Source organism: Salmo salar, unplaced genomic scaffold (genome assembly GCF_905237065.1).
Source record: "Salmo salar unplaced genomic scaffold, Ssal_v3.1, whole genome shotgun sequence".
NCBI lineage: Eukaryota > Metazoa > Chordata > Actinopteri > Salmoniformes > Salmonidae > Salmo > Salmo salar.
This window is the reverse complement of record NW_025550934.1, coordinates 205,720-266,667: the sequence shown is the minus strand read 5'-3', so window position 1 is coordinate 266,667 and position 60,948 is coordinate 205,720. Positions and strand designations below refer to the sequence as shown.

The following is a 60,948-nucleotide window of genomic DNA, read 5'->3' as shown; positions in this document are numbered from 1 at the left end:
ATAGGGGTGGGGAGGAGGGATATAGGGGTGGGGAGGAGGGATATAGGGGTGGGGAGGAGGGATATAGGGGTGGGGGATAGTGGGTCTGGGGAGGAGGGATATAGGGGTGGGGAGGAGGGATATAGGGGTGGGGAGGAGTTATATAGGGGTGGGGAGGAGGGATATAGGGGTGGGGGGATAGTGGGTCTGGGGAGGAGGGATATAGGGGTGGGGAGGAGGGATATAGAGGTGGGGAGGAGGGATATAGGGGTGGGGAGGAGTTATATAGGGGTGGGGAGGAGGGATATAGGGGTGGGGGATAGTGGGTCTGGGGAGGAGGGATATAGGGGTGGGGAGGAGGGATATAGGGGTGGGGAGGAGGGATATAGGGGTGGGGAGGAGGGATATAGGGGTGGGGGATAGTGGGTCTGGGGAGGAGGGATATAGGGGTGGGGAGGAGGGATATAGAGGTGGGGAGGAGGGATATAGGGGTGGGGAGGAGGGATATAGGGGTGGGGAGGAGTTATATAGGGGTGGGGAGGAGGGATATAGGGGTGGGGGATAGTGGGTCTGGGGAGGAGGGATATAGGGGTGGGGAGGAGAGATATAGGGGTGGGGGATAGTGGGTCTTGGGAGGAGTGATATAGGGGTGGAGGATAGTGGGTCTGGGGAGGAGGGATATAGGGGTGGGGAGGAGAGATATAGGGGTGGGGGGATAGTGGGTCTGGGGAGGAGGGATATAGGGGTGGAGGATAGTGGGTCTGGGGAGGAGTGATATAGGGGTGGGGAGGAGGGATATAGGGGTGGGGAGGAGGGATATAGGGGTGGGGGATAGTGGGTCTGGGGAGGAGTGATATAGGGGTGGGGGATAGTGGGTCTGGGGAGGAGGGATATAGGGGTGGGTCTGGGGAGGAGGGATATAGGGGTGGGGAGGAGAGATATAGGGGTGGGGAGGAGGGATATAGGGGTGGGGAGGAGGGATATAGGGGTGGGTCTGGGGAGGAGGGATATAGGGGTGGGGAGGAGGGATATAGGGGTGGGGAGGAGGGATATAGGGGTGGGGGGATAGTGGGTCTGGGGAGGAGTGATATAGGGGTGGGGAGGAGTGATATAGGGGTGGGGAGGAGGGATATAGGGGTGGGGAGGAGGGATATAGGGGTGGGGAGGAGGGATATAGGGGTGGGGAGGAGGGATATAGGGGTGGGGAGGAGGGATATAGGGGTGGGTCTGGGGAGGAGGGATATAGGGGTGGGGGATAAGAGGTCACTACGTCGTCGTTTGTATCTGTATGTTTTTGTATCGTTGATAAAATATCCAATAAAATCTCCTATAAAACAATATGAATCAGTCTTGTTGAGTGCTTCTACGAGAACAGTTGTTGACTGGACTTTAAAAGCAGCAGGGCTTTGAAGCCTCAGCTTTAATGGGCTCTGTACCATTTGGGACTCTGCGTTTTGTTCGGCGTTACTTCCTCTCAGTCACAAGAGATGTCATTTCCTCTCAGTCACAGAGATGTCATTTCCTCTCAGTCACAAGAGATGTCATTTCCTCTCAGTCACAAGAGATGTCATTTCCTCTCAGTCACAAGAGATGTCATTTCCTCTCAGTCACAAGAGATGTCATTTCCTCTCGGTCACAGAGATGTCATTTCCTCTCGGTCACAGAGATGTCATTTCCTCTCGGTCACAGAGATGTCATTTCCTCTCGGTCACAGAGATGTCATTTCCTCTCAGTCACAGAGATGTCATTTCCTCTCAGTCACAAGAGATGTAATTTCCTCTCAGTCACAGAGATGTAATTTCCTCTCAGTCACAGAGATGTCATTTCCTCTCGGTCACAGAGATGTAATTTCCTCTCGGTCACAGAGATGTAATTTCCTCTCGGTCACAGAGATGTCATTTCCTCTCAGTCACAAGAGATGTCATTTCCTCTCAGTCACAAGAGATGTCATTTCCTCTCAGTCACAGAGATGTCATTTCCTCTCAGTCACAGAGATGTCATTTCCTCTCAGTCACAAGAGATGTCATTTCCTCTCAGTCACAGAGATGTAATTTCCTCTCAGTCACAGAGATGTCATTTCCTCTCAGTCACAGAGATGTCAGGAGCCCAGGCGAGATGGGAGGTTGGGGGTGAGGATTACGTTCAGAAGGCACTAACTGGGAGGAAGCTAATGGAACCATGCTGGAGAGAGAGAGAGAGGCAGATCAGAGCCCCTAATGTCCCACTGGAGTCCCAGTCTCCACCAGCAGGGGGAGCTATTGGGGGGGGTTGAGCCGATTAACTACTGAACAACGCAGGTATCCCATCCACCGTCTGGAGCGGGAGCCTTGGCGTCCAGCATTGGCTCTGAGGTGTGGGTGCCGTCCAGTGTGGTTTGAGATGAGGCCCCTACTCCCTCGCGAAGGGTCAGATCTCTGCCAGCGTGACCCGGAAGCAGTCCGCTGACCTCTCGATGGACAGGGTGAAGGTGTCCTCGTTGGAATAGTGGTCTATGATACTGTCATTCATGTTCACCAGGATCCTGAGGGAGAGAAGGAAAAGGTTCTCATTTCATAAGCAAAAAAAATTACATTTAAAAAACATCTGTACAAGCATAGAGGAACGACTCGCCCTCTGTTGTTCTGGAACGACTCGCCCTCTGTTGTTCTGGAACGACTCGCCCTCTGTTGTTCTGGAACGACTCACCCTCTGTTGTTCTGGAACGACTCGCCCTCTGTTGTTCTGGAACGACTCACCCTCTGTTGTTCTGGAATGACTCACCCTCTGTTGTTCTGGTAGATCTTGGTATTCTCGCGGGGTACTCCATACTTCTCTGAGATCTGTGAAAACAGTTACAGAGGATGTCACGATACGTGGCCGGTTTTATTACAGTTATCCTGGTTTCCAGTGTATCAACACTGAACAGAAATATAAACACAACATGTAAAGTGTTGGTCTCATGTTTCATGAGCTGAAATAAAAGATCCCAGAAATGTCCCATAGAGTTATGGTATGGGCCCCATGGTGGAGGTGGGGTTATGGTATGGACCAGGCGTAAGCTACGGACAACGAAATCAACTGCATTTTATCCGATGGCAATTTGAATACGCAGAGATACCGTGATGAGATCCTGAGGCCCCGTTGTCGTGCCGTTCGTCCTCCTCCATCACCTCATGTTTCAGCATGATAAAGCACTGCCCCATGTCACAAGGATCTGTACACAATTCCTGGAAGCTGAAAATGTCCCAGTTCTTCCATGGCCTGCATACTCACCAGACATGTCACCCATTGAGCATGTTTGGGATGCTCTGGATGTTCCAGTTCCCGCCAATATCCAGCAACTTCGCACAGCCATTGAAGAGGAGTGGGACGACATTCCATAGACCACATCTCCCGGGTGGCGCAGTGGTCTAAGGCTGTGCCACTACAGATCCTGGTTCGAGTCCAGGCTCTGTCGCAGCCGGCCGTGACCGGGAGACCCATGGGGCGGCGCACAATTTGCCCGGCGTCGTCCGGGTTAGGGGCGGGTTTGTCCGGCAGGGATGTTCTTGTCCCACCGCGCTCTAGCGACTCCTGTGGCGGGCCGGGCGCAGTGCACGCTGACACCATCACCAGGTGTACGGTGTTTCCTCCGACACATTGGTGCGGCCGGCTTCCGGGTTAAGCGGGCAGCGTTGTGTCAAGAAGCAGTGCGGCTTGGTTGGGTCGTGTTTTCGGAGGACGCACTGCTCTCGACCTTCGCCTCTCCCGAGTCCGTACTGGAGTTGCAGCGATGGGACAAGACTGTAACTACCAATTGGATACCAGGACATATGGGAGAAAAATGAACAATAAAAACATTCCTCAGGCCCCAATCAACAGCCTGATCAACTCTATGCGAAGGAGATGTGTCGCGCCGCATGAGGCGAATGGTGGTCACACCAGATACTGACCGGTTTTCTGATCCACGCCCCCTACCTCATTATTAAGGTATCTCTGACCAACAGATTCATATCCTGTAATCCCAGTCATGTGAAATCCATAGATTACGGCCTAATTAATTAATTTCAATTGACTGATTTCCTGATATGAACTGTAACTCGGAAATATGTTTACTATTGTTGCGTGCTGCGATTATATTTTTTAGTTGTACTTACTGCTTCCAGCAAGGCCATCAGAGTGGGAGACTTCAACATCAGAGCATCAAACACCTCATCTGATTCCTTCCTCACATACAGCAGGACTGTAGACACGGGGAATAGAGAGGACGTATTATGGTCAATAAGGCTTGACACAGTTAGTTTGTTGATTTACAGAAAACCAATTCAGATGTCATTTGAGTAGGCTTGAAACAAACATGGACATTTTCTTTATTACAGGAGACGTGACTGATGTTCCCTGTAGAGAGGAGACGTGACTGATGTTCCCTGTAGAGAGGAGACGTGACTGATGTTCCCTGTAGAGAGGAGACGTGACTGATGTTCCCTGTAGAGAGGAGACGTGACTGATGTTCCCTGTAGAGAGGAGACGTGACTGATGTTCCCTGTAGAGAGGAGACGTGACTGATGTTCCCTGTAGAGAGGAGACGTGACTGATGTTCCCTGTAGAGAGGAGACGTGACTGATGTTCCCTGTAGACAGGGAGACGTGACTGATGTTCCCTGTAGACAGGGAGACGTGACTGTCGTTATGACAACCACCCACCTCTCTTCCGGGTTTCTGGTTTGAAGTGTTTGGCAGGAGGAGGCGAACAGACGTGCTCCTCATCAGGCCGTGCCACCCTCTTCATCGCGACGCCCCTGAAACACAGGAAGACATCAACAGTGGGAACGAACAGCCAACAGGATAGGATAGGATAATAGGATCCCATTTAAGGGTTTTAAACAGCAGCCAAATCCAGCAGCTCTAACTCCTCATCAGTCCTTTAAACGCTGTAAATGCAGACCAACTAGTGAGAAATAGTCACAGCATTGAGGAGGATTTCATTACACGCTGTTTTAAATAGAGACCTACATCAGAACGTGGCCATTATGTCACCATGGAAACGTGGCCATTACGTCTCCATGGAAACACACGGCAGCTTATCGAAGCAGCCACTGGAATGTGTGGATTTGATATTTCTCCTACCCTCTCTATCCAACCCTCTCTCTCTACCCTCTCTCCTGCCCTCTCTCCTGCCCTCTCTCCGACCCTCTCTTCTACCCTCTCTATCCAACCCTCTCTCCTACCCTCTCTCCAACCCCTCTCTCCTACCCCTCTCTCATACTCTCCTTTCTCCTACCCTCTCCAACCCTCTCTCCTACCCTCTCTCCTACCTTCTCTGCTACCCTCTCTGCTACACTTCTCTCCAACCCTCCTCACTACTACCCTTCTCTCCTACCCTCTCTCCTACCCTCCTCTCTCCTACCCTCTACTACCCTCCTCTCTCCTACCCTTCTCTCCTACCTTCTCTCCTACCCTCTCTCCTACCCTCTCTACTACCCTCTCTACTACCCTCTCTCCTACCCTCTCTCCAACCCTGTCTCCAACCCTCTCTCCTACCCTCTCTCCAACCCTCTCTCCTACCCTCTCTCCAACCCTCTCTCCTACCCTCTCTTCTGCCCTCTCTCCTACCCTCTCCTACCCTCCTCTCTACTACCCTCTCTCATACCCTCTCTCCTGCCCTCCTCTCTCCTACCCTCTCCTACCCTCCTCTCTCCTACCCTCTCTCCAACCCCTCTCTCCTGCCCTCTCTCCTACCCTCTCTCTCCTACCCTCTCTCCAACCCTCTCTCCTACCCTCCTCTCTCCTACCCTCTCTCCAACCCTCTCTCCTGCCCTCTCTCCTACCCTCTCTCCTACCCTCTCTCCAACCCTCTCTCCTACCCTCCTCTCTCCTACCCTCTCTCCAACCCTCTCTCCTGCCCTCTCTCCTACCCTCTCTCCTACCCTCTCTCCAACCCTTCTCCCCTACCCTCCTCTCTTCTACCCTCTCTCCTACCCTCCTCTCTCCTACCCTCCTCTCTTCTACCCTCTCTCCTACCCTCTCTTCTGCCCTCTCTCCTACCCTCTCCTACCCTCCTCTCTCCTACCCTCTCTCATACCCTCTCTCCTGCCCCTCTCTCCTACCCTCCTCTCTCCTACCCTCTCCTACCCTCCTCTCTCCTACCCTCTCTCCAACCCTCTCTCCTGCCCTCTCTCCTACCCTCTCTCCTACCCTCCTCTCTCCTACCCTCTCTCCTACCCTCCTCTCTCCTACCCTCTCTCCTACCCTCTCTCCTACCCTCCTCTCTCCTACCCTCCTCTCTCCTACCCTCCTCTCTCCTACCCTCTCTCCTACCCTCTCTCCTACCCTCCTCTCTCCTACCCTCCCTCTCTCCTACCCTCCTCTCTCCTACCCTCTCCCTACCCTCCTCTCTCCTACCCTCTCTCCTACCCTCTCTCCTACCCTCCTCTCTCCTACCCTCCTCTCTCCTACCCTCTCCTACCCTCCTCTCTCCTACCCTCCTCTCTCCTACCCTCCTCTCTCCTACCCTCTCCTACCCTCCTCTCTCCTACCCTCCTCTCTCCTACCCTCCTCTCTCCTACCCTCTCTCCTACCCTCTCTCCTACCCTCCTCTCCCCTACCCTCCTCTCTCCTACCCTCCTCTCTCCTACCCTCCTCTCTTCTACCCTCTCTCCAACCCTCTCTCCTACATGAAATCTTATTAAAATGTGTTCGTGTACAACCCCAGGAAGACTACGACACCTGTTTTTAATATTTTCTGTCAAGCGAGCACTTAGATATGGTCATTTTAACCTTTTCATAAATTCATAGAGTGTTTGGGAATGACGTAGAGTAAGGTTTTGTGAATGTAGAGTGAGAAAGTGGTCGTGCGTTTGGACAATTAAGACACTGCAGTAAATAAACCTTAATAAAAATATCTGTCTCGTCCAGGACCGGAGTCTACTGCAGACCGGTGGTTCATAGCCAATCAGAGCTACAGTAGGTCTATATGCAAATTAGCCATATGCCACACAAGCCTGTCATCATTCACTATGAACTGGACTGTGTGTTTACAGGCAGTAGGACCTGCCATCATTCACTATGAACTGGACTGTGTGTTTACAGGCAGTAGGACCTGTCATCATTCACTATGAACTGGACTGTGTGTTTACAGGCAGTAGGACCTGTCATCATTCACTATGAACTGGACTGTGTGTTTACAGGCAGTAGGACCTGTCATCATTCACTATGAACTGGACTGTGTGTTTACAGGCAGTAGGACCTGTCATCATTCACTATGAACTGGACTGTGTGTTTACAGTAGGACCTGTCATCATTCACTATGAACTGGACTGTGTGTTTACAGGCAGTAGGACCTGTCATCATTCACTATGAACTGGACTGTGTGTTTACAGGCAGTAGGACCTGCCATCATTCACTATGAACTGGACTGTGTGTTTACAGGCAGTAGGACCTGCCATCATTCACTATGAACTGGACTGTGTGTTTACAGTAGGACCTGTCATCATTCACTATGAACTGGACTGTGTTTACAGGCAGTAGGACCTGCCATCATTCACTATGAACTGGACTGTGTTTACAGGCAGTAGGACCTGTCATCATTCACTATGAACTGGACTGTGTGTTTACAGACAGTAGGGCCTGCCATCATTCACTATGAGCTGGACTGTGTTTACAGGCAGTAGGACCTGCCATCATTCACTATGAACTGGACTGTGTGTTTACAGACAGTAGGGCCTGCCATCATTCACTATGAACTGGACTGTGTTTACAGGCAGTAGGACCTGCCATCATTCACTATGAACTGGACTGTGTGTTTACAGGCAGTAGGACCTGCCATCATTCACTATGAACTGGACTGTGTGTTTACAGTAGGACCTGCCATCATTCACTATGAACTGGACTGTGTGTTTACAGGCAGTAGGTCCTGCCATCATTCACTATGAACTGGACTGTGTGTTTACAGGCAGTAGGACCTGCCATCATTCACTATGAACTGGACTGTGTTTACAGTAGAGTAGCCAGTCTTACTGTATGGTGTATTACAGTAGAGTAGCCAGTCTAACTGTATGGTGTATTACAGTAGAGTAGCCAGCCTTACTGTATGGTGTATTACAGTAGAGTAGCCAGTCTTACTGTATGGTGTATTATAGTAGAGTAGCCAGTCTAACTGTATGGTGTATTATAGTAGAGTAGCCAGTCTTACTGTATGGTGTATTACAGTAGAGTAGCCAGTCTTACTGTATGGTGTATTACAGTAGAGTAGCCAGTCTTACTGTATGGTGTATTACAGTAGAGTAGCCAGTCTTACTGTATGGTGTATTATAGTAGAGTAGCCAGTCTGTATGGTGTATTACAGTAGAGTAGCCAGTCTTACTGTATGGTGTATTACAGTAGAGTAGCCAGACACTTACCCTTCCCTCTCCATCTAAACAGCTACACTTACCCTTCCCTCTCCATCTAAACAGCTACACTTACCCTTCCCTCTCCATCTATACAGCTACACTTACCCTTCCCTCTCCATCTATACAGCTACACTTACCCTTCCCTCTCCATCTATACAGCTACACTTACCCTTCCCTCTATTAGAACTATACAGCTACACTTACCCTTCCCTCTCCATCTAAACAGCTACACTTACCCTTCCCTGTCCATCTATACAGCTACACTTACCCTTCCCTCTCCATCTATACAGCTACACTTACCCTTCCCTCTCCATCTATACAGCTACACTTACCCTTCCCTCTCCATCTATACAGCTACACTTACCCTTCCCTCCCCATCTATACAGCTACACTTACCCTTCCCTCTCCATCTATACAGCTACACTTACCCTTCCCTCTCCATCTATACAGCTACACTTACCCTTCCCTCTCCATCTATACAGCTACACTTACCCTTCCCTCTCCATCTATACAGCTACACTTACCCTTCCCTCTCCATCTAAACAGCTACACTTACCCTTCCCTCTCCATCTATACAGCTACACTTACCCTTCCCTCTCCATCTATACAGCTACACTTACCCTTCCCTCTCCATCTAAACAGCTACACTTACCCTTCCCTCTCCATCTATACAGCTACACTTACCCTTCCCTCCCCATCTATACAGCTACACTTACCCTTCCCTCTATTAGAACTATACAGCTACACTTACCCTTCCCTCTCCATCTATACAGCTACACTTACCCTTCCCTCTCCATCTAAACAGCTACACTTACCCTTCCCTCTCCATCTATACAGCTACACTTACCCTTCCCTCTCCATCTATACAGCTACACTTACCCTTCCCTCTCCATCTATACAGCTACACTTACCCTTCCCTCTCCATCTATACAGCTACACTTACCCTTCCCTCTCCATCTATACAGCTACACTTACCCTTCCCTCCCCATCTATACAGCTACACTTACCCTTCCCTCTCCATCTATACAGCTACACTTACCCTTCTCTCTCCATCTATACAGCTACACTTACCCTTCCCTCTCCATCTATACAGCTACACTTACCCTTCCCTCTCCATCTAAACAGCTACACTTACCCTTCCCATCTATACAGCTACACTTACCCTTCCCTCCCCATCTATACAGCTACACTTACCCTTCCCTCCACCATCTATACAGCTACACTTACCCTTCCCTTCCCATCTATACAGCTACACTTACCCTTCCCTCTCCATCTATACAGCTACACTTACCCTTCCCTCTCCATCTATACAGCTACACTTACCCTTCCCTCTCCATCTATACAGCTACACTTACCCTTCCCTCCCCATCTATACAGCTACACTTACCCTTCCCCTCTCCATCTATACAGCTACACTTACCCTTCCCTCTCCATCTATACAGCTACACTTACCCTTCCCTCTCCATCTATACAGCTACACTTACCCTTCCCATCTATACAGCTACACTTACCCTTCCCTCTCCATCTATACAGCTACACTTACCCTTCCCTCCCCATCTATACAGCTACACTTACCCTTCCCTCCCCATCTATACAGCTACACTTACCCTTCCCTCTCCATCTATACAGCTACACTTACCCTTCCCTCTCCATCTATACAGCTACACTTACCCTTCCCTCTCCATCTATACAGCTACACTTACCCTTCCCTCTATTAGAACTATACAGCTGCACTTACCCTTCCCATCTATACAGCTACACTTACCCTTCCCTCTCCATCTATACAGCTACACTTACCCTTCCCTCTCCATCTCCTCTGTGTTGAAGGCAAAGACCTAGGGGTGGACAACACAGACAGACAGATGAATCACAAGGCAAAGACCTAGAGGTGGACAACACAGACAGACAGATGAATCACAAGGCAAAGACCTAGGGGTGGACAACACAGACAGACAGATGAATCACAAGGCAAATACCTAGGGGTGGACAACACAGACAGACAGATGAATCACGCTGTAAGATTGTATCTAAGATAATCACTTTCATTACCAAATGATAGAGATATTCTGGATCATTCTGGTCATTATTGACTCATGCATTTGTCTGTGTGTCACGGTGGCTGGTTTAACCGTTGTCTCCAAAAGTGTCTCTCACCTGTCCAGTCCTCTGCAGGTGCCCGAAGTTGACGTCTGGGATGAACAGGACAGGCTGGGTGTCCAGGTCAGAGAGGGACTTGAAAAACATTGTATCTGACTTCCTGTCCAACGCTGCCAGGCTCCCAGCCGTCCCTGGAACACGGGAGAGAAACAACATGCAAGGTTACTCGCGGTTAGTCTACATAGAACAACAACAAAAAAAAACATCGGCACACCTACTGTCACAGGTACACAGGTGCGTAGGTTGTCACGCCCTGACCTGAGAGAGCCTTTTTTAATGTCTCTATTTAGGTTTGGTCAGGGTGTGATTTGGGTGGGCATTCTATGTCCTTTTTTTTTTCTATGTTTTTCGTATTTCTTTGTTTTGGCCTGGTATGGCTCTCAATCAGGGACAGCTGTACATCGTTGTCGCTGATTGGGAGCCATACTTAGGCAGCCTGTTTTCCTTCGGGTTTTTGTGGGTAGTTATTTCTGTTTAGTGTTTTGCACCTGACGGAACTGTTGGTCGTTTTGTAATTTCGTCTAAAAGCGTTCTCAGTAAATACATTTCATGATGAGCACTAACCACGCTGCATCTTGGTCCCCTCTTTCAGACGATCGTTAGTTACACAGGTACACAGGTGAGTAGGAAAAACAAATCATAAACTGAAGTCTGACGTCCAGTTGATTCAGATCCATGCAACCATCATCCACCTTCCCTGCCTTACCAGTTGATGTCCCGTTGATTCAGATCCATGCAACCATCATCCACCTTCCCTGCCTGCACCAGTCTGAATGTCCCGGTTGTCGTATGGATTAGACCAAAAACGAAACAGTCCTGTCAGGTGCAACTGCCACGTCCTGACCAGTATTAGGGATTATTTGTTATGGTAGTTTGGTCAGGACGTGGCAGAGGGTATTTTGTTTATGTGGTTCGGGGTGGTGGTTTATTTAGTTCCGGGTTATGTTCTGTGTTAGTATTTCTATGTTCTTTCTGGTTAGTTGTATATCTATGTCTAGTAAATTGGGGGTTGGACTCTCAATTGGAGGCAGGTGTTTTCTAGTTGCCTCTGATTGGGAGTCCTATATATGGGTATGTGTTTGGTTTAGTGTTGGTGGGAGATTGTTTCTTGTTTTGCCGTGTGTAAGCCTGACAAGACTGTCTAGTTCGTTTGCGTTTTTTTGTATACGTGTTTATTTTGGTTTTTCCTTCTTTGTCCGTAATAAAGAAGATGAGTGTACACTTCCCTGCTGCATTTTGGTCCTCTCCTTACGACAACCGTGACAGCAACAAACACTAAACGAGGAATAACTACCCACAAAATCCCATAGGAAAAAAAACACCCCTCTTAAATAGGACCTTCAATTAGAGGCAACGAGGAGCAGCTGCTTCCAATTGAAGGTCCAACCCAATAAAACACCACATAGAAATAGACATACTAGAACTAACATAGAAATAAACTAACATAGAACATAGCCCGACAAACCCCGAAACACTCTAAACAAACACCCCCTGCCACGTCCTGACCAAACTACAATAACAAATAACCCCTTATACTGGTCAGGACGTGACACTGAACCCCTAATCATAGCTTCCTGTTGAATCCAGACAGGAACTCTCGTTACCGCAGGAGAACTTCAGGACGTTAATAGCAACCGGTATGTTCTTTACCATTATCTCCATGGAAACTACTTATCTGACCTTTGGGCTTCATCCGGATCTGCTTCCTCTCCTCGCCACGGATTTTCCTTTCTGCTCCCTGTGGAATGGACGGGATGATTAACACCAGGGATTAGGAGGAGAGATGGAAACCTGGAATGGATGGGATGATTAATACCAGGGATTAGGAGGAGAGATGGAAACATGGAATGGATGGGATGATTAATACCAGGGATTAGGAGGAGAGATGGAAACATGGAATGGATGGGATGATTAATACCAGGGATTAGGAGGAGAGATGGAAACATGGAATGGATGGGATGATTAATACCAGGGATTGGGAGGAGAGATGGAATGGATGGGATGATTAATACCAGGGATTAGGAGGAGAGATGGAAACATGGAATGGATGGGATGATTAATACCAGTCCACCCCACCTCCCATCTCCCCAGCCCACCACCAGTCCAGCCCACCTCCCCAGCCCACCCCACCTCCCCAGCCCACCCCACCTCCCATCTCCCCAGTCCACCCCCAGTCCAGCCAACCCCCAGTCCACCTCCCATCTCCCCAGTCCACCTCCCATCTCACCAGTGTACCTCCCATCTCCCCAGCCCACCCCCAGTCCAGCCAACCCCCAGTCCAGCCAACCCCACCACCTCCCATCTCCCCAGTCCACCTCCCATCTCACCAGTCCACCTCCCATCTCCCCAGCCCACCCCAGTCCAGCCAACCCCCAGTCCACCTCCCATCTCCCCAGTCCACCTCCCATCTCCCCAGTCCACCTCCCATCTCACCAGTGTACCTCCCATCTCCCCAGCCCACCCCCAGTCCAGCCAACTCCCAGTCCACCTCCCATCTCCCCAGCCCACCACCAGTCCAGCCCACCTCCCATCTCCCAGCCAACCCCCAGTCCAGCCCACCTCCCCAGTCCAGCCCACCTCCCATCTCCCCAGCCCACCCCCAGTCCAGCCCACCCTACCTCCCATTTCCCCAGTCCAGCCCACCCTACCTCCCATTTCCCCAGTCCAGCCCACCTGTATTTTTGACAACTTTTAATTTTACTTCCCTACATTCTTAAAGAAAATAATGTACTTTTTACTCCATACATTTTCCCTGACACCTAAAAGTACTCGTTACATTTTGAATTCTTAGCAGGACAGAAAAATTTGCCAATTCACACACTTTTTAATTTTGATACAGTATATTTAAAACCAAATAGTTTTAGAGAGCCTTCCGTGGAGGGGTTTAGGGTTAAAGGTCAAAGAGAGAGAGACTCGCCTTGTCACAGAAGACCTTGATCTCAGAGAAGGCTCTGTGTGTGGGTGTGTTGCAGCGATGGTTATAGCTGTAAGTGTCTATCTGGATCCTCAGAGGCATGCCTTTCACCCCCTTCTGGCAGGAGAAGTCTGTACTCAGACAGTTCACTGTGATGAATACCTGGTCGAGAGAAGAGAGAGTACAGGTTACATCTATATGAAATAGGGCTAGCACCATTACCGTACAACCCACGGTTATGAAAACAGACTGTCGTGAAAATAATAATACAAATAAACATCATGAAGAAAACTTCCGGGGAATTCGATACGGTTTAAATCTGTTTCTGCGATAACAACGTTGTCAGAATAATGTTGTATCCTAATGATAATAATTAACAAATCGATAAGCTTCGACTAATCGCCCAAAGGTTTGTAAGACTCTAGGTTTAATAATAATTAGTCAAAGACTCAGCTTTCTGCAAAAGGTTCTGTACAGTTTATTCGCGAGAACGTTCTGAAGTCCATTACATTTTAGTCATTTAGCAGACGCTCTTATCCAGAGCGACTTACAGTAGTGAATGCATACATTTCATTTCATGCATTTTTTGTTGTTGTACTGGCCCCCTGTTGGAATCGAACCCACAACCCTGGCGTTGCAAACACCATGCTCTACCAACTGAGCCACAGGGAAGATGACATTACACAAAGACATTCATTTTATTACTCACTCCCCGCTTACGCACATACCTCCACACGAACAGTAGGTGAGTTGTATCCCTTCTCCAGAGTTCTCACCACTGTTTATCGCTACCCAGCGCTGTCCGTTCTATTTCCCCCCGAGATTAGAGGAAACTTGAAAAGGACTCCCTGTCCTATCATATGTTTCTCAGAGTTCTAGCCAGGTCGGGTCAACCACAGTTGAATTGTTCTCGGTATTTTCTTAGACACACACACACACACACACACACACACACACACATTTCTATCCCTCACATCTCTACCAAACCTTATTGGACTTACGTTTAGTACTTTAATTATTCATTATACATGCTACATAAACTAATAATCACTAATAGTTTGGTTTCAGGGTGGAATAATTTAATCATTACCTTTAAACATATATATTCCCTTATCACCAACAGGGAGCGGATAATAGCCTGTCTGTAGGCCTGTTTCTGACAGACCAACAGGAAGTGGATAATGGCCTGTTTCTGACAGACCAACAGGAAGTGGCTAATGGCCTGTTTGACAGACCAACAGGAAGCGGATAATGGCCTGTTTCTGACAGACCAACAGGAAGCGGATAATGGCCTGTTTCTGACAGACCAACAGGAAGCGGGATAATGGCCTGTTTCTGACAGACCAACAGGGAGCGGGATAATGGCCTGTTTCTGACAGACCAACAGGAAGCGGATAATGGCCTGTTTCTGACAGACCAACAGGGAGCGGATAATGGCCCGTTTCTGACAGACCAACAGGAAGCGGATAATGGCCTGTTTCTGACAGACCAACAGGAAGCGGATAATGGCCTGTTTCTGACAGACCAACAGGGAGCGGATAATGGCCTGTTTCTGACAGACCAACAGGAAGCGGATAATGGCCTGTTTCTGACAGACCAACAGGAAGCGGGATAATGGCCTGTTTCTGACAGACCAACAGGGAGCGGATAATGGCCTGTTTCTGACAGACCAACAGGGAGCGGGATAATGGCCTGTTTCTGACAGACCAAGGGTCTGGGTGCGGATAATGGCCTGTTTCTGACAGACCAACAGAGAGAGGATAATGGCCTGTTTCTGACAGACCAAGGTCAGGAGCGGATAATGGCCTGTTTCTGACAGACCAACAGGGAGCGGGATAATGGCCTGTTTCTGACAGACCAACTGGAAACGGATAATGGCCTGTTTCTGACAGACCAACAGGAAGTGGATAATGGCCTGTTTCTGACAGACCAACAGGGAGCGGATAATGGCCTGTTTCTGACAGACCAACAGGGAGCGGGATAATGGCCTGTTTCTGACAGACCAACAGGGAGAGGATAATGGCCTGTTTCTGACAGACCAACAGGGAGAGGATAATGGCCTGTTTCTGACAGACCAACAGGGAGAGGATAATGGCCTGTTTCTGACAGACCAACAGGAAGCGGATAATGGCCTGTTTCTGACAGACCAACAGGGAGAGGATAATGGCCTGTTTCTGACAGACCAACAGGAAGCGGATAATGGCCTGTTTCTGACAGACCAACAGGAAGCGGATAATGGCCTGTTTCTGACAGACCAACAGGGAGCGGGATAATGGCCTGTTTCTGACAGACCAATCAGGAGGCGGATAATGGCCTGTTTCTGACAGACCAACAGAGAGCGGATAATGGCCTGTTTCTGACAGACCAACAGGAAGCGGATAATGGCCTGTTTCTGACAGACCAACAGGGAGCGGGATAATGGCCTGTTTCTGACAGACCAACTGGAAGCGGATAATGGCCTGTTTCTGACAGACCAACAGGAAGCGGATAATGGCCTGTTTCTGACAGACCAACAGGGAGCGGATAATGGCCTGTTTCTGACAGACCAACAGGGAGCGGGATAATGGCCTGTTTCTGACAGACCAACAGGGAGCGGATAATGGCCTGTTTCTGACAGACCAACAGGGAGAGGATAATGGCCTGTTTCTGACAGACCAACAGGGAGAGGATAATGGCCTGTTTCTGACAGACCAACAGGAAGCGGATAATGGCCTGTTTCTGACAGACCAACAGGAAGCGGATAATGGCCTGTTTCTGACAGACCAACAGGAAGCGGATAATGACCTGTTTCTGACAGACCAACAGGGTGCGGATAATGGCCTGTTTCTGACAGACCAACAGGAAGCGGATAATGGCCTGTTTCTGACAGACCAACAGGAAGCGGATAATGGCCTGTTTCTGACAGACCAACAGGGAGCGGATAATGGCCTGTTTCTGACAGACCAACAGGGAGCGGGATAATGGCCTGTTTCTGACAGACCAAGGGTCTGGGTGCGGATAATGGCCTGTTTCTGACAGACCAACAGAGAGAGGATAATGGCCTGTTTCTGACAGACCAAGGGTCTGGGTGCGGATAATGGCCTGTTTCTGACAGACCAACAGGGAGCGGGATAATGGCCTGTTTCTGACAGACCAACTGGAAACGGATAATGGCCTGTTTCTGACAGACCAACAGGAAGTGGATAATGGCCTGTTTCTGACAGACCAACAGGAAGCGGATAATGGCCTGTTTCTGACAGACCAACAGGGAGCGGGATAATGGCCTGTTTCTGACAGACCAACAGGGAGAGGATAATGGCCTGTTTCTGACAGACCAACAGGGAGAGGATAATGGCCTGTTTCTGACAGACCAACAGGGAGCGGATAATGGCCTGTTTCTGACAGACCAACAGGAAGTGGATAATGGCCTGTTTCTGACAGACCAACAGGAAGCGGATAATGGCCTGTTTCTGACAGACCAACAGGAAGCGGATAATGACCTGTTTCTGACAGACCAACAGGGTGCGGATAATGGCCTGTTTCTGACAGACCAACAGGGTGCGGATAATGGCCTGTTTCTGACAGACCAACAGGAAGCGGATAATGGCACCACAGGTACGACGGAACTCATTATTTACCACTGTAACGCCCTGGCCATAGAGAGGGGATTTTGTTCTTTATTTTGGTTAGGCCAGGGTGTTACATTGGGTGGGCGTTCTATGTTCATTTTTCTATGTTTTTGTATTTCTTTGTTTTGGGCCGTGTGTGTGTGTGGCTCCCAATCAGGCACAGCTGTAGTTCGTTGTTGCTGATTGGGAGTCACACATAAGTAGCCTGTTTTTCCTTTGGGTTTTTGTGGGTGATTGTTTCCGTTAGTGTGTTTTCCTGACAGAACTGTTTCTGGTCGTTTTTGTTTCGTTTTGTATCGTGTTCGTTCAGTCAATTCAAATTCTAATGATGAACACATCCTCCGCTGCACCTTGGTCTAATTCTGACGAAGGCCCTCCAAAGATTTAAGACCCTAGAAATATTTTCACTTGTTAACTTTTCTCATATCACCGTCTCCTGTACGGTACTGAGGGTAAGTTGCCACTTCTGTTGAAAAGCACTTTTATACAACAGTCCTGTTTCTCCTTACCTTGGCCTCGTCGTTGACGTCCCAAGTGAAGGAGACGGCGTTGTAGGCAATCTCCTCAACGTTCCCGATGGTGTCGAAGCTCTCTTTGTAGTCGGCTGCACGCAGAGAGGACGGTCACAGGACATCAGTATCTCTAAAACACTAACGTTGATGTTTCATTTACACAGAGCATGTTTAAAAAGAGCATTTCAAAATACCACACAGACACACACACACACACCACACACATCCTCTAAGACTCTAAATATTCCCTGCGGCAGCACAGTAGGAAATGTTTTTAACACTGCTAGCGTACGGCTAATGAGAGTGTAACAGTTTACTTCCATCCTTCTCCTCACCCCCACCTGGGCTCGTTGAACCAAGGAACCCTCTGCACACATCAACAGACACCCCTCGAAGCATCATTACCCACCGCGCACCAAAAGCCGCGGCCCTTGCAGAGCAAAGGGGAACAACTACTTCAAGGTCTCGGAGCGAGTGACATCACCGATTGAAACGCTATTAGTGCGCACCCCGCTAACTAGCTAGCCATTTCACATCGGTTACACCTATCCATTTCACACATCGGTTACACCTATCCATTTCCCCATCGGTTACACCTATCCATTTCCCTATCGGTTACACCTATCCATTTCACATCGTTACACCTATCCATTTCCCCATCGGTTACACCTATCCATTTCCCTATCGGTTACACCTATCCATTTCACATCGTTACACCTATCCATTTCCCTATCGGTTACACCTATCCATTTCACATCGGTTACACCTAGCCATTTCCCCATCGGTTACACCTATCCATTTCCCTATCGGTTACACCTAGCAATTTCACATCGGTTACACCTAGCCATTTCCCCATCGGTTACACCTAGCCATTTCACATCGGTTACACCTATCCATTTCCCTATCGGTTACACCTATCCATTTCCACATCGGTTACACCTAGCCATTTCACATCGGTTACACCTAGCCATTTTCACATCGGTTACACCTATCCATTTTCAAATCGGTTACACCTATCCATTTTCACATCGGTTACACCTATCCATTTCCCTATCGGTTACACCTATCCATTTCCCTATCGGTTACACCTATCCATTTTCACATCGGTTACACCTATCCATTTCCCCATCGGTTACACCTAGCCATTTCACATCGGTTACAACTAGCACACTAAATTCACTTCAAGAAAAGATCAGTATTTCCAAAATCTGCAACATCTTCTGTGCCCGAATCAGATTCTAAGTATTTAGTTGGCACATCCACAAAGCACAACGTTCAACACAGTTTTACGGGAAGACGAGATATAATGATGTTGTATTGGACAAGGCCACGTGACAGATAAAATATTCCCTGTCTATTTACCTATCAGTTTACTACTTCCCACAAGTTCAGACAAGTCCCCCCCCCCACCACCCACCCCCCATGTTTCGGGCCAACAGCCCTGACGCAGTGACATCGCCACCGGGCCTCAGGAGGAATCGTACCAGACCGTTAATCAAATCATCGCCCTGTGTCAGGTTTCACTGCCGGTAACGTGAGGGCTCTCCTCCTCTCACCTCCCAGGTCTACCACCGGCTGAGGGAGGATCTCCATTCTAATATGTTAGGTACCTGGGGCAGTGGACCACACCTCAGGCTGATTCTTCCGCCACTAGAGGCCGTCACTTCCCTCTGTCCCCCCCCCCGCTGTATTCCCCATCTGTTACTGTCTAGGAATTGGGAGGGTTTCTCCATGGAAATGAAGACTGGTTATGAGTCGTAGTGTGCATCAGTAACATGAGAAAAGACAGACAAGAGAGAGGAGTGGTATCGAAACGGCCATTTCCATTACCTGGGCTTTGGCTCAAAAGACACTGTGGCTTTCCTGGAGGATACTGATATCATGGTTGATCAAGTCAATGTGGGAAAAGGCATGTTGAGTTTACCGATGTCGAGGACCCTCTGTTTGGCCGTGTGTTGTCTGGAGTGCCAGTATGTTGGTTAGTTAGGGTTAGTTAGGGTTAGTTAGGGTTAGTTAGGGTTAGTTAGGGTTAGTTAGGGTTAGTTAGGGTTAGTTAGTTGTTCTTACCGATGTCGAGGACCCTCTGTTTGGCGGTGTGTTGTCTGGAGTACCAGTATGTTGGTTAGTTAGGGTTAGTTAGGGTTAGTTAGTGTTAGTTAGGGTTAGTTAGTGTTAGTTAGGGTTAGTTAGGTGTTAGTAGTTGTCCTTACCGATGTCGAGGACCCTCTGTTTGGCGGTGTGTTGTCTGGAGTGCCAGTATGTTGGTTAGTTAGGGTTAGTTAGGGTTAGTAAGGGTTAGTAAGGGTTAGTAAGGGTTGGTTAGGGTTAGTTAGGGTTAGTTAGTTGTCCTTACCGATGTCGAGGACCCTCTGTTTGGCGGTGTGTTGTCTGGAGTGCCAGTACGTTGGTTAGTTAGGGTTAGTTAGGGTTAGTAAGGGTTAGTTAGGGTTAGTTAGGGTTAGTTAGTTGTCCTTACCGATGTCGAGGACCCTCTGTTTGGCGGTGTGTTGTCTGGAGTGCCAGTACTTCCAGTGTTTCAGCTGCTCATCTCTGTCCTTATCATCACTGAACGTCACCATCACCACACTCTGGAGAGAACACAGTACATTCAGCTCAATACCCAGTACATCATTATCCAGGCTAGGGTTCAGCTCAATACCCAGTACATTATATCCAGCGGGTTCAGCTCAATACCCAGTACATCATTATCCAGGCTAGGGTTCAGCTCAATACCCAGTACATTATTATCCAGGCTAGGGTTCAGCTCAATACCCAGTACATCATTATCCAGGCAAGGGTTCAGCTCAATACCCAGTACATCATTATCCAGGCTAGGGTTCAGCTCAATACCCAGTACATCATTATCCAGGCTAGGGTTCAGCTCAATACCCAGTACATCATTATCCAGGCAAGGGTTCAGCTCAATACCCAGTACATCATTATCCAAGCTAGGGTTCAGCTCATTACCCAGTACATCATTATCCAGGCTAGGGTTCAGCTCAATACCCAGTACATCATTATCCAAGCTAGGGTTCAGCTCAATACCCAGTACATCATTATCCAGGCTAGGGTTCAGCTCAATACCCAGTACATCTATCCAAGCTAGGGTTCAGCTCAATACCCAGGAACTCATTATCCAGGCTAGGGTTCAGCTCAATACCCAGTACATCATTATCCAGGCTAGGGTTCAGCTCAATACCCAGTACATTATCCAAGCTAGGGTTCAGCTCAATACCCAGGACATCATTATCCAGGCTAGGGTTCAGCTCAATACCCAGTACATCATTATCCAGGCTAGGGTTCAGCTCAATACCCAGTACATTACTATCCAGGCTAGGGTTCAGCTCAATACCCAGTACATTATATCCAGGCGGTCAGCTATCCAGGCTAGGGTTCAGCTCAATACCCAGTACATCATTATCCAGGCTAGGGTTCAGCTCAATACCCAGGACATTATTATCCAGGCTAGGGTTCAGCTCAATACCCAGGACATTATTATCCAGGCTAGGGTTCGCTCATTACCCAGTACATCATTATCCAGGCTAGGGTTCAGCTCAATACCCAGTACATCATTATCCAGGCTAGGGTTCAGCTCAATACCCAGTGCATCACCTCCTCTACACCTCCTCCCCCTCTCCCTCACCTGCACAACACTCTGGCTCCTCCCCTCTCCCTCACCTGCACAACACTCTGGCTCCTCCCCCTCTCCCTCACCTGCACAACACTCTGGCTCCTCCCCCTCTCCCTCACCTGCACAACACTCTGGCTCCTCCCCTCTCCCTCACCTGCACAACACTCTGGCTCCTCCCCCCTCTCCCTCACCTGCACAACACTCTGGCTCCTCCCCCTCTCCCTCACCTGCACAACACTCTGGCTCCTCCCCCTCTCCCTCACCTGCACAACACTCTGGCTCCTCCCCCTCACCTGCACAACACTCTGGCTCCTCCCTGCCCCTTCCCACGGCCCACTCACCCGCACTTTGCTGAATGGATTGCGTCGGCCCTTGTTGGCTCCGCCCATCTCGCGCAGCGTCATGGCGTAGAACTGTCCCTTGTTCAGGTAGGCGTAGAACTGTCCCTTGTTCAGGTAGGTCATAGGCCCCTCCCTCTGCTTCTGATTGACAGACCTGGGCGCCTCTAGAGAACACTGGAAAGTATCACTGTTGAGAAGAGGACAATGATGTGTGTTGAGCGCGACCAGACTACCCTTCATGGACAAAGGTCTATAAATACAATGGAATTGAATTAGAATAGTGGTAGCAGTATGGTAGTGGTAGCAGTATGGTAGTGGTAGCGGTATGGTAGTGGTAGCAGTATGGTAGTGGTAGCAGTGTGGTAGTGGTAGCAGTGTGGTAGTGGTAGCAGTATAGTAGTGGTAGCAGTATGGTAGTGGTAGCAGTATGGTAGTGGTAGCAGTATGGTAGTGGTAGCAGTATGGTAGTGGTATCAGTATGGTAGTGGTAGCAGTAGAGTAGTGGTAGAGTAGTGGTAGCAGTATGGTAGTGGTAACAGTAGAGTAGTGGTAGAGTGGTAGCAGTATGGTAGTGGTAGCAGTATGGTAGTGGTAGCAGTATGGTAGTGGTAGCAGTAGTGGTAGCAGTATGGTAGTGGTAGCAGTGTGGTAGTGGTATCAGTATGGTAGTGGTAGCAGTAGAGTAGTGGTAGAGTAGTGGTAGCAGTATGGTAGTGGTAACAGTAGAGTAGTGGTAGAGTAGTGGTAGCAGTATGGTAGTGGTAGCAGTATGGTAGTGGTAGCAGTATGGTAGTGGTAGCAGTAGAGTAGTGGTAGAGTAGTGGTAGCAGTATGGTAGTGGTAGCAGTATGGTAGTGGTAGCAGTATGGTAGTGGTAGCAGTGAGTAGTGGTAGGAGTGGTAGCAGTATGGTAGTGGTAACAGTATAGTAGTGGTAGCAGTATAGTAGTGGTAGCAGTATGGTAGTGGTAGCAGTATGGTAGTGGTAGCAGTATGGTAGTGGTAGCAGTATGGTAGTGGTAGCAGTATGGTAGTGGTAGCAGTATGGTAGTGGTAGCAGTATGGTAGTGGTAGCAGTGTGGTAGTGGTAGCAGTGTGGTAGTGGTAGCAGTATGGTAGTGGTAGCAGTGTGGTAGTGGTAGCAGTATGGTAGTGGTAGCGGTATGGTAGTGGTAGCAGTATGGTAGTGGTAGCAGTATGGTAGTGGTAGCAGTATGGTAGTGGTAGCAGTGTGGTAGTGGTAGCAGTATGGTAGTGGTAGCAGTATGGTAGTGGTAGCAGTATGGTAGCAGTATGGTAGTGGTAGCAGTATGGTAGTGGTAGCAGTATGGTAGTGGTAGCAGTGTGGTAGTGGTAGCAGTGTGGTAGTGGTAGCAGTATGGTAGTGGTAGCAGTATGGTAGTGGTATCAGTATGGTAGTGGTAGCAGTGTGGTAGTGGTAGCAGTGTGGTAGTGGTAGCAGTATAGTAGTGGTAGCAGTATGGTAGTGGTAGCAGTATGGTAGTGGTAGCAGTATGGTAGTGGTAGCAGTATGGTAGTGGTATCAGTATGGTAGTGGTAGCAGTAGAGTAGTGGTAGAGTAGTGGTAGCAGTATGGTAGTGGTAACAGTAGAGTAGTGGTAGAGTAGTGGTAGCAGTATGGTAGTGGTAGCAGTATGGTAGTGGTAGCAGTATGGTAGTGGTAGCAGTAGTGGTAGCAGTATGGTAGTGGTAGCAGTGTGGTAGTGGTATCAGTATGGTAGTGGTAGCAGTAGAGTAGTGGTAGAGTAGTGGTAGCAGTATGGTAGTGGTAACAGTAGAGTAGTGGTAGAGTAGTGGTAGCAGTATGGTAGTGGTAGCAGTATGGTAGTGGTAGCAGTATGGTAGTGGTAGCAGTAGAGTAGTGGTAGAGTAGTGGTAGCAGTATGGTAGTGGTAGCAGTATGGTAGTGGTAGCAGTATGGTAGTGGTAGCAGTAGAGTAGTGGTAGAGTAGTGGTAGCAGTATGGTAGTGGTAACAGTATAGTAGTGGTAGCAGTATAGTAGTGGTATCAGTATGGTAGTGGTAGTAGTATGGTAGTGGTAGCAGTATAGTAGTGGTAGCAGTATGGTAGTGGTAGCAGTATGGTAGTGGTAGCAGTATGGTAGTGGTAGCAGTATGGTAGTGGTAGCAGTGTGGTAGTGGTAGCAGTGTGGTAGTGGTAGCAGTATGGTAGTGGTAGCAGTGTGGTAGTGGTAGCAGTATGGTAGTGGTAGCGGTATGGTAGTGGTAGCAGTATGGTAGTGGTAGCAGTATGGTAGTGGTAGCAGTATGGTAGTGGTAGCAGTGTGGTAGTGGTAGCAGTATGGTAGTGGTAGCAGTATGGTAGTGGTAGCAGTATGGTAGCAGTATGGTAGTGGTAGCAGTATGGTAGTGGTAGCAGTATGGTAGTGGTAGCAGTGTGGTAGTGGTAGCAGTGTGGTAGTGGTAGCAGTATGGTAGTGGTAGCAGTATGGTAGTGGTAGCAGTATGGTAGTGGTAGCAGTATGGTAGTGGTAGCAGTATGGTAGCAGTATGGTAGTGGTAGCAGTGTGGTAGTGGTAGCGGTATGGTAGTGGTAGCGGTATGGTAGTGGTAGCAGTGTGGTAGTGGTAGCAGTATGGTAGTGGTAGCAGTGTGGTAGTGGTAGCAGTGTGGTAGTGGTAGCAGTATGGTAGTGGTAGCAGTATGGTAGTGGTAGCAGTGTGGTAGTGGTAGCAGTGTGGTAGTGGTAGCAGTATGGTAGTGGTAGCAGTATGGTAGTGGTAGCAGTATGGTAGTGGTAGCAGTATGGTAGTGGTAGCGGTATGGTAGTGGTAGCAGTATGGTAGTGGTAGCAGTATGGTAGTGGTAGCAGTGTGGTAGTGGTAGCAGTGTGGTAGTGGTAGCAGTATGGTAGTGGTAGCAGTGTGGTAGTGGTAGCAGTATGGTAGTGGTAGCAGTATGTTAGTGGTAGCAGTATGGTAGTGGTAGCAGTATGGTAGTGGTAGTGGTAGCAGTGTGGTAGTGGTAGCAGTGTGGTAGTGGTAGCGGTATGGTAGTGGTAGCAGTGTGGTAGTGGTAGCAGTATGGTAGTGGTAGCGGTATGGTAGTGGTAGCAGTATGGTAGTGGTAGCAGTATGGTAGTGGTAGCAGTATGGTAGTGGTAGCAGTATGGTAGTGGTAGCAGTATGGTAGTGGTAGCAGTGTGGTAGTGGTAGCAGTATGGTAGTGGTAGCGGTATGGTAGTGGTAGCAGTATAGTAGTGGTAGCAGTATGGTAGTGGTAGCAGTGTGGTAGTGGTAGCAGTGTGGTAGTGGTAGCAGTATGGTAGTGGTAGCAGTGTGGTAGTGGTAGCAGTATGGTAGTGGTAGCAGTATGGTAGTGGTAGCAATATGGTAGTGGTAGCAGTATAGTAGTGGTAGCAGTATAGTAGTGGTAGCAGTATGGTAGTGGTAGCGGTATAGTAGTGGTAGAGTAGTGGTAGCAGTAGAGTAGTGGTAGCAGTATGGTAGTGGTAGCAGTATGGTAGTGGTAGCAGTATGGTAGTGGTAGCAGTATGGTAGTGGTTGCAGTATAGTAGTGGTAGCAGTATGGTAGTGGTAGCAGTATGGTAGCGGTAGAGTAGTGGTAGCGGTAGAGTAGTGGTAGCAGTATGGTAGTGGTAGCAGTATAGTAGTGGTAGCAGTATGGTAGTGGTAGCAGTATAGTAGTGGTAGTAGTATGGTAGTGGTAACAGTATAGTAGTGGTAGCAGAATAGTAGTGGTAGCAGTATAGTAGTGGTAGCAGTATAGTAGTGGTATCAGTATGGTAGTGGTAGCAGTATGATAGTGGTAGCAGCATTATGGTAGTGCTGACTGTAGATGTTAAAGAGAGTCAGTCAGTAACTAACGCTCCAGGCTGACTGTAGAGGTTAAAGAGAGTCAGTCGGTAAGTAACGCTCCAGGCTGACTGTAGAGGTTAGAGAGAGTCAGTCGGTAACTAACGCTCCAGGCTGACTGTAGAGGTTAAAGAGAGTCAGTCGGTAACTAACGCTCCAGGCTGACTGTAGAGGTTAAAGAGAGTCAGTCGGTAACTAACGCTCCAGGCTGACTGTAGAGGTTAAAGAGAGTCAGTCGGTAACTAACGCTCCAGGCTGACTGTAGAGGTTAAAGACAGTCAGTCGGTAACTAACGCTCCAGGCTGACTGTAGAGGTTAGAGAGAGTCAGTCGGTAACTAACGCTCCAGGCTGACTGTAGAGTTTAAAGAGAGTCAGTCGGTAACTAACGCTCCAGGCTGACTGTAGAGGTTAGAGAGAGTCAGTCGGTAACTAACGCTCCAGGCTGACTGTAGAGGTTAAAGTCAGTCAGTCGGTAACTAACGCTCCAGGCTGACTGTAGAGGTTAAAGAGAGTCAGTCGGTAACTAACGCTCCAGGCTGACTGTAGAGGTTAAAGAGAGTCAGTCGGTAACTAACGCTCCAGGCTGACTGTAGAGGTTAAAGAGAGTCAGTCGGTAACTAACGCTCCAGGCTGACTGTAGAGGTTAAAGACAGTCAGTCGGTAACTAACGCTCCAGGCTGACTGTAGAGGTTAAAGACAGTCAGTCGGTAACTAACGCTCCAGGCTGACTGTAGAGGTTAAAGACAGTCAGTCGGTAACTAACGCTCCAGGCTGACTGTAGAGGTTAAAGAGAGTCAGTCGGTAACTAACGCTCCAGGCTGACTGTAGAGGTTAAAGACAGTCAGTCGGTAACTAACGCTCCAGGCTGACTGTAGAGGTTAAAGAGAGTCAGTCGGTAACTAACGCTCCAGGCTGACTGTAGAGGTTAAAGACAGTCAGTCGGTAACTAACGCTCCAGGCTGACTGTAGAGGTTAGAGAGAGTCAGTCGGTAACTTACGCTCCAGGCTGACTGTAGAGTTTAAAGACAGTCAGTCGGTAAGTAACGCTCCAGGCTGACTGTAGAGGTTAGAGACAGTCAGTCGGTAACTAACGCTCCAGGCTGACTGTAGAGGTTAAAGTCAGTCAGTCGGTAACTAACGCTCCAGGCTGACTGTAGAGGTTAAAGACAGTCAGTCGGTAACTAACGCTCCAGGCTGACTGTAGAGGTTAAAGACAGTCAGTCGGTAACTAACGCTCCAGGCTGACTGTAGAGGTTAAAGACAGTCAGTCGGTAACTAACGCTCCAGGCTGACTGTAGAGGTTAAAGAGAGTCAGTCGGTAACTAACGCTCCAGGCTGACTGTAGAGGTTAAAGACAGTCAGTCGGTAACTAACGCTCCAGGCTGACTGTAGAGGTTAGAGAGAGTCAGTCGGTAACTTACGCTCCAGGCTGACTGTAGAGTTTAAAGATAGTCAGTCGGTAAGTAACGCTCCAGGCTGACTGTAGAGGTTAGAGAGAGTCAGTCGGTAACTAACGCTCCAGGCTGACTGTAGAGGTTAAAGTCAGTCAGTCGGTAACTAACGCTCCAGGCTGACTGTAGAGGTTAAAGACAGTCAGTCGGTAACTAACGCTCCAGGCTGACTGTAGAGGTTAAAGACAGTCAGTCGGTAACTAACGCTCCAGGCTGACTGTAGAGGTTAAAGAGAGTCAGTCGGTAACTAACGCTCCAGGCTGACTGTAGAGGTTAAAGACAGTCAGTCGGTAACTAACGCTCCAGGCTGACTGTAGAGGTTAAAGACAGTCAGTCGGTAACTAACGCTCCAGGCTGACTGTAGAGGTTAAAGAGAGTCAGTCGGTAACTAACGCTCCAGGCTGACTGTAGAGGTTAAAGACAGTCAGTCGGTAACTAACGCTCCAGGCTGACTGTAGAGGTTAGAGAGAGTCAGTCGGTAACTTACGCTCCAGGCTGACTGTAGAGGTTAAAGAGAGTCAGTCGGTAACTAACGCTCCAGGCTGACTGTAGAGGTTAAAGAGAGTCAGTCGGTAACTAACGCTCCAGGCTGACTGTAGAGGTTAAAGACAGTCAGTCGGTAACTAACGCTCCAGGCTGACTGTAGAGGTTAGAGAGAGTCAGTCGGTAACTTACTCTCCAGGCTGACTGTAGAGGTTAAAGAGAGTCAGTCGGTAACTAACGCTCCAGGCTGACTGTAGAGGTTAAAGACAGTCAGTCGGTAACTAACGCTCCAGGCTGACTGTAGAGGTTAGAGAGAGTCAGTCGGTAACTTACGCTCCAGGCTGACTGTAGAGGTTAAAGACAGTCAGTCGGTAACTAACGCTCCAGGCTGACTGTAGAGGTTAGAGAGAGTCAGTCGGTAACTAACGCTCCAGGCTGACTGTAGAGGTTAAAGACAGTCAGTCGGTAACTAACGCTCCAGGCTGACTGTAGAGGTTAGAGAGAGTCAGTCGGTAACTTACGCTCCAGGCTGACTGTAGAGGTTAGAGAGAGTCAGTCAGTAACTAACGCTCCAGGCTGACTGTAGAGGTTAAAGACAGTCAGTCGGTAACTAACGCTCCAGGCTGACTGTAGAGGTTAAAGACAGTCAGTCGGTAACTAACGCTCCAGGCTGACTGTAGAGGTTAGAGAGAGTCAGTCGGTAACTAACGCTCCAGGCTGACTGTAGAGGTTAAAGACAGTCAGTCGGTAACTAACGCTCCAGGCTGACTGTAGAGGTTAGAGAGAGTCAGTCGGTAACTAACGCTCCAGGCTGACTGTAGAGGTTAGAGAGAGTCAGTCGGTAACTAACGCTCCAGGCTGACTGTAGAGGTTAAAGACAGTCAGTCGGTAACTAACGCTCCAGGCTGACTGTAGAGGTTAGAGAGAGTCAGTCGGTAACTTACGCTCCAGGCTGACTGTAGAGGTTAGAGAGAGTCAGTCGGTAACTTACGCTCCAGGCTGACTGTAGAGGTTAGAGAGAGTCAGTCGGTAACTAACGCTCCAGGCTGACTGTAGAGGTTAGAGAGAGTCAGTCGGTAACTTACGCTCCAGGCTGACTGTAGAGGGATTCGTCCCCTCCTATAGTAGGTGATGGTCTGTATCTCTGTATTATAAATACACAACAGAACAGTCATGTCAGAAGATATTAACCGGCAGAAACAGGAACAACAGAACAGTCACGTCCTGGCCAGTATAAGGGGTTATTGGTTATTGTAGTTTGGTCAGGACGTGGCAGGGGGTGTTTGTTTTATGTGGTTCGGGGTTTGTTGGGATATGTCCTTATGTAAGAGGGGTGTTTGTTTTATGTGTTCCGGGGTTTTGGGGTATTGTTCTATGTTCTGTATTTCTATGATTTTCTATGTTGTGTATTTCTTTGTTGGCCTGGTATGGCTCTCAATCGGGAACAGCTGTACATCGTTGTTGCTGATTGGGAGTCATACTTAGGTAGCCCTTTTTTCGCTTGTGTTTTGTGGGGAAGTTGTTTTTGCACTGCTGCGTGTTTAGCCTGCAAGACTGTTTGTCGTTGGTTCGGTTTTCTTTATGTGTTCAATAAAAGTAAATATGAGCACTCAACCCACTGCGCCTTGGTCTACTCCATACGACGACCGTTACAGGTACAGTCATGTCAGAAGATACGGGACTATAGTGTCATTAACCAGCAGAAACATGAATAACACAACAGTCATGGCTGAAAAGGTTTTGCTCCAGTTGATCATAATTGATTGGATTCAAAGGAATAACCAAACATGTAGACCCCATCCCACTCTGCTCCAGGCCTCACCTCCTGCTCCTCAGGGTAGGAGGCGTCATCGGTGCTGTCTGGAGAACACTTCCTGCTCTGTTCCTCCTTCATGTAGCCTCTGTGTCTCACAACATGGCTGACCAAGGAACCAGGGTCAACATGGCTGACCAGGGAACCATGGTCAACATGGCTGACATGGCTGACCAGGGAACCATGGTCAACATGGCTGACCAGGGAACCATGGTCACGGGGATTGATCTGCTCATAAACCACCCGGACCTGCTGCCGCTCCCCTTCTCCCCTGTACGACCCCCCAGGCGCCCCCGGACCTCCAGGAGCCACGTAGCAAGACGTCTGGTCCTCAGTCTTCACCACAGCTCCCACTGCCTCCCCAGGCGCCCCTCCATACCCTTGCCTGTCTGTACAGTCCAGCTGCTGGATGTTTAGAGACAGGTTGACAGGTTCAGATTTTGGCACTTGAACGCGATTCTCCATGTTCTCTAGGTTCCTCTGGGTGTTAGAGGCTGATGTCTCTGGTGCTTTAGAGCCGGGCAGCAGTCGCTTGTCTCTTGGGATCTAGGAAGAACAATCACACACCACAGATTTATCACCAAGGAGGGTTATTGGCTCACTTCAAACATTGTGAAACCGTAAGTATACAACTTAGTTCTGACGTTGATCTGTCAGATTTCACATCAGAGTCTTAGCTAGCAGCACGTTGATCTGTCAGATTTCACATCAGAGTCTTAGCTAGCAGCACGTTGATCTGTCAGATTTCACATCAGAGTCTTAGCTAGCAGCACGTTGATCTGTCAGATTTCACATCAGAGTCTTAGCTAGCAGCACGTTGATCTGTCAGATTTCACATCAGAGTCTTAGCTAGCATTACGTTGATCTGTCAGATTTCATATCAGAGTCTTAGCTAGCAGCACGTTGTAGGGTTTGACGTTGATCTGTCAGATTTCATATCAGAGTCTTAGCTAGCAGCACGTTGATCTGTCAGATTTCACATCAGAGTCTTAGCTAGCAGCACGTTGATCTGTCAGATTTCACATCAGAGTCTTAGCTAGCATTACGTTGATCTGTCAGATTTCACATCAGAGTCTTAGCTAGCAGCACGTTGATCTGTCAGATTTCATATCAGAGTCTTAGCAAGTAAAGTACATGAGGAGACGGTACAACACAAGGAATCCCCCTTAATTGGGGCGGCAGGGTAGCCTAGTGGTTAGAGCGTTGGACTAGTAACTGGAAGGTTGCAAGTTCAAATCCCCGAGCTAACAAGGTACAAATCTGTCCCTGAACAAGGCAGTTAACCCACTGTTCCCCGGTAGGCCGTCATTGAAAATAAGAATTTGATCTTAACTGACTTGCCTCGTTAAATAAAAAAAATGACCACTCCCACTAAAGCCGTCTCACCTTTGTCAAAGAGCGCTGTCCTCATCTCGACTGAGATCAGTCTGACCTCTCACCTTATAGTGGTGGTAGAACAGTCTGACCTCTCACCTTATAGTAATCGTAGAGCAGTCTAACCCCTGACCTCTCACCTTATAGTAATCGTAGAGCAGTCTAACCCCTGACCTCTCACCTTATAGTAATCGTAGAGCAGTCTAACCCCTGACCTCTCACCTTATAGTAATCGTAGAGCAGTCTAACCCCTGACCTCTCACCTTATAGTGGTCGTAGAGCAGTCTAACCCCTGACCTCTCACCTTATAGTGGTGGTAGAGCAGCCTGACCTCTCACCTTATAGTAATCGTAGAGCAGTCTAACCCCTGACCTCTCACCTTATAGTAATCGTAGAGCAGTCTAACCCCTGACCTCTCACCTTATAGTAATCGTAGAGCAGTCTAACCCCTGACCTCTCACCTTATAGTAATCGTAGAGCAGTCTAACCCCTGAACTCTCACCTTATAGTGGTGGTAGAGCAGCCTGACCTCTCACCTTATAGTAATCGTAGAGCAGTCTAACCCCTGACCTCTCACCTTATAGTGGTCGTAGAGCAGTCTAACCCCTGACCTCTCACCTTATAGTAATCGTAGAGCAGTCTAACCCCTGACCTCTCACCTTATAGTAATCGTAGAGCAGCCTGACCTCTCACCTTATAGTGGTGGTAGAGCAGCCTGACCTCTCACCTTATAGTAATCGTAGAGCAGCCTGACCTCTCACCTTATAGTAATCGTAGAGCAGTCTAACCCCTGACCTCTCACCTTATAGTGGTGGTAGAGCAGCCTGACCTCTCACCTTATAGTAATCGTAGAGCAGTCTAACCCCTGACCTCTCACCTTATAGTGGTCGTAGAGCAGTCTAACCCCTGACCTCTCACCTTATAGTAATCGTAGAGCAGTCTAACCCCTGACCTCTCACCTTATAGTGGTCGTAGAGCAGTCTAACCCCTGACCTCTCACCTTATAGTAATCGTAGAGCAGTCTAACCCCTGACCTCTCACCTTATAGTGGTGGTAGAGCAGCCTGACCTCTCACCTTATAGTAATCGTAGAGCAGTCTAACCCCTGACCTCTCACCTCATAGTAATCGTAGAGCAGTCTAACCCCTCACCTCATAGTAATCGTAGAGCAGTCTAACCCCTCACCTCATAGTGGTGGTAGAGCAGTCTAACCCCTGACCTCATAGTAATCGTAGAGCAGTCTAACCCCTCCCTCATAGTAATCGTAGAGCAGCCTCTACCTCATAGTAATCGTAGAGCAGTCTAACCCCTCACCTCATAGTAATGGTAGAGCAGCCTGACCTCTCACCTCATAGTAATCGTAGAGCAGTCTAACCCCTCACCTCATAGTAATCGTAGAGCAGTCTAACCCCTCACCTTATAGTGGTGGTAGAGCAGTCTAACCCCTGACCTCATAGTAATCGTAGAGCAGTCTAACCCCTCACCTCATAGTAATCGTAGAGCAGTCTAACCCCTCACCTCATAGTAATCGTAGAGCAGTCTAACCCCTCACCTCATAGTAATCGTAGAGCAGTCTGACCCTTCATAGTAGTGGTAGAGCAGTCTAACCCCTCACCTCATAGTAATCGTAGAGCAGTCTAACCCCTCCACCTCATAGTAATCGTAGAGCAGTCCCCTGACCTCTCACCTCATAGTAATCGTAGAGCAGTCTAACCCCTCACCTCATAGTAATCGTAGAGCAGTCTAACCCCTCACCTCATAGTGGTGGTAGAGCAGTCTAACCCCTCACCTCATAGTAATCGTAGAGCAGTCTAACCCCCCCTCACCTCATAGTAGTCGTAGAGCAGCCTAACCTCTATAGTGGTCGTAGAGCAGTCTGACCTCTCACCTTATAGTAATCGTAGAGCAGTCTAACCCCTCCTCACCTTATAGTAATCGTAGAGCAGTCTAACCCCTGACCTCACTCATAGTAATCGTAGAGCAGTCTAACCCCTCACCTCATAGTAATCGTAGAGCAGTCTAACCCCTCACCTCATAGTAATCGTAGAGCAGTCTAACCTTATAGTGGTGGTAGAGCAGTCTAACCCCTGACCTCTCACCTCATAGTAATCGTAGAGCAGTCTAACCCCTCACCTCATAGTAATCGTAGAGCAGCCTGACCTCTCACCTCATAGTAATCGTAGAGCAGTCTAACCCCTCACCTCATAGTAATCGTAGAGCAGTCTAACCCCTCACCTTATAGTGGTGGTAGAGCAGTCTAACCCCTGACCTCATAGTAATCGTAGAGCAGTCTAACCCCTCACCTCATAGTAATCGTAGAGCAGTCTAACCCCTCACCTTATAGTGGTGGTAGAGCAGTCTAACCCCTGACCTCATAGTAATCGTAGAGCAGTCTAACCCCTCACCTCATAGTAATCGTAGAGCAGTCTAACCCCTCACCTCATAGTAATCGTAGAGCAGTCTACTTTAGTGTGGTAGAGCAGTCTAACCCCTGACCTCTCACCTCATAGTAATCGTAGAGCAGTCTAACCCCTCACCTCATAGTAATCGTAGAGCAGTCTAACCCCTCACCTCATAGTAGTCGTAGAGCAGTCTGACCCCTCACCTCATAGTAGTCGTAGAGCAGTCTAACCCCTGACCTCTCACCTTATAGTAATCGTAGAGCAGTCTAACCCCTGACCTCTCACCTCATAGTAATCGTAGAGCAGTCTAACCCCTCACCTCATAGTAATTATAGTGGTCGTAGAGCAGTCTAACCCTTCACCTCATAGTAATCGTAGAGCAGTCTAACCCCTCACCTCATAGTAATCGTAGAGCAGTCTAACCCCTCACCTCATAGTAATTATAGTGGTCGTAGAGCAGTCCCAGAGTGGCAGCACTGTCCTCGTCTCCATTGATGCTCATCATGGCCTTGGTGGCTGCAGTCAGAGGGTTCTCCAGGCTGGTCTTCCATTCCTCGTCCTCACTGCTGAAGGACCTCCGCGACGGGGCAAACATCTCGTTGGGCACCACCACCACCAGACGCTTACTGGAGGACAACACAATGAGACAACACGATCACCAGACGCTTACTGGAGGACAACACGATCACCAGACGCTTACTGGAGGACACAACACAATGAGACAACACGATCACCAGACGCTCACTGGAGGACAACACGATCACCAGACGCTTACTGGAGGACACAACACAATGAGACAACACGATCACCAGACGCTTACTGGAGGACAACACGATCACCAGACGCTTACTGGAGGACACAACACAATGAGACAACACGATCACCAGACGCTTACTGGAGGACAACACAATGAGACAACACAATCACCAGACGCTTACTGGAGGACCCTACACAATGAGACAACACAATCACCAGACGCTTACTGGAGGACAACACGATCACCAGACGCTTACTGGAGGACAACACAATGAGACAACACGATCACCAGACGCTTACTGGAGGACCCAACACAATGAGACAACACGATCACCAGACGCTTACTGGAGGACAACACGATCACCAGACGCTTACTGGAGGACACAACACAATGAGACAACACGATCACCAGACGCTTACTGGAGGACAACACAATGAGACAACACGATCACCAGACGCTTACTGGAGGACCCAACACAATGAGACAACACGATCACCAGACGCTTACTGGAGGACAACACGATCACCAGACGCTTACTGGAGGACAACACAATCACCAGACGCTTACTGGAGGACAACACAATCACCAAACGCTTACTGGAGGACACAACACAATGAGACAACACGATCACCAGACGCTTACTGGAGGACAACACAATCACCAGACGCTTACTGGAGGACACAACACAATGAGACAACACGATCACCAGACGCTTACTGGAGGACAACACAATGAGACAACACGATCACCAGACGCTTACTGGAGGACAATCCCTAGAAAATATTCCTCACCACAGGGACACTTCAACCAGTAGGACACAATACAACGACATTACCAGATGCTTGCTATTGGACACACCCATCGATATTCCCACTATTGGACACACCCATCGATATTCCCACTATTGGACACACCCATCGATATTCCGACTATTGGACACACCCATCGATATTCCCACTATTGGACACACCCATCGATATTCCCACTATTGGACACACCCATCGATATTCCCACTATTGGACACACCCATCGATATTCCCACTATTGGACACACCCATCGATATTCCCACTATTGGACACACCCATCGATATTCCCACTATTGGACACACCCATCGATATTCCCACTATTGGACACACCCATCGATATTCCCACTATTGGACACACCCATCGATATTCCCACTATTGGACACACCCATCGATATTCCCACTATTGGACACACCCATCGATATTCCCCCTATTGGACACACCCATCGATATTCCCACTATTGGACCCACCACATTGGGAAACGGTGGGACATGAGAGAACATGTTCATTGTGTCATTAAAGAGCATTCGTCACCATGTCTGCCAAGCCGCTACTGTTGCTGTAAATTCTGCCCGGGCTGTTTCTCACCAAGCTGCCACCATTTTACATTTTTTTTTACATTTACGTCATTTAGCAGACGCTCTTATCCAGAGCGACTTACAAAATTGGCTGCATTCGCCTTATGATATCCAGTGGAACAACCACTTTACAATAGTACATCTATATATATTTTTGGGGGAGGGAGGGAGGATGGGGGGGTAGGGGTGGGCTGGGGGGGGGGCTGGGGGGGCTGGGGGGGGGGGTTAGAAGGATTACTTAATCCTATCCCAGGTATTCCTTAAAGAGGTGTGGGGTTTCAGGTTTCCTGTCGTCCTGACTCTGTTCATGATATCCCTCGGGTTGATTAAGCTGCAGCATATGTTATTAAACTACAGTAAATCATAAATATATTGATTTTTTTTTTTATTGATTTTTTTCCTCACAAAATATAACCTCTCACAGTATTTCTCAATAACAAATGATACATTTCATTCCTAAAAGTTATGTTTTTTCTTCTTCTCCAAGTTAAAGATGCTAGACTGCAGGCAGACTATATAACGGACACATCATGTCAAGCATGCCACCATAAATTAAGATTACCATAATAGCCGCAGAATTTAGACCTGCCATAATCTGTAAATATTTACTGCTGCTATTGTTGAATGGTTGTAGAAATGGGTCACCGATGTGTTAATCAAATCAAATCACATGTTATTTGTCACATGTGCCTAATATAACAGGTGTAGACCTTACAGAAACGCTTACTTACAAGCCCTTAACCAACAATGCAGAATTTTTTTGAAGTAAAAAAATATTGGCCTTTTTTTATTAAATAAACTAAAGTAAGAAAAAAAGTACCGGCATCGTGCAGTGCTAGAGGCCTCACTACAGACCCGGGTTCGATCGCGGGCTGTATCACAACTGGGCTGTATCACAACCGTCCGTGAATCGGGAGTCCCTTAGGGCGACGCACAATTGGGCCCAGCGTCGTCCGGGTTCGGGGAGAGTTTGGCCGGGCTTTACAAGTAGGCCGTCATTGTAAATAAGAATTTATTCTTAACTGACTTGCCGAGTTAAATAAAGGTTAAATAATAAATTAAATACATGCTAGTCGAAGTAAATTGATGTAATAATATTATGTACATTTAATTAGGCTAAATAAATTCCTTGTGGGATATTAAAAGTAAATAAAATGAAATAACAGGCGTAGTAACTTCGCCAAGCAGCACAGTAAATGACTTACTTGTCAAACTCCTGAGGCATTTTCACGAGGTCTTGCTTGACGAACTGGACTTTCAAGTTTGAGTTAGCCGAGGCGCCGGAGGAAGGAAGGATGTCAAATGAACTTGTCCCGCGGGTCATTTCACTTCTTTATCAGGATCCTGTATTCTGCGTCCTTTGGTTTCAAGTCTGGCTGTGTGATTTACGCAACGTGCGTATTTCCCTGGCGCTCAGTAAACCAGTACATTAGTCGATGAGTCCCTTTCTAATTCAACCGATCTGGAGTCAAAACGAACAAAATATCACATTGGTATAGCTGCAAATGACTGTAGAAGAGAATTGAAGTCATTATATTAATAAAACGTTTGTGCAGTGTGTAATGCCGCGTTGACGTGCTTTTGGAAACTCAGAACCTCCGAGTGGAAATGAACGTAAGTTATTTGCGTAGAGCTTCCTATTGGTTGATTTTAATACTTCCCAAGCTGGAAACTCGGGATCATATTTCAACGAGTTAGCAAATCGGAAAGTTCCGGATACAGCAGATAAAGTGTAGTGTTTTTATAGCAGATAAAGTGTAGTGTTATAACAGATAAAGTGTAGTGTTGTTATAACAGATAAAGTGTAGTGTTGTTATAGCAGATAAAGTGTTGTTATAACAGATAAAGTGTAGTGTTGTTATAACAGATGAAGTGTAGTGTTGTTATAACAGATAAAGTGTAGTGTTGTTATAGCAGATAAAGTGTTGTTATAACAGATAAAGTGTAGTGTTGTTATAACAGATAAAGTGAAGTGTTGTTATAACAGATAAAGCGTAGTGTTGTTATAACAGATTAAGTGTAGTGTTGTTATAGCAGATCAAGTGTAGTGTTGTTATAACAGATAAAGTGTAGTGTTGTTATAGCAGATCAAGTGTTGTGTTGTTATAACAGATAAAGTGTTGTTATAGCAGATAAAGTGTAGTGTTGTTATAGCAGATAAAGTGTTGTTATAACAGATAAAGTGTAGTGTTGTTATAACAGATAAAGTGAAGTGTTGTTATAACAGATAAAGCGTAGTGTTGTTATAACAGATTAAGTGTAGTGTTGTTATAACAGATAAAGGGTAGTGTTGTTATAACAGATAAAGTGTAGTGTTGTTATAACAGATAAAGTGTAGCGTTGTTATAACAGATAGTGTTGTTATAACAGATAAAGTGTAGTGTTATAACAGATAAAGTGTAGTGTTGTTATAACAGATAAAGTGTAGTGTTGTTATAGCAGATCAAGTGTAGTGTTGTTATAACAGATAAAGTGTAGTGTTGTTATAGCAGATCAAGTGTAGTGTTGTTATAACAGATAAAGTGTAGTGTTGTTATAGCAGATCAAGTGTAGTGATGTTAATACAGATAAAGTGTAGTGTTGTTATAGCAGATCAAGTGTAGTGTTGTTATAACAGATAAAGTGTAGTGTTGTTATAACAGATGAAGTGTAGTGTTGTTATAACAGATGAAGTGTAGTGTTGTTATAACAGATAAAGTGTTGTTATAACAGATAAAGTGTAGTGTTGTTATAACAGATAAAGTGTAGTGTTGTTATAGCAGATAAAGTGTTGTTATAACAGATAAAGTGTTGTTATAACAGAAAGTGTAGTGTTGTTATAACAGATAAAGTGTTGTTATAACAGATAAAGCGTAGTGTCGTTATAACAGATAAAGTGTAGTGTTGTTATAACAGATAAAGTGTAGTGTTGTTATAACAGATAAAGTGTAGTGTTGTTATAACAGATAAAGTGTTGTTTTAGCAGATAAAGTGTAGTGTTGTTATAACAGATAAAGTGTAGTGTTGTTATAACAGATAAAGTGTTGTTTTAGCAGATAAAGTGTAGTGTTGTTATAACAGATAAAGTGTAGTGTTGTTATAACAGATGAAGTGTAGTGTTGTTATAACAGATAAAGTGTAGTGTTGTTATAACAGATAAAGTGTTGTTATAACAGATAAAGCGTAGTGTCGTTATAACAGATAAAGTGTAGTGTTGTTATAACAGATAAAGTGTAGTGTTGTTATAACAGATAAAGTGTTGTTTTAGCAGATAAAGTGTAGTGTTGTTATAACAGATAAAGTGTAGTGTTGTTATAACAGATGAAGTGTAGTGTTGTTATAACAGATAAAGTGTAGTGTTGTTATAACAGATGAAGTGTAGTGTTGTTATAACAGATGAAGTGTAGTGTTGTTATAACAGATAAAGTGTAGTGTTGTTATAACATATAAAGTGTTGTTATAACAGATAATGTGAAGTGTTGTTATAACAGATAAAGTGTAGTGTTGTTATAACAGATAAAGGGTTGTTATAACAGATTAAGTGTAGTGTTGTTATAACAGATAAAGCGTAGTGTTGTTATAACAGATAAAGTGTAGTGTTGTTATAACAGATAAAGTGTAGTGTTGTTTTAGCAGATAAAGTGTAGTGTTGTTATAACAGATAAAGTGTTGTTATAACAGATAAAGTGTAGTGTTGTTATAACAGATAAAGTGTAGTGTTGTTATAACAGATAAAGTGTTGTTAGAGCAGATCAAGTGTAGTGTTGTTATAACAGATAAAGTGTAGTGTTGTTATAACAGATAAAGTGTTGTTATAACAGATAAAGTGTAGTGTTGTTATAACAGATAAAGTGTAGTGTTGTTATAACAGATAAAGTGTTGTTATAACAGATAAAGTGTAGTGTCGTTATAACAGATGACAGATAAAGGTGAAAGGTGTGTTGTATTCCAGGTATTTCATGGGAACCAGTTTCATGTCTGGACATTACCAGGAAACACACACACACACACACACACACACACACACACACACACACACACACACACACACACACACACTCACACACACACGGTGTGTTTACTACTTCCTGTTTGACAGGTAACGACTAGAGTGTGAAGTGAGAGTGAGACGGGAATGTGTGTTTGTACTGGTGTGTCAGTTGTATCCTCTCAACAGGTGAGGCTTGGCTACCACACACACACACACACACACACACACACACACACACACACACACACACACACACACACACACACACACACACACACACACACACACACACACACACACACACACACACCATCCTTTACAGTTTGGATGTTGTTTTTTATATGTGATTTCCTCTGTATGTATGGTGATTGCTGCTAAAATAATTGCCTCTTTGAGGACATCTGAATTCTAATTCATTCTTTCTATGTCCCATTCCATAATCCTTCACAGGTAGGATACTATTGTATTACACATTGTTCTGGGTATCTCTCAATGGGAAGCTCTGTTTCCTCCTGGATCTATTGGTGTGGGTATCTCTCAATGGGAAGCTCTCAGGTTTCCTCCTGGAGTCTATAGGGTGGGTATCTCTCAATGGGAAGCTCTCAGGTTTCCTCCTGGAGTCTATAGGGTGGGTATCTCTCAATGGGAAGCTCTCAGGTTTCCTCCTGGAGTCTATAGGGTGGGTATCTCTCAATGGGAAGCTCTCAGGTTTCCTCCTGGAGTATATAGGGTGGGTATCTCTCAATGGGAAGCTCTCAGGTTTCCTCCTGGAGTCTATAGGGTGGGTATCTCTCAATGGGAAGCTCTCAGGTTTCCTCCTGGAGTCTATAGGGTGGGTATCTCTCAATGGGAAGCTCTCAGTTTCCTCCTGGAGTCTATAGGGTGGGTATCTCTCAATGGGAAGCTCTCAGGTTTCCTCCTGGAGTCTATAGGGTGGGTATCTCTCAATGGGAAGCTCTCAGGTTTCCTCCTGGAGTCTATAGGGTGGGTATCTCTCAATGGGAAGCTCTCAGGTTTCCTCCTGGAGTCTATAGGGTGGGTATCTCTCAATGGGAAGCTCTCAGGTTTCCTCCTGGAGTCTATAGGGTGGGTATCTCTCAATGGGAAGCTCTCAGGTTTCCTCCTGGAGTATATAGGGTGGGTATCTCTCAATGGGAAGCTCTCAGGTTTCCTCCTGGAGTCTATAGGGTGGGTATCTCTCAATGGGAAGCTCTCAGGTTTCCTCCTGGAGTCTATAGGGTGGGTATCTCTCAATGGGAAGCTCTCAGTTTCCTCCTGGAGTCTATAGGGTGGGTATCTCTCAATGGGAAGCTCTCAGGTTTCCTCCTGGAGTCTATAGGGTGGGTATCTCTCAATGGGAAGCTCTCAGGTTTCCTCCTGGAGTCTACAGAGTGGGTATCGCTCCCTAAAACAGGTCATTAACACCCTGCTATATGGCTTTGTGGTGGGTTGGTCGTTCATCAACAGCTATATGGCTTTGTGGTGGGTTGATCGTTCATCAACAGCTATATGGCTTTGTGGTGGGTTGATCGTTCATCAACAGCTATATGGCTTTGTGGTGGGTTGATCGTTCATCAACAGCTATATGGCTTTGTGGTGGGTTGATCGTTCATCAACAGCTATATGGCTTTGTGGTGGGTTGATCGTTCATCAACAGCTATATGGCTTTGTGGTGGGTTGATCGTTCATCAACAGCTATATGGCTTTGTGGTGGGTTGATCGTTCATCAACAGCTATATGGCTTTGTGGTGGGTTGATCGTTCATCAACAGCTATATGGCTTTGTGGTGGGTTGATCGTTCATCAACAGCTATATGGCTTTGTGGTGGGTTGATCGTTCATCAACAGCTATATGGTTTTGTGGTGGGTTGATCGTTCATCAACAGCTATATGGCTTTGTGGTGGGTTGATCGTTCATCAACAGCTATATGGCTTTGTGGTGGGTTGATCGTTCATCAACAGCTATATGGCTTTGTGGTGGGTTGATCGTTCATCAACAGCTATATGGCTTTGTGGTGGGTTGATCGTTCATCAACAGCTATATGGCTTTGTGGTGGGTTGATCGTTCATCAACAGCTATATGGCTTTGTGGTGGGTTGATCGTTCATCAACAGCTATATGGCTTTGTGGTGGGTTGATCGTTCATCAACAGCTATATGGCTTTGTGGTGGGTTGATCGTTCATCAACAGCTATATGGCTTTTTGGTGGGTTGATCGTTCATCAACAGCTATATGGCTTTGTGGTGGGTTGATCGTTCATCAACAGCTATATGGTTTTGTGGTGGGTTGATCGTTCATCAACAGCTATATGGCTTTGTGGTGGGTTGATCGTTCATCAACAGCTATATGGCTTTGTGGTGGGTTGATCGTTCATCAACAGCTATATGGCTTTGTGGTGGGTTGATCGTTCATCAACAGCTATATGGCTTTGTGGTGGGTTGATCGTTCATCAACAGCTATATGGCTTTGTGGTGGGTTGATCGTTCATCAACAGCTATATGGCTTTGTGGTGGGTTGATCGTTCATCAACAGCTATATGGCTTTGTGGTGGGTTGATCGTTCATCAACAGCTATATGGCTTTGTGGTGGGTTGATCGTTCATCAACAGCTATATGGCTTTGTGGTGGGTTGATCGTTCATCAACAGCTATATGGCTTTGTGGTGGGTTGATCGTTCATCAACAGCTATATGGCTTTGTGGTGGGTTGATCGTTCATCAACAGCTATATGGCTTTGTGGTGGGTTGATCGTTCATCAACAGCTATATGGCTTTGTGGTGGGTTGATCGTTCATCAACAGCTATATGGCTTTGTGGTGGGTTGATCGTTCATCAACAGCTATATGGCTTTGTGGTGGGTTGATCGTTCATCAGCAGCTATATGGCTTTGTGGTTGGTTGATCGTTCATCAGCAGCTATATGGCTTTGTGGTGGGTTGATCGTTCATCAGCAGCTATATGGCTTTGTTGTGGGTTGATCGTTCATCAACAGCTATATGGCTTTGTGGTGGGTTGATCGTTCATCAACAGCTATATGGCTTTGTGGTGGGTTGATCGTTCATCAACAGCTATATGGCTTTGTGGTGGGTTGATCGTTCATCAACCGCTATATGGCTTTGTGGTGGGTTGATCGTTCATCAACAGCTATATGGCTTTGTGGTGGGTTGATCGTTCATCAACAGCTATATGGCTTTGTGGTGGGTTGATCGTTCATCAACAGCTATATGGCTTTGTGGTGGGTTGATCGTTCATCAACAGCTATATGGCTTTGTGGTGGGTATAATATGTCCTAAAGCTAAACCTATCTAGTCATACATTCACAGTTGGTATTTGGTACACAGTGATTCAGTGAACAAATCCTAGACTGCAAAGTCAGGGGTATTGTCTGGAGGACACGGGGAAGAATCAGACCCTCGATAAAGAGGGTCAGAGCAGGGATTGTTTCCTAGATGGGAGGGAGACAGAGGGTCAGAGCAGGGATTGTTTCCTGGATGGGAGGGAGACAGAGGGTCAGAGCAGGGATTGTTTCCTGGATGGGAGGGAGACAGATTGTCTCCTAGATGGGAGGGAGACAGATTGTCTCCTGGATGGGAGGGAGACAGATTGTCTCCTAGATGGGAGGGAGACAGAGGATCAGATCAGGGATTGTCTCCTAGATGGGAGGGAGACAGATTATCTCCTGGATGGGAGGGGGACAGATTGTCTCCTGGATGGGAGGGAGTCAGATTATCTCCTGGATGGGAGGGGGACAGATTGTCTCCTGGATGGGAGGGGGACAGATTGTCTCCTGGATGGGAGGGAGACAGATTGTCTCCTGGATGGGAGGGGGACAGAGGAGATATAGAATTCTCTCTATCACCTCAGACTCAGGGGTTTTCTCACAACGATAACACTTCACTGGTCTGAAAGGAAATGACTGGAGAGAGAAACGACTGGAGAGAGAAACGACTGGAGAGAGAAACGACTGGAGAGAGAAACGACGGGACGACGAGAGAGAAACGACGGGAGAGAGAAACGACTGGAGAGAGAAACGACTGGAGAGAGAAACGACTGGAGAGAGAAACGACGGGAGAGAGAAACGACGGGACGACTGGAGAGAGAAACGTCTGGAGAGAGAAACGACTGGAGAGAGAAACGACGGGACGACTGGAGAGAGAAACGTCTGGAGAGAGAAACGACTGGAGAGAGAAACGACTGGAGAGAGAAACGACGGGAGAGAGAAACGACGGGAGAGAGAAACGACGGGAGAGAGAAACGTCTGGAGAGAGAAACGACGGGAGAGAGAAACGACTGGAGAGAGAAACGACTGGAGAGAGAAACGACGGGAGAGAGAAACGACTGGAGAGAGAAACGTCTGGAGAGAGAAACGACTGGAGAAACGACTGGAGAGAGAAACGACTGGAGAGAGAAACGACTGGAGAGAGAAACGACTGGAGAGAGAAACGACGGGAGAAACGTCTGGAGAGAGAAACGACTGGAGAAACGACTGGAGAGAGAAACGACTGGAGAGAGAAACGACTGGAGAGAGAAACGACTGGAGAGAGAAACGACGGGAGAAACGTCTGGAGAGAGAAACGACGGGAGAAACGACTGGAGAGAGAAACGACTGGAGAGAGAAACGACGGGAGAGAGAAACGACGGGAGAGAGAAACGACGGGAGAAACGACGGGAGAGAGAAACGACGGGAGAGAGAAACGACGGGACGACTGGAGAGAGAAACGACTGGAGAGAGAAACGACTGGAGAAACGATGGGAGAGAGAAACGACTGGAGAGAGAAACGACTGGAGAAACGATGGGAGAGAGAAACGACTGGAGAGAGAAACGACGGGAGAAACGACTGGAGAGAGAAACGACTGGAGAGAGAAACGACGGGAGAGAGAAACGACGGGACGACTGGAGAGAGAAACGACTGGAGAGAGAAACGTCTGGAGAGAGAAACGACTGGCACAGATTCATAGAGTTGTATGAAGCAGATGCATTATGTCAATCTCAGTGTCTTCCAGTACTCTACCAAAATAACTTTGATGAATGATGTTGCCAGTCCTAAACTCTGCCCTAGAGAGGTGTGACCCAACTATGTACCTGTCTGTAGGTTCCACAGGGCCTAGTGTTTAGGAGGTTACACAGGGCCTAGTGTTGAGTTCTATACCTGTGTTTCCTGATGCACATGGCAGGTGGGCCTTAGGCCTTAGCCCAACCTGGACTCAGGAGTAGATATGTTATGTTTCATATGCTATCTATTCATTTGTGGATGTCCATCATCCATTTAGTATGATATGTTATCAATTACAATTCCTTAGATATGTTATGAATTACAATTCTTGTGATATGTTATGAATTACAATTCCTGTGATATGTTATGAATTACAATCCATAAGATATGTTATGAATTACGTCTGTGATATTTTATGAATTACAATTCTTATGATATGTTATGAATTACAATTCCTTAGATATGTTATGAATTACATTTCCTGTGATATGTTATAAATTACAATTCCTGTGATATGTTATGAATTACATTTCCTGTGATATGTTATGATTTACAATCTGTATGATATGTTATGAATTACAATGTCTGTGATTTGTTATGAATTACAATTCGTACGATATGTTATGAATTGCAATTCCTGTGATATGTTATGAATTACAATTCGTATGATATGTTATGAATTACAATCCATATGGTATGTTATGAATTACAATTTCTGTGATATGTTATACATTACAATTCTTATGATATGTTAAGAATTACAATTCCTGTGATATGTTATGAATTACAATCTGAATGATATGTTATGAATTACAATGTCTGTGATTTGTTATGAATTACAATTCGTACGATATGTTATGAATTACAATTCTTATGATTTGTTATGAATTACAATTCTTATGATATGTTATGAATTACAATTCCTGTGATATGTTATGAATTACAATTCCTGTGATATGTTATGAATTACAATTCTTATGATATGTTATGAATTACAATTCTTATGATATGTTATGAATTACAATTCCTGTGATATGTTATGAATTACAATTCATATGATATGTTATGAATTACAATTCCTTTGATATGTTATGAATTACAATTCCTTTGATATGTTATGAATTACAATTCCTGTAATATGTTATGAATTACAATTCTTATGATATGTTATGAATTACAATTCCTGTGATATGTTATGAATTACAATTCCTGTAATATGTTATGAATTACAATTCCTGTGTTATGTTATGAATTACAATTCTTATGATATGTTATGAATTACAATTCGTATGATATGTTATGAATTACAATTCCTGTGATATGTTATGAATTACAATTCATATGATATGTTATGAATTACAATTCCTGTGATATGTTATGAATTACAATTCATATGATATGTTATGAATTACAATTCCTTTGATATGTTATGAATTACAATTCCTTTGATATGTTATGAATTACAATTCGTATGATATGTTATGAATTACAATTCGTATGATATGTTATGAATTACATTTCCTGTGATATGTTATGAATTACGTAGGTGGCTAACGTTAGTTAGGGTAGGGGTCAGGGGTTAAATCAAATCACATGTTATTGGTCACATGCTTCGTAAACAACAGGTGGAGACTAACAGTGAAACGCTATATACAGGGTATTACGGTACAGAGTCAATGTGGAGGCTATATACAGGGTATTACGGTACAGAGTCAATGTGGAGGCTATATACAGGGTATTACGGTACAGAGTCAATGTGGAGGCTATATACAGGGTATTACGGTACAGAGTCAATGTGGAGGCTATATACAGGGTATTACGGTACAGAGTCAATGGGGAGGCTATATACAGGGTATTACGGTACAGAGTCAATGTGGAGGCTATATACAGGGGGGTACCAGTACCGAGTCCATGTGGAGGCTATATACAGGGGGTACCGGTACAGAGTCAATGTGGAGGCTATATACAGGGGGTACCGGTACAGAGTCAATGTGGAGGCTATATACAGGGGGTACCAGTACAGAGTCAATGTGGAGGCTATATACAGGGGGTACCGGTACAGAGTCAATGTGGAGGCTATATACAGGGGGGTACCGGTACAGAGTCCATGTGGAGGCTATATACAGGGGGTACCGGTACAGAGTCAATGTGGAGGCTATATACAGGGGGTACCAGTACCGAGTCCATGTGGAGGCTATATACAGGGGGTACCAGTACCGAGTCCATGTGGAGGCTATATACAGGGGGTACCAGTACAGAGTCAATGTGGAGGCTATATACAGGGGGTACCAGTACAGAGTCAATGTGGAGGCTATATACAGGGGGGTACCAGTACAGAGTCAGTGTGGAGGCTATATACAGGGTGTTACGGTACAGAGTCAATGTGGAGGCTATATACAGGGGGTACCGGTACAGAGTCAGTGTGGAGGCTATATACAGGGTGTTACGGTACAGAGTCAATGTGGAGGCTATATACAGGGTATTACGGTACAGAGTCAATGTGGAGGCTATATACAGGGTGTTACGGTACAGAGTCAATGTGGAGGCTATATACAGGGGGTACCGGTACAGAGTCAATGTGGAGGCTATATACAGGGGGTACCGGTACAGAGTCAATGTGGAGGCTATATACAAGGTATTACGGTACAGAGTCAATGTGGAGGCTATATACAGGGTATTACGGTACAGAGTCAATGTGGAGGCTATATACAGGGTATTACGGTACAGAGTCAATGTGGAGGCTATATACAGGGGGTACCGGTACAGAGTCAATGTGGAGGCTATATACAGGGTATTACGGTACAGAGTCAATGTGGAGGCTATATACAGGGGGGTACCGGTACAGAGTCAATGTGGAGGCTATATACAGGGGGTACCGGTACAGAGTCAATGTGGAGGCTATATACAGGGGGTACCGGTACAGAGTCAATGTGGAGGCTATATACAGGGGGTACCAGTACCGAGTCCATGTGGAGGCTATATACAGGGGGTACCGGTACAGAGTCAATGTGGAGGCTATATACAGGGGGTACCAGTACAGAGTCCATGTGGAGGCTATATACAGGGGGTACCAGTACAGAGTCCATGTGGAGGCTATATACAGGGGGTACCGGTACAGAGTCAATGTGGAGGCTATATACAGGGGGTACCGGTACAGAGTCAATGTGGAGGCTATATACAGGGGGTACCAGTACCGAGTCCATGTGGAGGCTATATACAGGGGGTACCAGTACCGAGTCCATGTGGAGGCTATATACAGGGGGTACCAGTACAGAGTCAATGTGGAGGCTATATACAGGGGGTACCAGTACCGAGTCCATGTGGAGGCTATATACAGGGGGTACCAGTACAGAGTCAATGTGGAGGCTATATACAGGGGGTACCGGTACAGAGTCAATGTGGAGGCTATATACAGGGTGTTACGGTACAGAGTCAATGTGGAGGCTATATACAGGGGGTACCAGTACAGAGTCAATGTGGAGGCTATATACAGGGGGTACCGGTACAGAGTCAATGTGGAGGCTATATACAGGGTGTTACGGTACAGAGTCAATGTGGAGGCTATATACAGGGAGTACCAGTACCGAGTCCATGTGGAGGCTATATACAGGGGGTACCAGTACAGAGTCAATGTGGAGGCTATATACAGGGGGTACCGGTACAGAGTCAATGTGGAGGCTATATACAGGGTGTTACGGTACAGAGTCAATGTGGAGGCTATATACAGGGGGTACCAGTACAGAGTCAATGTGGAGGCTATATACAGGGGGTACCGGTACAGAGTCAATGTGGAGGCTATATACAGGGTGTTACGGTACAGAGTCAATGTGGAGGCTATATACAGGGTGTTACGGTACAGAGTCAATGTGGAGGCTATATACAGGGGGTACCGGTACAGAGTCAATGTGGAGACTATATACAGGGGGTACCAGTACAGAGTCAATGTGGAGGCTATATACAGGGGGTACCAGTACAGTGTCAATGTGGAGACTATATACAGGGGGTACCAGTACAGAGTCAATGTGGAGGCTATATACAGGGGGTACCAGTACAGAGTCAATGTGGAGGCTATATACAGGGGGTACCGGTACAGAGTCAATGTGGAGGCTATATACAGGGGGTACCGGTACAGAGTCAATGTGATTGAGGTAGATATGTACTGTAACGAGGAATACACTGACAGATTAACAGTAGCAGCAGTGAGTCCATGTGATGAGTTGAAAAAGTCAGTACATAAAGGGTCAATGCATAGCAGATGGTCCGGGTAACTATTTGGTTAACTATTTAACTAACTATTTGGTTAAATGTTTAACTAACTATTTGGTTAACTGTTTAACTAACTATTTGGTTAACTGTTTAACTAACTATTTGGTTAACAAACTATTTGGTTAACGGTTTAACTAACTATTTGGTTAACTAACTATTTGGTTAACTGTTTAACTAACTATTTGGTTAATGAACTATTTGGTTAACGGTTTAACTAACTATTTGGTTAACTAACTATTTGGTTAACTGTTTAACTAACTATTTGGTTAACTGTTTAACTAACTATTTGGTTAACGAACTATTTGGTTAACGGTTTAACTAACTATTTGGTTAACTAACTATTTGGTTAACTGTTTAACTAACTATTTGGTTAACTGTTTAACTAACTATTTGGTTAAATGTTTAACTAACTATTTGGTTAACTGTTTAACTAACTATTTGGTTAACTAACTATTTGGTTAACTGTTTAACTAACTATTTGGTTAATGAACTATTTGGTTAACGGTTTAACTAACTATTTGGTTAACTAACTATTTGGTTAACTGTTTAACTAACTATTTGGTTAACTGTTTAACTAACTATTTGGTTAACAAACTATTTGGTTAACGGTTTAACTAACTATTTGGTTAACTAACTATTTGGTTAACTGTTTAACTAACTATTTGGTTAACTGTTTAACTAACTATTTGGTTAAATGTTTAACTAACTATTTGGTTAACTGTTTAACTAACTATTTGGTTAACTAACTATTTGGTTAACTGTTTAACTAACTATTTGGTTAACAAACTATTTGGTTAACGGTTTAACTAACTATTTGGTTAACTAACTATTTGGTTAACTGTTTAACTAACTATTTGGTTAACTGTTTAACTAACTATTTGGTTAATAAACTATTTGGTTAACGGTTTAACTAACTATTTGGTTAACTGTTTAACTAACTATTTGGTTAACTGTTTAACTAACTATTTGGTTAACTGTTTAACTAACTATTTGGTTAACTGTTTAACTAACTATTTGGTTAACGAACTATTTGGTTAACGGTTTAACTAACTATTTGGTTAACTAACTATTTGGTTAACTGTTTAACTAACTATTTGGTTAACTGTTTAACTAACTATTTGGTTAACTAACTATTTGGTTAACTGTTTAACTAACTATTTGGTTAACTGTTTAACTAACTATTTGGTTAACTGTTTAACTAACTATTTGGTTAACTAACTATTTGGTTAACTGTTTAACTAACTATTTGGTTAACTGTTTAACTAACTATTTGGTTAACTATTTAACTAACTACCTACAGTGCCTTCAGAAAGTATTCACCCACTTGACTTTTTCCACATTTCGTTGTGTTACAGCCTGAACTCCAAATGTATTACATGTAAATGTCGTATCACTGATCTACACACAAAACCCCATAATGTCAAAGTGGAATTATGTTTTTTACAAATGTTTACAGATTAATTAAAAATGAAAAGCTGAAATGTCTTGAGTCAATAAGTATTCAACCCCTTTTTGTTATGGCCAAGTCTAAATAAATGATCTGCCCTCTGTTTCCTGTAGTCCCCGGTCAGCTCCTCTGTCTTGCTGACGCTGAAGGAGAGGCTGTTGTCCTGGCACCATACTGCCGCGTCTCTGCCCTCCTCCCTATAGGCCGTCTCATCGTTGTCGGTGATCAGACCTACCACCGTTGTGTTGTCTGCAAACTTAATGTTGGTGTTGGAGTCGTGCACAGCCACGCAGAACGAGGGAGTACAGGAAGGGTCTAAGCACGCACCACCGTTTTGAAGGGTCAGCGAAGCGGATGTGTTGTTGCCTACCCTCACCACCAGGGGGCGGCCCGTCAGGAAGTCCAGGATCCAGTTTCAGAGGGAGGTGTTTAGTCCCAGGGTCCTTAGCTTAGTGATGAGCTATGATGTTTAACACTAAGCTGTAGTCAATGAAAAGCATTTTCACGTAGGTGTTCCTCTTGTCCAGGTGGTAAAGGGCAGTGTGGACTGCAATAGAGATGGCATCTGTTAGGGTTGTATGAGAATTGGAGTGGGTCCAGGGTGTCTGGGATGATAGCTTTGATGTGAGCCATGACCAGCCTTTCAAAGCATTTCATGGCCGCAGATGTGAGTGCTACGGGACGATAATCATTTAGACAGGTTGTTAGGCACAGAGTTATATATTTTTTTTAAACTACTTAAAAGATTGCAGTCTGGGTCAGGGACAGGTTGAAAATGTCACTTGTCAGCTGGTAAGTCTCTCAGCTGGTGAGTACTCGTCCTGGTAATCCATCTGGCTCTGCAGACTTGTGAATGTTTTTGTTTTTTTTACCCCAATTTCATGGTATCCAATTGGTAGTTACAGTCTTGTCTCATTGCTGCAACTCCCGTACGGACTCGGGAGAGGCAAAGGTCGAAACACAACCCAACCTAGCCGCACTGCTTCTTGACACAACACACATCCAACTCAGAAGCCAGCGGCACCAATGTGGTCGGAGGAAACACCGTACACCTGGCAACCTGGTCAGCGTGCACTGCACCCAGCCCGCCACAGGAGTCACTAGTGCGCGATGAGACAAGGATATCCCTGCCGGCCAAACCCTCCCTAACCCGGACGACGCTGGGCCAATTGTGTCTCGCCCCATGGACCTCCCGGTCGCATCCGGCTGCGACAGAGCCTGGGCTCGAACCCAGAATCTCTGGTGGCACAGCTAACACCGCATGCCTTAGACCACTGCGCCACCCGGGAGGCCTTGTGAATGTTAACCTGTTTAAAGGTCTTGCTCACAACTGCTACCGAGAGTGTGATCGCACAGTCATCCGGAACAGCTGGTGCTCTCATGCATGCTTCAGTGTTGCTTGCTTCGAAGAGAGCATAGAAGGCATTTAGCTAGTCTGGTAGGCTTGCGTCACTTGGCAGCTCGCAGCTGGGTTTCCCTTTGTAATCCGTGATAGTTTGTACGTCCTGCCACATCCGACGAGAGTCAGAGTCGGTGTAGTAGGATTCGATCTTAGTCATGTATTGATGCTTTGCCTGTTTGATGGTTCGTCGGAGGGCGTAGTGGTATTTCTTATAAGCATCCGGATTAGTGAACCGCTCCTTGAAAGCAGCAGCTCTAGCCTTTAGCTCGGTGCGGATGTTGCCTGCAATCCATGGCTTCTGGTTGGGATATGTACGTACGGTCACTGTGGGGTCGACGTCGTCGATGTTATCGGATTTATCCCGGAACATATTCCAGTCAGTGCTAGCGGAACGGTCCTGTAGCTTAGCATCCCCTTCATCAGACCACTTCCTGTTTGAGTTTTTGCTTGTAAGCAGGAATCAGGAGGATAAAGTTATGGTCAGATTGGCCAAATTGAGGGCGATGATGCTTTGTACGCATTTCTGTGTGTGGAGTAAAGGTGTTTTCTAGGTTTTTTTTCGCCTCTAGTTGCACAGGTCACATGCTGGTAGAAATTAGGTAAATACCTACAAAAAATATTGTTATTTCTGTTTTCTTGCGTCAAAAACACCAGCCACTAGGAGCTTACTTCTGGATGAGCCTTTTCTCGTTCGCTTATGGCCTTATACAGCTCGTCGAATGTGATCTTAGTGCCAGCATCACTTTGTGATGGTAAGTAGACAGCTACGAAAGTCTACAGCTTATCATGAGATACTCTACCTCAGGCGAGCAGAACCTCGAGACTTCCTTAATATTAGAGGTCACACACCAGCTGTTGTTAACAGACACACACCTCCTCCGTTGAGCTTACTCGCGACGTCGCCGTTCTGTCCTGCCGATGCATAGAGAAAAAAACCAGCTAGACCAGTATATTATCCATGTCCTTATTCAGCCACGACTTCAAAGAAACATAATTTTCTATTTATTTATTTAACCTTTATTTAACCAGGAAGGGCTCATTGAGATTTAAAAACACTTTTTTTCAAGAGCGTCCAGGCCAAGATAGGCAGCACCAAGTCATTACAAAAAATGACAGACAAACAACATGATAAAATTACAAGTAATCTAGTAAAAAAAACATAGAATTCACAAGAGTATAACAAAATCATAAAACAGCAAATTAAAAACATTGACAGGTCAGGGAATCAGTCTCCAGATCATTCATCAGTGATTTAAAAATCACCAATCGGGACCAAATTCTTCCAGTTTAAAAGTATAAAATATTCCTGTTATTTTTCATTTTTTTCCGAGTCTCTGGGATTAAGGTCCGGCGTGAGTAATATGTCCTGCTCCTCCGACTCGTTGAAGTAGAACATCGGCGTCCAAATCCAGGTTATTGATCGCTGTTCTGATGTCCAGGAGATCTTGTTCGGTCGTAGGAAACGATGGCAAATGTCACGTCCTGACCATAGTAAGCTGTTATTTTCTATGGTAGAGTAGGTCAGGGCGTGACAGGGGGGAGTTTCTAGTTTAGTTTTTCTATTATGTTGTTATGTTCTAGTTTTGTATTTCTATGTTGGGTTGTTCTAGTTTTGTATTTCTATGTTTGGGGGTTTTGTTTGGAATGATCTCCAATTAGAGGCAGCTGGTCCTCGTTGTCTCTAATTGGAGATCATACTTAAGTAGGTTTTTTTTTCTTCCCCAGCCTGGGTTTGTTTGTGGGTGATTATCTTTGAGTTAGTGTATGTTTCACCTCAGCGTCACGGTTTGTTGTTTTTGTGCATTCAGTTTATTTATATGTATCGCATAGTTTCACAGTGTAAATATAATGTGGAACGAAACACACGCTGCACTTTGGTCCGCTTCTCCTTTCCGACAACCGTGACGGCAAAAAAACATTATGTACAAAGAAAAGTTAAGATCAGTGTAAAGAAATTGATCAGGAGGCCCAGAGGGGGAAAAACATCTTCTATCCATTACAGCTGCATTCATTGATCAGAGGTTAAAGGTTAAAAGGTTAGGGTTCAGGTTTAGGTTTAGGTTAGTGTTAGTAATTAGGTTAAAAGGTTAGGGTTAAGGTCAGGGGTTAGGGTTATTGTTAGTGGTTAAGGTTAGGGATTAGGGTTATTGTTAGTGGTTAAGGTTAGGTTAAAGGTTAAGGTTAGGGATTAGGGTTATTGTTAGTGGTTAAGGTTAGGGTTATTGTTAGGGGTAAGGTTAGGGTTAGGGTTAGGGTTATTGTTAGTAATTAGGTTAAAGGGTTAAGGTTAGGGGTTAGGAATTAGGGTTAAGGTTAGGGTTAAGGTTTCGGTTAGTGTTATTAGTTAGGTTAAAGGGTTAAGGTTAGGGTTTAAGGTTAGGGTTAAGGTTAGGGTTAAGGTTAGGGTTAAGGTTAGGGTTAGGAGTTAGGTTAAAGGGTTAAGGTTAGGGTTTAAGGTTAGGGTTAAGGTTAGGGTTAAGGTTAGGGTTAAGGTTTAAGGTTAGGGTTTCGGTTAGGGTTAAGGTTAGGGTTAAGGTTAAGGTTAGGGTTTAAGGTTAGGGTTTAAGGTTAGGGTTTAAGGTTAGGGTTAGGGTTAAGGTTAGGGTTAAGGTTAGGGTTTCGGTTAGTGTTATTAGTTATTAGTTAGGTTAAAGGGTTAAGGTTAGATTTAGGGTTAAGGGAAGGGTTAGCTAACAGGCTAAGTAGTAGCAGTAAGTAGTTGCACAGTTGCTAATTAACTAAAACAATAAAGTTGTCCGTGATGAAATTCGAACGCACAACTTTTGGGTCGCTAGACTTTCGCGTTGTACGCCCATCTCTCCACCCCGACCAACCACCCTACTTCATTTCTGTTCCTATCGTACTCATTATAATGTCCCGGATTTACATTTACTATGTTACGTCTAGTCTATGAGACCAGGTTGCTTAGCCATCACAATTACACAATATAAATATAATAATTTAGTGTGATGGCTAGTTGGCCCTGTGTCGTGGAGGAAAGCAGGAGGCGATGCTGTGTAATTAATTATATTATATCTACCCAATAGCCTGCGTCTTTAGGGATGCTCTGAGCCAGGATGCTGCTGATGGTAGATCAGTTAGATCCTAACACAAGGTGAGACCTCCTAACATGAGCGAATCACAGTGTGTAAATGCATTTGACGTCTGAGGCCAGAGAGAGTTTCGACACTACGGTAAGTGGGATGACAAGTTGTTTTCAGGGATATTATGCCACCTTGTGGAATATATTTGTACTACTTTTCTGAGAATTGATTAGGGGAAGGAGAACTGATTTCAGGACTTGGCGCGGATTGACCGTTTGTCAATTCTGCCAAATGTCAGAGGGGCTGGACCATCTTGTATATATTTGGTTAATTTTTTAAAAAAATATTAATTACTTTTGTGCAATGTCTATGTTGTAATAATAATTTATATTGAGCATTTGGCTGACCAATGGTGGCTGAGGTGGTACTGACCAATGGTGGCCGAGCTGAGATGGTACTGAGGTGGTACTGACCAATGGTGGCCCGAGCTGAGATGGTACTGACCAATGGTGGCTGACCAATGGTGGCCCGAGCTGAGATGGTACTGACCAATGGTGGCTGACCAATGGTGGCCCGAGCTGAGATGGTACTGACCAATGGTGGCCGAGCTGAGGTGGCTGACCAATGGTGGCTGACCAATGGTGGCCGAGCTGAGGTGGCTGACCAATGGTGGCTGACCAATGGTGGCCGAGCTGAGGTGGCGCTGAGGTGGCTAACCATTGGTGGGACGCTGAGGTGGCTGACCAATGGTGGCCAAGCTGACGTGGCGCAAATTCACATTCGAAGTCAAAAGCACATCATCAAAAAGTTGAGAGACGAACAAAAGGGGTCTTGAGGCCAACGCTGATAAATGTGTGAAATTAACCGATTGGTTTGTTTCTGCTGGTACAGTGCTGTGTCTGTCTGTCTGTCTGTCTGTCTGTCTGTCTGTCTGTCTGTCTGTCTGTCTGTCTGTCTGTCTGTCTGTCTGTCTGTGTCTGTGTCTGTGTCTGTGTCTCTGTCTGTGTCTGTGCCTGTCTGTGTCTGTCTGTGTGGTGGTCCCCTGGTATCAGTAATACTAGGCTTAGCAGCACAGACAGTGTGGTGGTCCCCTGGTCCCCTGGTCCCCTGGTATCAGTAATACTAGGCTTAGCAGCACAGACAGTGTGGTGGTCCCCTGGTCCCCTGGTCCCCTGGTCCCCTGGTATCAGTAATACTAGGCTTAGCAGCACAGACAGTGTGGTGGTCCCCTGGTCCCCTGGTATCAGTAATACTAGGCTTAGCAGCACAGACAGTGTGGTGGTCCCCTGGTCCCCTGGTCCCCTGGTATCAGTAATACTAGGCTTAGCAGCACAGACAGTGTGGTGGTCCCCTGGTCCCCTGGTCCCCTGGTATCAGTAATACTAGGCTTAGCAGCACAGACAGTGTGGTGGTCCCCTGGTCCCCTGGTCCCCTGGTATCAGTAATACTAGGCTTAGCAGCACAGACAGTGTGGTGGTCCCCTGGTCCCCTGGTCCCCTGGTATCAGTAATACTAGGCTTAGCAGCACAGACAGTGTGGTGGTCCCCTGGTCCCCTGGTATCAGTAATACTAGGCTTAGCAGCACAGACAGTGTGGTGGTCCCCTGGTCCCCTGGTCCCCTGGTATCAGTAATACTAGGCTTAGCAGCACAGACAGTGTGGTGGTCCCCTGGTCCCCTGGTATCAGTAATACTAGGCTTAGCAGCACAGACAGTGTGGTGGTCCCCTGGTCCCCTGGTCCCCTGGTATCAGTAATACTAGGCTTAGCAGCACAGACAGTGTGGTGGACTTGGGGAGAAAACAGAGAGAGACACTGACACATTTACTGCCAGTCTTTTATTATGTAAACAAACAGGAAACAAAACACAACACATAAAATACAGAACACTACATAACACTACATAACACTACATAACACTACATAACACTACATAACACACTACATAACACTACATAACACTACATAACACACTACATAACACTACATAACACTACATAACACACTACGTTACACTACAGAACACTACAGAACACTACAGAACACTACAGAACACCCTACATAACACTACATAACACTACAGAACATTACATAACACTACATAACACACTACATAACACTACAGAACATTACATAACACTACATAACACACTACATAACACTACAGAACATTACAGAACACTACATAACACTACATAACACACTACATAACACTACATAACACTACATAACACACTACAGAACACTACAGAACACTACATAACACACTACATAACACTACATAACACTACAGAACATTACATAACACTACATAACACACTACATAACACTACAGAACACTACATAACACTACAGAACACTACATAACACACTACATAACACTACATAACACTACAGAACATTACATAACACTACATAACACTACATAACACTACATAACACACTACATAACACTACAGAACATTACATAACACTACATAACACACTACATAACACTACATAACACTACATAACACACTACATAACACTACATAACATTACATAACACTACATAACACTACATAACACTACGCCCCGTTTCAGGATGTTGTGGTGCTTCACTTTTCAAACACTGCAACAATATTGTGACTCTTCTCAAACTTGATCTAAAAACATGTGAAAATACATTGTTCAGTCACAGATTTCTAATTAATGTTTTTTTTACCAGTGGCCAGCCAGTGGTCGCTGAATACAGGGCATACCACTGTCTCTGTCAAGTGACCCAGATGTACCTCCCAACCTCTAAGTTCCTGTCTCTGTCTCTCTGTTGTCCTTCAGGGGACCATCCTTCTCACAGTTAATAGCCTTTTTTCCCCGAGTGACCTAAATCAGTGTTGTTTAACTTCATTTAATAACCTTTACGACTGAAAGATGAATCTATCCTAGTACTGTAACTCTGTTTGACCAGAGGGGGAGCTACAAATCTGCTCATGAGAATGTTGTATTTTCTCAGTGGATTTGGATCTACTGCAGTCTGTACTGATTGGGGGGGGGGGGGTGCTGTACCTGTACCTTAAAATCTCTACAGGATCGGTGTCCCGTTCCTCGGGATGGTTGAGCTAACGTAGGCTAATGTGATTAGCATGAGTTTGTAATAAACAAACAAAAAATCCCAGGCGATAGACATATCTGATATGGGCAGAAAGCTTAAATTCTTGTTAATCTAACTGCACTGTCCAATTTACAGTAGCTATTACAGTGAAATAATACCATGCTATTGTTTGAGGAGAGTGCACAATTATAAACTTGAAAATGTATGAATAAACCAATTAGGCACATTTGGGAAGTCTTGATACAACATTTTAAATAGATATGCAATAGTTCATTGGATCAGTCTAAAACTTTGCACATACACTGCTGCCATCTAGTGGCCAAAGTATAAATTGCGCCTGGGCTAGAATAATTAATTATGACCTTTCCCTTGCATTTCAAAGATGAAGGTACAAAACAAATTACAAAAAAATACATGTTTTTTTCTTTGTGTTATCTTTTACCAGATCTAATGTGTTATATACCCCTACATTCATTTCACATTTCTACAAACTTCAACGTGTTTCCTTTCAAATGGTGTCAAGAATTTGCATATCCTTGCTTCAAGTCCTGAGCTACAAGCAGTTAGATTTAGGTATGTCATTTTAGGCGAAAATCTGTCTGTACTGATGGGGGGGTGCTGTATCTTAAGGCCCAACACCTTGGGTGATCTACTGCTGTCTGTACTGATGGGGGGTGCTGTATCTTAAGGCCCAACACCTTGGGTGATCTACTGCTGTCTGTACTGATGGGGGAGGGGGTGCTGTATCTTAAGGCCCGACACCTTGGGTGATCTTAGTAACTGAAAGGTTGCTGGATTGAATCCCCCGAGCTGACAAGGTACAAATCTGTCGTTCTGCCCCCTGAACAAGGCAGTTAACCCACTGTTCCCCGGTAGGCCGTCATTATAAATAGGAATTTGTTCTTAACTGACTTGCCTAGTTAAATTTGGGCCCTGGTACCCTATTCCCTATGGGCCCTGGTACCCTATTCCCTATGGGCCCTGGTACCCTATTCCCTATGGACCCTGGTACCCTATTCCCTATGGGCCCTGGTACCCTATTCCCTATGGGCCCTGGTACCCTATTCCCTATGGGCCCTGGTACCCTATTCCCTATGGGCCCTGGTACCCTATTCCCTATGGACCCTGGTACCCTATTCCCTATAGACCCTGGTACTCTATTCCCTATGGGCCCTGGTACCCTATTCCCTATGAACCCTGATACCCTATTCTCTATGGGCCCTGGTACCCTATTCCCTATGGGCCCTGGTACCCTATTCCCTATGGACCCTGGTACCCTATTCCCTATAGACCCTGGTACTCTATTCCCTATGGGCCCTGGTACCCTATTCCCTATGGGCCCTGGTACCCTATTCCCTATGGGCCCTGGTACCCTATTCCCTATGGGCCCTGGTACCCTATTCCCTATTCCCTATAGGCCCTGGTACCCTATTCCCTATGGGCCCTGGAACCCTATTCCCTATGGGCCCTGGTACCCTATTCCCTATGGGCCCTGGTACCCTATTCCCTATGGGCCCTGGTACCCTATTCACTATGGGCCCTGGTACCCTATTCCCTATGGGCCCTGGTACCCTATTCCCTATAGACCCTGGTACCCTATTCCCTATGGGCCCTGGTACCCTATTCCCTATGGACCCTGGTACCCTATTCCCTATGGGCCCTGGTACCCTATTCCCTATGGGCCCTGGTACCCTATTCCCTATGGGCCCTGGTACCCTATTCCCTATGGACCCTGGTACCCTATTCCCTATGGGCCCTGGTACCCTATTCCCTATGGGCCCTGGTACCCTATTCCCTATGGGCCCTGGTACCCTATTCCCTATTCCCTATAGACCCTGGTACCCTATTCCCTATGGGCCCTGGTACCCTATTCCCTATGGGCCCTGGTACCCTATTCCCTATGAACCCTGGTACCCTATTCCCTATTCCCTATGGGCCCTGGTACTCTATTCCCTATGGGCCCTGGTACCCTATTCCCTATTCCCTATAGACCCTGGTACCCTATTCCCTATGGGCCCTGGTACCCTATTCCCTATTCCCTATGGGCCCTGGTACCCTATTCCCTATGGACCCTGGTACCCTATTCCCTATGGGCCCTGGTACCCTATTCTCTATGGACCCTGGTACCCTATTCCCTATAGACCCTGGTACCCTATTCCCTATGGGCCCTGGTACCCTATTCCCTATGAACCCTGGTACCCTATTCCCTATTCCCTATGGGCCCTGGTACCCTATTCTCTATGGACCCTGATACCCTATTCCCTATAGACCCTGGTACCCTATTCCCTATGGGCCCTGGTACCCTATTCCCTATGGGCCCTGGTACCCTATTCCCTATGGGCCCTGGTACCCTATTCCCTATGGGCCCTGGTACCCTATTCCCTATGAACCCTGGTACCCTATTCCCTATTCCCTATGGGCCCTGGTACTCTATTCCCTATGGGCCCTGGTACCCTATTCCCTATGGGCCCTGGTACCCTATTCTCTATGGGCCCTGGTACCCTATTCCCTATTCCCTATAGACCCTGGTACCCTATTCCCTATGGGCCCTGGAACCCTATTCCCTATGGGCCCTGGTACCCTATTCCCTATGGGCCCTGGTACCCTATTCCCTATGGGCCCTGGAACCCTATTCCCTATGGGCCCTGGTACCCTATTCCCTATGGGCCCTGGTACCCTATTCCCTATGGGCCCTGGTACCCTATTCCCTATGGGCCCTGGTACCCTATTCCCTATGGACCCTGGTACCCTATTCCCTATGGGCCCTGGTACCCTATTCCCTATGGGCCCTGGTACCCTATTCCCTATGGGCCCTGGTACCCTATTCCCTATTCCCTATAGACCCTGGTACCCTATTCCCTATGGGCCCTGGTACCCTATTCCCTATTCCCTATGGGCCCTGGTACCCTATTCCCTATGGACCCTGGTACCCTATTCCCTATTCCCTATGGGCCCTGGTACCCTATTCTCTATGGACCCTGGTACCCTATTCCCTATAGACCCTGCTACCCTATTCCCTATGGGCCCTGGTACCCTATTCCCTATGAACCCTGGTACCCTATTCCCTATTCCCTATGGGCCCTGGTACCCTATTCTCTATGGACCCTGGTACCCTATTCCCTATAGACCCTGGTACCCTATTCCCTATGGGCCCTGGTACCCTATTCCCTATGGGCCCTGGTACCCTATTCCCTATGGGCCCTGGTACCCTATTCCCTATGGGCCCTGGTACCCTATTCTCTATGGGCCCTGGTACCCTATTCCCTATGGGCCCTGGCACCCTATTCCCTATTCCCTATGGGCCCTGGTACCCTATTCCCTATGGGCCCTGGTACCCTATTCCCTATGGGCCCTGGTACCCTATTCCCTATGGACCCTGGTACCCTATTCCCTATGGGCCCTGGTACCCTATTCTCTATGGACCCTGGTACCCTATTCCCTATAGACCCTGGTACCCTATTCTCTATGGGCCCTGGTACCCTATTCCCTATGGGCCCTGGTACCCTATTCCCTATAGACCCTGGTACCCTATTCCCTATGGACCCTGGTACCCTATTCCCTATAGACCCTGGTACCCTATTCCCTATGGGCCCTGGTACCCTATTCCCTATAGACCCTGGTACCCTATTCCCTATGGGCCCTGGCACCCTATTCCCTATAGACCCTGGTACCCTATTCTCTATGGGCCCTGGTACCCTATTCCCTATGGGCCCTGGTTAAATGTAGTACAC

At 46.3% G+C, this 60,948-nt stretch overlaps 1 protein-coding gene across 1 annotated transcript; it reads right to left on the bottom strand.

Moving 5' to 3' along the window:
- Window positions 1–1,163: 1,163 nt before the first annotated feature.
- LOC106592644 (grainyhead-like protein 2 homolog) lies at window positions 1,164–36,616 on the bottom strand. Its single transcript, XM_045714118.1, has 15 exons — window positions 36,217–36,616; window positions 33,299–33,494; window positions 29,103–29,639; window positions 28,366–28,424; window positions 21,490–21,676; window positions 19,994–20,105; window positions 17,515–17,609; window positions 13,401–13,559; window positions 12,164–12,221; window positions 10,481–10,614; window positions 10,124–10,161; window positions 4,641–4,735; window positions 4,095–4,180; window positions 2,740–2,798; window positions 1,164–2,500 (listed from the first exon to the last, which is right to left on the bottom strand). The coding sequence occupies exons 1-15, from the start codon at window positions 36,333–36,335 to the stop codon at window positions 2,386–2,388; spliced, it is 2,049 nt and encodes a 682-aa protein (XP_045570074.1). The 5' UTR covers window positions 36,336–36,616; the 3' UTR covers window positions 1,164–2,385.
- Between the last annotated feature and the right edge of the window lie 24,332 nt (window positions 36,617–60,948).

Coding starts and splice junctions, on each gene's coding strand:
- LOC106592644 (XM_045714118.1), bottom strand. CDS start 36,335: ATGACCCGCGGGACAAGTTCATTTGACATCCTTCCTTCCTCCGGCGCC. Junction 12,222..13,400: donor TCAAGGTCTTCTGTGACAAG/GCGAGTCTCTCT, acceptor TCCATTCCACAG/GGAGCAGAAAGGAAAATCCG. Junction 10,615..12,163: donor GATCCGGATGAAGCCCAAAG/GTCAGATAAGTA, acceptor CCCGTGTTCCAG/GGACGGCTGGGAGCCTGGCA.